This window comes from Harpegnathos saltator, unplaced genomic scaffold (genome assembly GCF_003227715.2).
Source record: "Harpegnathos saltator strain DR-91 unplaced genomic scaffold, Hsal_v8.6 scaffold475, whole genome shotgun sequence".
Taxonomy (NCBI): domain Eukaryota; kingdom Metazoa; phylum Arthropoda; class Insecta; order Hymenoptera; family Formicidae; genus Harpegnathos; species Harpegnathos saltator.
Window position 1 is genome coordinate 1 of NW_020230289.1, and position 58,165 is coordinate 58,165.

A 58,165-nucleotide genomic window follows, 5' to 3' on the forward strand; every position below is an offset into this window, starting at 1 on the left:
GACCTCTATTTCAGCGCGCTCAAGCAGATATTTAATTCACGCTCAATAATTCGATACACGATACCCGAGAGCCGCGCGCGAGAGATCTCTTTTTCTGCTGCGTGAGCGTTACTTTTAAACGGAATGATGAGTATTTAATTAACAGCGTCGCGCGCGTTCCAGCATCAGGCGCACCGCGACGCGGGAATCCGGGCTGCGGTCTCGTGCGCTGGTCGCTCGCGAATTCGCGATTGTCTTCGAGGTAACCGAACAAACGATCCACCGGCGAGATCCGGCGGTCTCAGGGCCGCGTTTTCGCCGAGGAGAGACACGACCGCACCACAGGTGTACCGCTCCGTGACGTACGAGAATCGCATAATTCCGTCGGGGCTAAGGGGCGTTTGCGAGGGCGGAGCCGATGGTGGCCGCAAAGGAAGTGCACAGAACTGGCGCACACAGACACAGACGTGTACATAACGCGAGTCGCCATCAAAGTCGAGGCGATATTACGCGATGCGGCGGGTATCGTCGCCTGCCTCCTCGCCCCGGCGCATTCCTCCCCTCTACCGTCCGAGGTCTCCGACCGATAACTTCGTGTCAAACGATATCGTTGACACGCACAAACCACCTACATCGGTCTGTTTAACGCGGCGCACGGTGGCGGCCGATAGGTGCCGAATGCGGGCCCGCTTCCATCGACAAGTGGAAAAACGCGTCGCGCGCGCAGTAGTTTTCACGCACAGGCTCGTCGCGACAGCAAAACGCGACTTTCGCGCTCCCGTAAACGCGGACAATGCTGCGGAAAAGGATAAAAGATGTTTGGTATTCGCGACATGGCGGGGAAGTCGTAGCTCGGGAGAAGCACTTTTGTAGTCGCGGTGTTGCTGCGGCGCTAGTAACAATATGCAATGTGCAGAAGTGAAAAGGCGCGGCCGAAAGTGACTACAATTTCCGCGTGATTAATCGTTTCCCGTTTTATCAACGTGTAAGAAGCGGGGACAGAAAAAGTGGTATTCGTGTATCTGCGCGATTAACGCAGAATTATTTTACGCGCGAATCGCGCTGTCTCGCGAGGAGACAATGTCCATTTGGCAAAAGCAGGTAGGAAGAACGGCACGGAAACCCGAACCACGACGAGAAATGATTCGATACCCCGCTGCGTTCGCCGGGTTCGCACGTGTGTTAACGTTTCACGCGTATACATGATTATACTCATCTCACACCTGTCTACCATCTTTGGACCGAGGATGCCGCGAGGATACGCTAATTGGCTTGTCCGCTCGAGCTTTCTTACATCTATATCTTCGCTACTACTGTCAACACGAAATATTTTTATGTTCACGCGCACGCGCATGCGCGCGCGCCTGCGACGAGGGGAGACAAATAGCCGTGATTTCCGTCGCGATTTAATGTACGAATCATTGTCGAGAGCGCGATTGAAATTTTCGTTTTTACCTTTTTTTTTTACGCACCAATTCGCGAACGACACGCAAAGCCATTGTGCAAAAGCACGGCGTATCGAACCTTTATCGAGCGATACGTCCGCCGGCAAAAACCGGGCAACTTGTGCCGCTCCCGAGGCCTCAAAAGCCAGGAAGGAGAGACGGCGTTTTTTTTCCTCGCCGTTGCAAACTCCAGGTTACTAATTAACGCGGTCGAACCATAAATCTGAAATTGATCGGCCCTTTTTGCTGGAAGGTGATTTGGGGAGTCAGGCGATTTTGCCTGGCGGACACATCGAGCGATTCGGGCCGTTCTACGATATACCGAGCGCGCACACCTCCTCCTCCTCCTCCTCCTCCTCGGCCATTATAAATAACGAGCAAATTTATTTCTCGCACTGTCCATCGTGGAAATTGATTGATACCGCGATTCGGTGTTAATCAGGCCAGCGAGTTTTAATTATTTCGGTTAACGCTACGATTCCGCGTTATTAATTATCGATATAGGTATTTGTATATATACCAAAATAGCAAATATGTAATTATAGCAGATATGTAAATATAGTAAATATGTGATATATTGTATATATAGAGCAAAAAAAATTCAGTTTGCTTTTTTAATCAAAGTTGACTTTGTCGTAAATCGATGAAGACAAATATTTTATTTACTAAATAATCGCTGCGCTGAGGTCTACGATTTTTTTGCTTATAACTCTGACGTTCCCCCGAGTCGAAATCTCGATTCTACATTAGCCCTGCAAATTCCGTTGAACTTGAAAGACCAGTGAAGATGTCTTGAGATATAACATTGCACAAACTATTGTCTTATTAACTTACTGCGGTTTTTTTCATGTTAAATCGTCCTTAAAAGACTTGGATTTTAGCATTATCCATATATATTTACTATTCTTATTATCTCGATATTCTATTTGTACATAAACATCATTTTTAATTCCAATCGCCAATGTATTTAATTGCAGGTCGAATATGTAACAAATATTAAACAAGTATTAAATAAACCAATGCAAAGAGAAATAGAAGGGAGTAAATGAATAAAAGATTTTCATAAAATAAAAATAAAGCTCAGTAAAAGAGCTGATCACGAACAAAGTGTAAAGGCAAAGACGACGGTTAGATAGACAGATTGTTCAATAATACTACGCATCAATGAATTTAATTTAATTTAATTTAAATTTGGATGCGATGCAATAATAAAGTTAAACAAAAGTGACAAATACTGACTGATAGATATGAACAAGATGAGACTCACTGCTTGAGAAGTGTTATTAGACGCAGATATAAATAATACTTGCGAAATTCACAGTAGATTCTAAAACCGATATTCACAGTTGCAAATTATCTACAATCTTTAATCAGGAGCTTAATTAGTTATTAAAATACGTATATCCAATTGTTTGATTTGTATTTTTGTGTGAAATAAGTACAGATACAAATCGAGACATGTAATCAGAGATTCATGAAGCTACAATTGCCAGTCTATAATTTATCGAATATTGACGGACTGTAAATGCCGATTTAGATTTCGACTTGGGTATCTTCTTATCCTCGTCAAACATTCATTAAAATTTGAAACCTCTCGCATAATAAATGAATTGACATACCTCGAAATAGATGATGCGCTCACATCTCGGTGTGCTGCTTCCTTTGTCCTGGCTTCTAGCTGCTTCGTCCTGGCTTCGTCGTGACAATGGCATTGGCACTGACACTGACACTGACACTCGCGTTGACACGATTTGATCGGAGAAACGCATACGTGTTAATGAACGCGATAGCGATCAGAGCCCGGTTCAATATTTCAAGCGCCGATCGAAATATTTCAACTGTCCGATGTGAGTGAGAAATAACTCGCCAATACACAAGCGCGGCATGTGTACGTGTTGCTCTCTCGCCGTCTCGAAACACAATCAGAATACGAAAAAGAGTGAGCAACGCACGACGATCAGTTTAATCGTCTCAAGGACACGGTACGTCTTGTTGATGTTGTGATCCCGTGGCCGCCGTTCTCAACGCCGCACAGTGGATCGAAAGATAGGAAAAAGCGGACATTGTGCCGTTGTGGAAACGAAATGCGACAGCAAAAGCGAAATAATTAGTAATATATAATCGTAAAGTATATACATTATTATTATTATTATTATTATTATTAGTAATATTATTATTATATACATTATTATATTATACATTATTATTTTGCGATCTTATTTCATGAAAACAAAAATTTTCCGTAAACTTACACTACACGGAAAAAAAATTTAGTTGAATTAACCAATTGACTGGTCGAATATGAACGACCCAGGAATTATGCTTGAGGTAACCAGAACTTTGTTTAAGTTAACAACATTTCTGATTAACTTGAACAGTTTAAAGTAGTGGTTAACCAGAAATCTTGTTAATTTAAACAGAGTTCTGGTTGCTTCAACCGAAATTTCTGGATCGTTCGTATTCGACCAGTCATTCGGTTGATCCAACACAATATTTTTTTCCGTGTACAAAATACTAAATATAAGCAAAATTAATAGAACATTTCCGAGAAAAATATCTTACACAAGTGATTTTTTACGTAACGAAGTAAAATGTAATGAGGGAAAGATCTGTAAATTCAACAAATATTCACACATGCTTTATAACTAAAAAATTAATGTTTAAACTGAAACTTATTGCTAAATTTTTATTATATTTCAGATGGAATATGTAAAAAGAAAATGTTTTATGCTTCTCTATAAATTATACACAAATTGTGATATAAAAAGAACGTAATTCTGAAGCTAATTACAATTTTTGAGTAACACTCTACAGAAAAACCTTCATCTATCTTGCAAAGTTGCACCTAGTTGCAGCTACAATGTTTATATTTATCACGTGAATTACTTTTGGAATAAGTTAAAAACAGTTAGAACTTAGACAATGTTAGACATTTTTGTTTACACTAACTAGAAGTTGCGGAAACGATTTTTTATTCATTATTTCTTAGGAAGCTTGTAGATAATACAAAAATACGAAACAAGTCTGTATAATCAGAATTTTTTTAAACTTAAAAGATGTGCGAATTATCGGAAAAAGATCATATTTTAATCTGTTGACTTTTGTAAAAGATATCAATATAGAAAATTGTACGGTAAAGGATGTTGGGAAATGATATTGTACGAAGCTCAACTTCTAATATAAATTTTATTTGAAATTTGAAAAGGTTTCCACAAAACTCAATTAGTTTCGCATTTTATGATTCATTTACTGATAATAAGTGCAAAGAAAAGTCAAAATTGCATTAAATTATTTTTAAGCCAATGTCCGCTTTTTTATATAGTTCGACCCACTGTGCGCCGTGGCTCAACGTTCGACGCTTGAATGAATGGCGTAGATTCTTTTTGCCCATTGTTTTGGTATCGTCGCGTAGTTTTTCATGATCAAATCTAACGTCACGAGCCGGTAAACTCGCGAAGTATGTGCGTCAAAATATTCAGTTACTTTATCAGGCGATTAAAATATTTCATAGGCGCTTGAAATATGCAATTAGACTGCTGTCAGTATCGTATTAGTTAATGAGCGTTCTTCCGTTCAAATCATATCTATGCGATTGTCGATGTCGTAAATTAGTGTCTGGAGTACGACGGAACAGGATATTGCATTTGGGAGCCATGACGAGAGATGCAGGATGCAGGACACCGGGAAATGGCAATGTAATAATCACAAATACACCTCTCGATAGGAGAAATCATTTATTATACATGACATTTCCAATTTTAGAGCGGACGTTTGAAGAACTCACTACGTACGTAAGGAAAATTCAAGCCGAAATTTAGACCGACGCTCGATGTATGCCATCGTTGAACAAATAATTATAGCCCTATGATTATTTGACTATTGATATATTCGTAATTAAATATGATTTCAATTATGGACACGCAATCATTATCTTCGCCAACTTCTCCCTTTCCACTACACCCACAAATTATATAAAAATTTCCAACGCCTGTAAAAATCAAATAAATCACAAAGAGATCATGAAGAGAATTTGCATTGTTCAATTTCCCACATAATATATCGACCACATTTATATATTATATAATAAAATATATTACTCTTTTCGAGCATGTGTGCATCACATTTGCTGAAAATTGTACGAAACTTTTCGATTAACCTAACGTGTTTGAAAAAAACTACCTTGTCCTCTCACAGTCCAACGCGCAGTGTGCGTGATCGTAGACCTACGGGCGATAACTCGCGGCAATAATCGCGCGATAATTTTTATCGCGCTTGCACCTTGCGCGGGGCCGCGACAAAATGATGCCGGCCGCGGAACATAATTTTTCTGTCCGTTAAGCATCCCGGTTGAGAAATGATTCGCGTCGGATCCGCGTCTCGCGCGGGCCCCGCGCCGCTCACCAGGTGTGAGCGTGCGTGCATGCGTACGTGCGTGAACGCGCGCGCCCGCGCACGATGGTCGGCGACCGGCCATAATTTATAATTCGCCAGGCCGGTATGAGTTATGGCGAGTAGCTTGTGTACTTACCAATCTACTCCTCGTCATAATGCACCCGCGCTCACACCTCTATCCCTCTCTATGCACACCTCCTATCTACGCACACGCACACACACCGGTAATACGGCACGAGCGCTCATGCGTGGCATTATATCATGCGAACGCGGTGTGTGCCACGTGTGTGAACGGTACGGAGCGCGACACAGAGATGCAACTTGCACCGACGCACACGTGGCTGCCACCGAAGCCTCCAAATCGCCATTCTGAACAGGACACGCGCGGAAATGAAAGCGCACGCTTGGATCTCGCGTCTAGCAACAAGTTGAGCAACGTAGTCGGTAGCGCGTTAACTTCTACTTCAATTATGCTTACTCACGGGGGAAACGAAATTTCCCCGATTTCTGAGGGTGCGGATGGAAGGGGCCCTTCGCATTTAACACAATTAATAAATAATTTTGTTATGCCGATTTCTATGGATTGCGCGATGGAGAACTCGAGAAGCGAATTATTAATGATATGCTGAATACTAGTAAATGGGATTCCAGATGTCTTTCATGCCACTTTCTTGACTCTTTCTATCGGTCGAGCAACTTATCTCTTTGGATGCAATTAATTATACAAAGCTTAATGAGAAACGAATTAATTATACGAAGCTATACGAATGAGGAACGACGGTATCGTAGCTGCTGGTCATCGGTGACAGTCAGAGTGTCCAACGTGTTATTAATTTTAACGAGCAACATTCGAGCGTGTCTCGATCGCGACGGCTCGTTGCCTAATCGAATTTTGATTCCAGCTGTTAGGCCAGGGATTATCCCGCGTTCGCCAGCTTACCGTACGAGAGACACTCGGCAGGGACACTTCGATCGCTATCTACGGACCCGGCATTCCCGAAACCGTGCGACGACGTGGTGGAATAAAGGAATCTCTCGGCGCGGAGAGGATCGCGCGAAACTGACCGCGGGATATTTACTACGCGACGATCCAGAAATCGCCGCGGGAGTATAATGGCACTGTCGACGGCGATCTGGGAGAGAATATCGGTGCGGCTCTTATCCGCGGCGGATCGCGGGTTAAATTTTTACGCTAAACACGTGTTAAAACATTCGACCGTGCTGCACGTGTACGTGACTCGAGACGGCGCGGCAGGGGGAATGAAAAGGAAAGAGATCGAAAGGAGCTCTGAGCATAGACGAAGAACGATCGGGGGGAACCTAGGGGAGGTGTAGACGGGAAAGGAGGGAGGCAGGAAGAGAAAGAGTAACAGCGGCAGGTTGCTGGACGAGGAAAGAGACGATGGAAAAAATGAAAGAGGCAAACGATACCGGCGAATACTGGCCGGTAATATACCACTCTCACGCTAGAGCTATCCGCACAGGCAAGTCGCCGGGGGGAACAAGGTGGGACAGAGTGCAAGGCAGAGACAGAAGCACGAGGAAAGAGGGCAGGAAGGAAAACTGCATAGCGGCACGGTACCAGATAGAAACATGAAAGCTCGACTACCATCGCGTAAGTACGTGGTTCCTGAGAAAAGACCCGGTACCGCCGCGCTATCGGTGGGTCCCGGTCGCGCGATATAAATATCTCGACTGACGGAAAGAGGAAAGGGGAAAAAGAAGGAGAGAGAGAGAGGAAGAATCGGAGAGAAGGAGCCGGTCTCTCGCAGTTTACCGGCACCGAGCAGACCGAGTCGCCGACCGACCGACCGACCGACCGTTCGTCCCAGTCGCGCGCTTACTCGCGCGCTCGACCGAGACTCACAATGCTATCTCAGCGGCGGGATCAAATTGTCGAAGAAGGAACGAGCATATTTTGCGTGACCCCGCGGCAAAAGCCGCCTCAGCTGAGAAAAAGAGAGAGAGAGAGAGAGAGAGAGAGAGAGAGAGAGAGAGAGCGAGCGGCGCGCGAGCTGCCGCTGCGGGTCAATTCTTCGGGAATACCTCGATATATTTGTCGTTGTTCCCGCTGCGCGCTCGCGGTCGGCATATATCCACACGAACGACTCTTCGCGCTCCTTTCGGCCCCCCTCTTCGTCCTCGCCCCGCGAACTCTGATTCCTCGTCCTTAGGCCCGCGAGGACGATCTCTCGCCATGGGATCGCACGTGGTATAAATCTCGCCCGCTCGCCGAGATCTCTCTTTACCTGTCCGATGTCTCCGACCGTTTCGCGGTCGCGTTGCTCGTACTACCGATTTTTCCGTTTTTTTTTCTTTTTTTATCGTGCGGAAACCATAATGGGTACATATATTATATATATATGTATGAAGATGGATATGAATTTTTATAAAGTATAGGAGCGAGAAAGAGAGTCGCACACGTCGGCACTTCGGCAACGCCACCTCTGTGTCTGAAATTTTTCCTTCTCCCTCTCTCTCTCTCTCTCTCTCTCTCTCTCTCTCTCTTCTCTCTTTGACCTACGTTCAATTGTTCTGCTCTAGTCGAACCGATTAGGGCGTCGATCGCCGACGTGTCGAAATATGTAATCAGAGATCGTCTCGCGGAAACGTTAGCAGCGATGGCTGCTATTTGGCTATCCCACCGGCGACCTTACTACTTCGGAACGCACTCCACCTCGGGTAAAACATAATATATACATTGCGATATGTATCAGCCGTAAACCCATACTTAACAACGTGTCGGCCAGCTCGTCGTTCCTGCAGGACGACGTTCGTTCTCGTTCCCTCGCTCTTTTTTCCCTCCCTCTTCTCGCCACTTCTCGCTCCGCGATTTCCTTTATTTCGTTATTTTCTTCTCTCTCCGCGTCTCCTATCGTTGTCATCTCCTCTCCTTTCTACAATCTTCTTCCACCGACTATCTTAAATACTCGGCGCAGCGTGTAAGAGCATTAAAATACAGGCACAACCGCTCGTCTCGCGCGCGCGTTCCGCCATTCGCGTCTTCCTTTCCCCCGTCCTCTAGACGCGCTCGGAATTTCAATTCCGCGCGACTCGAGACCGCTAAACAGCCGTCTATTTGCATGATAATTGTTGCGTAGCCCGTGAGATTCGCTACCAGTGTTGCTCCAGATACCTCGCGTATATAATGAACCACTTTTGCAAGGTCGGCGGACTCGTCGACATTTTTGCGAAATTGTATCGCGCGATTCTACGATTCTATCCGATCGTTTGCACACGCATGCAGAGTAAATAAATTTGCTGCGTTGAGGGTATAAAGTGAAACTTTGCAAATTGGCATTGGCATTGGTATAAATCGTCATGATGTGTGTGTGTGTGTGTGCCTGTGACTCTTAGATAAAGCGACAGACCGTCGAGAGCACGATGTCTCTCGACGCTTGCTCGTGCGTGTCACACGCACAAACTTAATAAGAAGTGTATAATAACGCCTCATCTGTCGGCCGACTCGCGCGAGCATAAATCAGTAATCTCGCATAATAAATTGTAACCGAATACGGAACAATCCACGCCGCACGAGACGAGGAAACGAACGAATGAACGGAAGATAGTGCCAGCCAGCACCTGCGGCGTCACGTCGTCCTCGAGGTGGCCGTGTCGGCAAAGAACGCATTATGCCACGATGCTCGTTAAGTGCATCGCTTATCCTCGGCCCTCGAAAGTTCGCGAAATGCCAATAATTGGCCGAAAAATTCGAGCCTTATCTGCGGAACGCACCTGTCGTCGAGGACGAGGAAGCGTCGTCCTGTGCATGCAAATGATGAGGACTACTGCCTCGCATACCAGAGATTGATATCTGCTATAAATTACCGCGGTAAAACGAGGGTGTAACCTGTTCTCTACGACGGTAACGAGGTTCTTCTATTCGTGGCGCGAAACCTTCGTGCGAGTTTGTAAGTAAAATTCGTTGTATCCGCTCCCCCAACGTGTAATAATGAAGTATATTCCACATGTGTGTTTTACCAACTCGTCATCGTGCTCGTTACACAGCCCGGACCGCGTGTGGACGATACAACTTAAATAGATTTCAAAACTACCTGCGCTCGCGTGCTCTCTCTGATTTCTCGCCGTTCTACAATCGCTCGGACGCGCGCCCGAGGAGTTCCCGACGAGTAACGTCTTATTTTTGCCGCCTCGCGTCGAGACCGTCGTCGTCGTCGTCGTCGATGGATGAAACGGCGACACGGAGCGGACATCAATTTTGATAACGATTTACCGAGAGAGCGAGAGAGCGAGACGGAGAGATACGCATGGCCGGGGAAAGCGAGGCAATTTTCGAAAGACGTCTCGAGCCGAGACGTCGGGTAAGCAATTTTCTTATCGGGGCGTCATTTCCGGTCGTTTATCTCATGGCTTGTAGTTAAGAAGGGACATTGATTAAAGGCCCATTTTAACTCCCGGTAAAATACCTCCGCACTCCGGAGGAATCTCACGCGACTATACCCTCCCCCTCATCTAAACTCTCGTCTCCGGCGCAGGTTTCTCATCTCGCTCCTTTTGATTCAATTTACGAGTAGGTTGGCGTCGATAAAGGTACCCCGATCTCATACTTAGCCCTCCCCATCCACCCCCGGCAGCTTGCCATCTTGCATCGCGGTATCTGTCTCTCCCTTGCCAACCTCTTGAGTACCTGGATTCACCTTCATTTCCTACTGCGAGAACCGGCCGTGTTTCGTCTTCCTCTTCCTTCCACTCTCTCTCTCTCTCTCTCTCTCTCTCTCTCTCTCTCTCTCTCTCTCTCTCTCTCTCTCTCTCTCTCTCTCTCTCTCTCTCTCTCTTCACAGTTTCTACCCTCTATCCTCTCCCTTCCTCCCAACTGCCCTCCCTCGCTCTCGTCCTCTTATCACGCCGAGATCAAATCATTCGATTCCCTTCCGCGAGTCGAATGGCCATAATCGTCTTGCTGTTACCTCGAGAGAAAAAGAGGGTCGTTCCTACTGCTATTTTCCCTTTCCGGACGGCGGATCGGATGGTCATTTTACTTCACACTGATACCATGGGTCAGTAATAGTCTACTTTTGACAATGTACGAGGTAAGGAAAGGCCCGCACGATCTTATCGCCGCGCTAGTGGAGAGAGATAGCGCATAAGACGGGCGGAGCGATAAACGCATGGATTATACCGCTAACATTTCGTTAAATCCCATTTACCACGCGGCTTACGAACGCTCTCGGAGAGGAACGGTTCCCCGGCACGGTTCTGATCCGATGATATTCCGCGACACTTTGGCGAACATGCGTCAATCATATCGCACGGCCCGGCCGACCGGCGTGCTCGGTATCGTTTCGATAAATGCGGAATATCAAATACATGCGCCGTCGATTGATCATTTTCGTTCAACTTTCCGCGAACGGTTTATATAACACGCGCGGCGTATAATTCTACAGCGCAAAGAACAAATTTCAGATACCGTCGCCGGGGAGACAAATCTCCGGAGAAATTTACATTTTAATAATAATGGCCGACTGTGTCATCGGCGAGCGGAGTTGTGCCAGGGCGGAATGAGGAGGCAGTCAGAGAGAGAGAGAGAGAGAGAGAGAGAGAGAGAGAGAGAGAGAGAGAGAGAGAGAGAGAGAGAGAGAGAGAGAGAGAGAGAGAGAGAGAGAGAGAGAGAGAGAGAGAGAGAGAGAGAGAGAGAGAGAGAGAGAGAGCGAGAGCGAGAAAGAGGGTGGAGGGAGGCAGAGGCTGGCGTCGACAAGACGCGACCGAAGTTTGATATTTCGCCGAAAAGTCCTCGCATTGTCTAAAAGTTGATGGCGTCACCCCAAGGAGGAAGATAACATCTGGTGCTGCCTCCATCAACAGCCTACTCTCCCCAACGCCCGCGCAACCACCCCTACTACTCGCTCTCGCGGAGTGAAGGAAACTCGTCTTCAATTATTCTTGTACCCACCCTCCCATTGTCTCCCGCCTCTCCCTCTCCTTCTCTCCTTCTCTCTTCGTATCTTGTTCTTTCTTACACAGCTTACCACGCTACCACCATCCGGTTCATCCGGATCTCCCCTCACACTCCTCCCGCCTCCTCGACCCCTTTTCGAAACCTCCGGAACTCAACCTCTTTCTTCGCCCGTCTGTCACGCAATTCTGACGAACAACGAATTTATGGAATTACGAAAGACGGAGCGGAATTCATTTGCATCCCTGAGGAAGGTATAAACGGAGTCTGTACGCGTATCGCGTACCACACACACACACACACACACACATACACATGTCGTATCGCGCGACTCGACACAACGAGATACCATTTTACACGTACACGTTGTTGCCTTAATCGTCCCTCTCTCTCTCTCTCTCTCTCTCTCTCTCTCTCTCTCTCTCTCTCTCTCTCTCTCTCTCTCTCTCTCTGTCTCTCTTTCTCTCCCTGTCTCGCGAAGTGAAATCTCATTATTTCGCGCGGACAGTGCGCCTTTCGCGCGAGTAATTCACGCCCGCGTCCCCGACAGTTCCTTCGCTCCTCGAGCCAACAGGACCGCCCATGAATCGAGAAAGTACTAATCCTATCAATCAAAATATATTAAAGCACGGCCCGCGTCTTCATGGCCCCGGCGCCGCTTACCCTTCTTTTCTTCGACTTCACCCTTTTAATAAACTCTTGCCGGGAGCGAAAGGAGAGCGATTTAAAGAGTTTTCGCGGGAAAGGAGCAGGTTGCGCGACGAGGGTTGGCGGAGCCGAGAGATCCCGAGTCCGAACAGCTGGCCCTTTGAGGGAGTCGTAACTATTTAATTCTAAAAGACATCGCGCTGTCTCTCTCCTGCTCGGCAGCAGCACCACCACTGTCGGTGTCGTCGGCATTCTCGGCCTTCTCTTTGCATCACAAAAGAACCGCAGGAAATTCCAATTCCCGTCGAACGTCACCTCGGGATCGTCGCCGAGCTCTCCGCCGGTCTGGCTCTTTGTTCGACGTTATTATTTTCGTATTAGCGAGAATCTGGCACAATAAACGTCGCGACGATAAACGATACCGGGGCTACTTACGTTTATCGCGAAGGGGAAGGGAGAGAAGGACGTAACATCGGATATAAAAATCCTATCTTCAATTTAAAATAATAAACTGCGGATAAATAAGTAATCGCGAGCTTCATATTTTACAATTACGCGCATCGGTAGTATCTTCTGGTTACGCGGATACGCGCGCGCGCGCGCGCACACACACAGGTGCACACGCTCATGCGAACGGTAAGGTCGATAAATCTATAATAGCATCTGTAATCTGCTGGCAAAAGCGCCAATGGTGGCGTTCACACGTGTAACGATCAGTAGGAATCATAAAATACAAACACATTTTTCATAATTACACATTGAACGAATCCGAAACGGATGCTGTACGTTTTCGTGCCACGGTGCGGACATGCGAGAGCGTTATTACGCCGTTAAATATCATTTGCTAATTAGCTTCATCGCTCGACGTGTAACCATAAATTATTCTGTCTATTTCGATGTATGGAAGAGCACTGGCTGCGTGTTCGGCGAGAATTAACCATAACATCGCGTCGACCGTTCGGAATTGTGATTATCCCCCGCGCATTTTAAAATAATTAATATTTATTTCGGTTCAACGTGTGGGCGCGCGCGCGGCGGAGTATAGGAAATTTTAATTCCCCGAAGCATATAAATTATTATGTTCCAAATGGAAGCGTTCTACCCCGCGCAATATTTCTCTTTGTCTCGCGATATTCTCCGCGATGCGCGCGACCGACTTTTTACCTCGCGTATGGCAACATTTTGTACACAGGAGCGTAAAATATTTAGCTTGTCCTATTTTATTGCATTACAACCGACTTCGCGAAAGAGAATGTTTGTTGTGCGAGGCGGCAGATAACTCGAAAGAAGAGGAAAAAGAAAGGCAGAAATTTTTCAAATGTAACGTTCCAGGGCTGAAGAGACGTCTCCTCCCGGTCTCTTTGTCGGGACAAAATAGCTTCGCGTGTTCCCACTTGACACTCACATATTCAAGTACTATCCCATTTCGACTTTGCATCCTAATATTCCGAAAAACTCCGGGAATATTTATCGTTTGCAATATATACGGAAACGTTACCGATAACTCAGTGTACGTGCATGTACGTGTGTATGTGTGTATATGCGTACACGTGCACACACGTGTGTTCGTCGCGAAGAACTATACGAGCGCTATACCGCTGTCGCGACGTTGATCGATACGACGGTAGGTAATAACGTATGTATTGTTGTCGCTTTTGCGTATCCATCGTAACGATTTAAGCGGAGAAGAAAAAAACGGAAAAGAAAAAACAAGCCTATTCTTCGTCGAAAGTGCAAGAGGCGCCGAAATTTCACAAAAGACGAAGCGTGAGATCATACGGTGCGGGTGAAACGACATTTCGAAGTACTTCTAGTGAAACATCTTCCGTCCACCTCGCCAACCTCCGTCTCCCTATTTCTCCCTCTTTGTCTCTTTCTCTCTCTCTCTCTCTCTCTCTCTCTCTCTCTCTCTCTCTCTCTCTCTCTCTCTCTCTCTCTCTGTCTCTCTTCCTGTCTCTATCCGGCTTTGAGGATTCCTCCGAAAACTGGTAAGGTGCAAGGTACAATGCTTAGTGGGTACAGTGTGTCCGACGTTCCTCCGGGGAGCGATCAATGATAGGCCGGGGGTACGAGTCACGTGACCTCGCCGCGGGGAGTTCGCGCAATGCATCACCAACCAACCACCCAGACCACCCTCTTCCACCTCCTTCTGCCGGCTCTCCACCCGACCCTGTATCCTCCGACTGCCTCCGTCATCCTCCTGCCGCCCCTCGACACCCCGCAACACCACCCTAGCCAGCCGTCTCGTATCCTGGTACCCCACTCTTCACTTTTCATCCACCCTTCGTGCACTCCTCTTCCCCTGCCCTCCCCGCCAACCGACCAACCACCCACTCACCCCCAATGCTCCCGCCGCCACCCTCGCGGCATCGCCACAGAGCTCGTTCGCCTGCTGCCTGCCGCCGCTGCCGCCACCACCACCGCCGCTGCCACCACCACCACCGTCGCCACCACCACGTTCTCTCTCTCTCTCTCTCTCTCTCTCTCTCTCTCTCTCTCTCTCTCTCTCTCTCTCTCTCTCTCTCACACTCCCTCTCTCCCTCTCTTTCTCTCTCTCTCTGTACTCTCCACCGCGCAGACACGCCGGGAGTACTAAACGGGATTGTTGCTACGTTGCTCTTGGCGACCAGCAAGTGTCGCCGTCGTCGTCTTCGTCTTCGTCTTCATCTTCGTCGAAGACGAAAGCAGCGCAACGCCACTGCACGTTCGTTCGTTCGTTCGTTCGTTCGCTCGCTCGCTCGCTCTCGCATTGCCTCCTCGTCTCTCATTGCTCGCCCACCCCCATCCACCCCTTACCCTCCATCCTTCGTTTTCGGGTCAAACGACATCGCGGCAAATGGAAACGCGATGCTATTGACAGAACGATCTCTTTGGCTGGTACTTTTCTTTTTTACGCTCGATGATGCTCGATGATGAGACTCGAATCGGTGTAATGGGGAGTGAATTGATAGCTGGGATCGCGACGCTCTCTCGTTTTCTCACAATTGACGAACCTTAACGTCGATGTGTTTTTCACTCGCGCGAGGTTTCTTTCCGTCTGAGGAAGATAACGTCGATGTTATTTCGAACAACGGCAGATTGTGACTGTGTTTATTTAACGTGATCGCGCGGAGTTTTCGCTCGTGATTTCGGCGATTTCGGAACTGCGGAGAGTGATGAAGCGGTAGTAGAGCGCGCGCGCACGTTCGCTGCGTTACGAGTTTTCTTGGTCGGTTGCCGCATAGCTTTTTGCTTTCAAGGAAATTAAATTTCTACCTTGATAAATTATCTGGCTCTCCACGGCGCTTTTCTATCGCTTCTCCCGTTGCTCGATGTTTCGCATCGCGTCGCGTCTCGCTTTCATGCATTTTCAGATACCAATTACGTTATGGCTTCGTGTTATTTCATCACTCCACATTTCCACCGCCCCGGGGTTTACGCTCCCTCCCCTATTTTCATTACTTCATTATATTTCACAGTGATAGTAACATTTATTGAAATAAAACCAATTTGTGCGTCGGACCGTTGTTATTTTTACGCGTAATCACACGGGCGCGGGTGAGTGTGTATTTTCGCAATAATTCGCCTCGCCGGTAATTCATTACGAATACCAGCAGTCTGACGTGACGTCGTCGTTTTTACAGAATTGGCTCGCCCAAATTCAATTGGCGTCATCTCGCTTCGCTCTTCGCCTCCCGATACCAATATCAAAGGTTTCGAAATGGCTTCGCCATTGACCTACTTACAACAGCAAAACCGATACAAGCCGAGTCGAGCGGTAAACGCGTAATCCGATGATCTGACTGCGAGAATATAACCATCTCCGAACACAGAGAGCATCCGCGCCGATATCGCGTATACCGCCGTAACATAGCGTCTAAATACCGATATCACGATGCTGGCTCGCGATTATTCTCCGTTAACATACCGATTAAACGCCGTGTCGCGCGCGCGCGCGCGCGCGCGACGACGCCATTACAATTTCAAATTTGATACAACGCGCGGTTATACGACGGAGAAGACAGCTGGCCCACACGGTCGTGCAAAAAATATATACAGCAACTCCGCGGCTCTTGGGAAATCATGGCATCCATTACTCACGACACAGAATGTCTCGCAAGACAAAAAGAAACATTTCGGGCATCTGTCAACGGCCATACAGTGTGTCTCATGCTCTCGCCGCGTGCGTGATCTTTAATTTCGAGATTCCTCTCTTCGAGCAGTGAAAACTAGTGAAGTTTCCGCTCGCTTCCGTCGAAGCGAGCTTCCCTCCTCCTCCTCCTCCTTCTCCTCCGCCGCCTATCCTCCCACGTTATTCTCCTTCGTCAGATTCGAGGAATCGTCGGATAAAGGAGGAAGACGGAATTTTAATAATCCCACCGCGAGCGACAACCGCGTGTTCCAGCGTCGAGCGCAGCGGAATTGACTTCACTTCACACAATGACGCAACGTGCGGTCGTCTTATGCGAGATCGCGTGCGCGGTTGACAACGTCAGTGTAAACAACTCTTAGTGGCCATAACAGCGCGGCAGAATGCCGGCCCTTCGACCGGTAACCTGCATTCTACGGGGTGTTCTCGTTACGACCCTGTTGGCCGCACGATAACTTTGAGGTTACTGCCACCGCTTACATTTCAGCGCGTGAACGACACCGCTCTCTCGCTCTCGGCTCTCCAAGTGGCTACACACCGCCGTCAACTGATTGCGAATGAAACACGCCCGTATCAGCGCGCGCGAGCGCGCGGAATAAAAAAGAAAATGTAGCGCAAATTTACCTGCGCGTCCAGCGCGCGGTGGCCCCACGCGCGCGATAAGGCTGAAATTATTTCTACAAAGTGCTTTCTGTTAATTACCCGCGTATATAGCCCCGGCTAATCTAGATTCTGGCACCTGCGCGAAAATTGTGATAACGCCCGGTGTGAAATAACGTTAATGCGAAGCGCTATCACTACGGCGTATGGCGTAGTGTCGTTGCATTGCTGTGACGCGATTAGTATCGAGGAATAAATAAATCGTGATTAGGGAGAGGAAAAGAAAGGAAAACGGAACTCTCTGAGTACAAAATCGCGCGCCCTGATGAATACCCTTTCGTCACGAACGCACCTATTACAAGAACGACTTTCGCGTGAACACCAGATCGATCGGGAAAGATTCCCGATAAACGATGTCGCATGCGTGTGATGACGCTCATAATGTTTTTCCGTCGGAATGTTCGCGAATAATACTCGATTATGAATAATTCGCTGCCGGCGAATGCACCAAGTTAACTCCGAATAGATCGAGCCAAACTTATCGACCGGCCTAATAATACAGATTCCCGTCGGTTCCATTGAAATGGAATACTGCGATTTCTCCGGTGTGACCAAGCAAAACCTAACAACGCGACTGACGCGCGATTTCTGTATTTACCCGAACTCCCCGTTGTTTGCTCGGCCCCGGGGGCGCTTTCTCACGACGCTTCTCGGACGAAAACGATACGGATATGACGGATGAAGTCTCTAATATCCAGTAAAGTCAGCGTGCAAACTAACGCGCGCGCAGAGTTAACGGTACGAACACGCGGACGGATTATGGGACGGTCGGTCGCGCGAATCTGCGCGCGGTGGCAGCACCCCCGCGAGCAAGCGTGAGAGAGAGAGAGAGAGAGAGAGAGAGAGAACGAAATCAAGGGGGGAAAGAGAGAGAGAGAGAGAGAGAGAGAGAGAGAGAGAGAGAGAGAGAGAGACAGCGAGCTTTGGGCGCGTGCGAGCCGGATTTATGACCCCCATTATGACGTTGACGTATCGCCTTCGTGAGGGCCCTAAACCGAACCCAAGGCGAATCTAAGCCCCGTGTACCTAAGCCAACAGCTAGCCACAGGTCACCGCGACCGGCACACGAGAATACTTCAGACTAATCCTGCGGCTCGCCGTATCCGATGGCTCCGACGAGAGCTTTCCCCGTTCTCGTAACGCGCGACTCCTAAAATGTTTCACGCGTATCTTTCGTTTCGTCCCTTGTTTTTCTCTTTTCTTTTTACCCCTTTTTTATTCTTTGGATATTTTTTTATAATTTTCCGGAAGAGGAAAGTATCGATCGCGCTACGTACGAAGTATGAACAAAATTTATTTATCGTTGTTCACCGTCCTTCATCACACCGGAGGCTGTATATTTCGAGCGCGTTCGAGACGCAGTGTCACATGATGAGATAAATAATATCTCCCCCCTCTTATTATCGCTCGATGATATCGTATTAGGCGCGGAAGAGGAGTCGTTTTAAACGAAAGAGCAGACGCATTCGAAAGTCAAGAACACCGAAATTAACGGGCTCCGTCGCTGTCGCCGCCGCCGACGGCGTTTTCACCCTCCGAGCTGTCGTCGCGTAATACGAGCGACGTGATCTGGCGCGCCACGAAAATTATTGGCATCTTCCGTTTCATAATGGTTGTCTAGCGCCGCAATAAAGCAATGAGGGTGGAGACGGGGAGAGGAAGGGACGCGGGCACGCAGTGGAGATTTAAAGGGCGTGCGAAGTCGCTTTTACGCGTCGGATGCGAAACCCTGATTCAATTTATATCCTCTGGTCGCGCGTTTCCTGTCTGCGGCGCACACATCTCTCAGGATTGCACCACTTCGTCCACTTCCGGCTAGATTCGCCCTCACCCTCGCCCTCCTCCCTCCCGGCCCTTCCTAACCCTGGCTTTTCTTCTGCCGTGAATGAAATACGACGATGATTCCATCGGCAGTGAGAGCTGCGTCGCCGGCGATTTTCGACGAGAGAGAACGGGAGCGAGAGAGATGGGGGCAACGACACAAATAAATCGCGTTGCAAAATGGACCAGGCGATATGTATTACGGCGGTGCCCGACGTCACGCATCGGCGAGTGTCAAAACACCGTGGAGGAACCGCTCCACGGTGCATTAAAGGGAAGCGAATTAATGGGCAAACGAAATCACGGATCGATGGTAGCTCGAACAGCTATTCCCGAAGGAATCACCGTAACACGCCGCTGAAATAAATTCGTATGTGTCACCGAGGTGTATCATCGAGGTAAGAAAATAAAATAAGCGATTGACAGACCCACACAAAAAATATTCATATATATATAACTTCAATTCAACATTACGTCTCTTCGTTCTCATGGTCAACCGTGACTTATCGAACCTCGCGAATCGCGAATAAATTACGGTGCACCGCAGGCAGGTGGGTGGGTGCAACTGACGACCGATAGAGGAGAAACGCGGTGAGGGCGCGACGTCTTCCAAATAAGCCCCTAACCGTGACTTCATCGACATCGCGAGTCGATTCTTTTCCGTGCAAGATTGAGTTCTCGAATACGCGGTCAAAGGAACGCACGGAGTTTTAACTCGCTGTATGTGTATATGTGTGTATATTTTTATGGAGAGAGCGAGAGGGAAAGAGTCGAGAGACAAACGGCAGCGGTTATCTGGCGAGGTCGAAAAAGGAGAAGTGGATAAAAAGAAATAGGTAAATTCTGATACGGCGGACATGAAGGAGCGGCGCGGCGGAGAGAGACGAAGACGGTAAAGGTGGAGAAGGAGAAGGCCGTAAGAGCTCAGAGCCGGAGTAAGAAAGATGGGACGAAAACATCGATTGCAGGGGCTTGTAACACCGCGGTACGAACAGAGGGATCAAGCCGAGCGATAAACCAAGCGGCCTGGAAAATGCCGGATCAACGGTACGATGTTTCAGCAAAAACTGTCTGGAATCGGAACAGCCCCGGCTCAAAGAGAGAAGACGGACGAACGTATATATGAATGAACGAACGAACGAACAACGAACGAACGGACGGACGAACGAACGAAGCAACAAACCAACCAACCAACCAACCAACCAACCAACCAACGAACAAACGAGGGAGGGACGCTAGCTAGCTGGGTAGAGCTGGGTAGAGCTAGTATCTAACTCGCTCGCTCTTCAGGGTGGAATCGAGAGCGAGCGGTGAGAACCGTGCGGAGCTCTCTCGTGGTTTCTGCCTACCGTTCTCCCTCTGCTGTTCCTTCGGAGCGAACGCTTACCGTATTATTACGTATATAACGTGTACATATATACCGTGTATGAATTTTGCGTTATGCGCCGCGTTATAACCGTCGCCCTACAATCGCCCACCTCGAGTCCCGACGGATTTACGAGGAAAGTAATACGAATTAAACTAACGTCCTCCGCCGCCCGCCTGTACACACGTTGCGCCATAAAAAAGAACCCCTGATGGGATCGCGAACGAGGGTGATTTCCCGTAATAAAATATAATGAAGTTTCACGGACGCAGGATTGACGCCGGTGAGCGCGTCGTTACCGAGATAAACTTAACATTAATTATATTCCGCGACGCGACACGCTGTATTTAATATTGATTAAGCTGCGCATTGTTGTTCATTTTAAAGACCATGCCACTGTGCCCAAAGTTACCGTTTGCATGAGAAGTAATTGTTCGAGTGGCATCGTATCGCAAAATTCCGAAAGATAAATCCACACACATCCAAAGATACACTTGTAATAAATAATTATTTCGTGAGATATATATACACAGCAGCGAAAGCGGCCATCTAGACGAGGAAGCATGAAATTTACCTACACACGAAGTCGACGTAGTAGCTCTGTAGGTAACTCGACGACTGACTTCATCGTGGCGGAAAACCTGAATACAACTGTGCTCGGTAAAGCGTGCTCAGGGAACGTAATATCGGACGAGGATAAGGTTTAACTCGCGACTTACCATGGTGCAATAATATGAAAATCAAACTAGAAGATAGGTCTCTCTTATGCCCATTTCTACAAACTTTGGTTAACTTAACCGGTTGGTTATTCCAACGGAATTGACCAGTCACATTTGTCATTAACTAGAATTATTAAATGCGATTGGTCCATTCCGATGGAATAATCAGTCGGTTAAATTAACCACGGTTGGTAGAAACGGACATGAGACTAGGAGACCAGGGCTAAGGCCTGGTCTACAATACGTGTCGTAAGTTGTAAGTCATAAGAATTGGCGAATCACAGTCGATTATTACAAAAATAATCAGCTGTAATTGGTCAGTTCTTATGGCTTACAGCTTACAACACATATTGTAGACCAGGCCTAACTCTCACCTGGCTGACCAGCGAGTACAAGATCACGCACGTAAAACAAATTCGCACCGAGTTACCCTCTTATGATATTCTTCCGTGACATAGACGACTGCGTCAGTCGGATCGACCTAGCCTAACCTGATTCATGTTATTAGGAGAGAACAATGCTTGGGATTTCTAAGTAACAGTATGACAAGCCAAGGTTGTTCACACACAGATCGGCGTGACGATGCGAGCCGGCATCAGCACTCGTCGTGGAAAAGACCGAACGAGTCCTACGAGCTTTGTTCGATTACCGCAGGCGTCACGCGCTAACCAATCAACCATCCGTTATATATCCGTTACTTCCGGAAAGACGAAAGGTTGATTGGCTGCTCGGCCATCTCGTGCCGTGCGACACGTGTGTCGCGTCCTCTATACAAGAGCCATTACTCGCGCGAGACCTGCGACTTCCGGTTCGACGGGCTCGTCGATGTTTGTTATGCAGTGCGTCGCATGAGACCGAACATGAAAACGGTGGAGGGAAAAGTGGTGGTGCTGGGGTCGCAAGGTAAGTGCTGATCGTGGAACGCAACGATGACAGGGTCACAGTTCTCGCGCCGATTATCGTTATGTAACGCGATAAAAGGATTTCGTCGAGGTTTCGAAGACGCAAAACACGAACGGGAGATATCTCGTGCATCTAATTACGTGATTCAGAGACCAGTCATCGCACTTCCATTCCCGATGTGTCTTTCACAATGCGGTTAGAGAGGTTAGTTGTAATTCAGAATTCTCGCGGAGGGAGTCGTCGTTCCCGTAGGGACGTTTTAATAAAGCCCGGGAATTTGAAGAACGTTAGAGTGGGTAACCTGTCAAAATTTGACAACAAGCGACAGGCTCCTCAATTTGGTCATATCGAACCTCGACCGAATCAATGGAAGAGTAGAACGCAACAGTAACGAGACCTATATATCGTTGGAATGCTCATTCGCTCTTTGTTTACTACACGACTATTACTATTCCGCCGCCACCACCACTACTACGATTACCACCACTACCACTACTTAGAGATCGGCTAGGCATTACCCGCGAGAGGGTTCATGTGTGAAACTGCATTCCAATGCTGATTTACGACTACTCAGAGTCAGATGTTGCAACATCTAGAATAGTTATGCTATACTGCGTTGTGTTGACAACGTTCACTTGGACTCGAACGAAGAATAGAATGTTGCCATTTTTTCGCGGTCGCGAATTCGTGAAATTAATTGATCCACGGAAAGCGACATTTCGTTTATATGAAACAAGAGCACTCGTCGGTAGAAGTGTATCTACGATTACAATAGCATGCATCGCGCTCGAGGTCAAAATCCGCGCAACACATTTTTTATAAATCTCTTTCCCTCTTGACTCAACGCACTGATAACAGAGCACGCCTTCCAGGGGAATCCAATCGCGAATAGTATGACACACATTTTCATTGACATTACTTTATCATTGATTTACTGAGTAATGGTCGTATTATATCTAATTATAATTGATATTGACAAAAAATTGTATTTTTTAAAACGGTTAGCCTAAATGTCGACCTAAAAAAAAAAAAAAAAGAGAAAAAGAAAAAAAACGATGAAATGAATACTTATCATCTTACGAGGTCAAGTGTATACGACCGTATAACTGATAAAATGGCTATCGAGATAAATCGGCTGTCAAACGAAGAAATCTCCCTGCAGATAATGTCGCTATCGATCGCACGGTACATGAGTCATCAAATCATGAATCACAATATTATTTTCAGGTGTAGGCAAGACGAGCCTGATTGGACGTTATATGGGAAAAGTGTTCAATCGTCATGAGAATCCCACGATAGGAGCGTGCTTCCTCAACTGCAATCTGAATCTCGAGGGCGCCCGGGTGAAGCTACAAGTATAAAAACATACGATAAAAACATTGTTTCCGTATATTTACATGAAGATTGCGGATGTCTGACGCAACGGCTCGGCGCTTGGTATTTTACGGATTAATTATCCGCTTGCGATTCGGGGATCCGTTATTAACCGTTATCTTCTCGCGATTAAACTCGCGACTCCGCGAAATTTGCTACTCTTCTCGCTTCGGCTGTCTTCGTTGCACGCATCGTTATCGCGATTTCACGCTCTCTCGGTGACGCAACAAGATACTTTGTATCCGATTCGTTAACAGCGATTTACTTCAGATTACGTTCCCGTGTTTAATGGCTCATTTGTGTACTAGACTAGACCGCATAAGAGAATGCGATATTAAAAGTATCGCTCTTTCATGCAGGTATGGGACACCGCCGGCCAGGAAAGATTCCGCTCCATGGCGCCGATGTATTACAGAAACGCGAACGCGGCGATGCTGGTGTTCGACCTCACAGAGTACAGCACGTTCTCGGCGATCAAAAGCTGGGTGACGGAGTTACAGAGGAACGTGGAGGAAACGATGGTGCTAGTGGTGATCGGCAATAAATCCGACCTGGTGCAACAACGACAGGTGAACGACGAGGAGGGTCGCGAGTACGCGACGAAGATCGGCGCGACCTATCACGAGACCTCGGTGCTGCACAATGAGGGTATCGAGACGGTGTTTCTGGCGATCGGTGTCGGTCTCCTGAGATTACAGTCGGGCAATCAAGACATGGAGACCTCTTTGAAGATCGGCGACTCGAGCAGCTCTTGCATGCGCAGCAACGGCATGCCGGCCACGCCCTCAATCGAGGAGAGCCCGCCGAACATGAGTATCGCACATGCCATACACGAGAGGCCGTTTACCTGCTGTTAGTTTCCGATTAACGAAAAAGATTCGCGAGATTCACAGGGGTAAGGGGAGAGCGAGTGAGATGTCGCATCTCTCACCTGAAAAGTTCGCGCCGATGCGTATGCGAACGTGGTGCGCTGACCGCCAAAGAAAAAGTTCGAGCACGATCTCGCAGATTTTCTTCTCCCTCTTTCTAGAACGCGTATCGTCGGTGAACAAACGTCGTTACGACGCAGAGTGTGTGTAGGGCGTACAAAATGCGAGGCGAACGAATGACGAAAAACACGAGGTCTTCCAAGGTCAACTGCAGTTCCAGCCGGACTGTGGTTGGACACTTCATAAGATAAATCTCTACGATACTCTCGCGTCGATTTACCGCTGGCGTTGAGTCGACGATATCAAAATTTTATAGCGTACGACACGACAATGTTTGTACGGTGAAACAGTTAGAGAGCTGGTTTTTCTTTTTTCGTCTTTCGTAACGCGTAGCGTATGAGAATCTATTGGCGGCGCAGAGTAATTCTTAACTTTCACTGAATGTTACGTTTCCGTTTCTGTGCGCGTGCGATTTAACATACGGGATCACTTAATGCGTTATGTTGAGTGTTGTTGAGTGTCAAAGTGCAATTGTAGATTCATGACGAGCTTCAAGTCACACAAAAATGACGGCCTTGTGCAACATTATAAGCTCAACTATCAATATCATACGTATAGTTTTCGAAAGTTGTATCAAATTTACTAGTTGAGGTAAATTTCCAAGTGCGCTAATTAGATTTGATAAGACTCGATCGCCGAAATACGTGATTCGAATGTGCACGCAAATCGTCGGCAAGACGAGGAAACTAGAAAAAGACATTGTATTTATAAATTACAGCTAATTGTTATAATTGATATTGTGATTATTATGTTGCTACGTATATTTATTGCGAAACAGTATTCTTCACAACGATACGCAAATTATTTATGAATAGAACACAGAATAGACGTTAATGTTCTGTTTCTTTTTTCACAAAGACTGCTCGCAATTAAGTTCAAACACTTTCTTTTTCTACGCGAGGTGTTTCCTTTTTCCTTTTTTTACTTTTAGGAATATATATTCGCCTCCTTGTCGTTTTTATTCTCTTAACGCGTTGTTATTGTGATACGCACGCTTCACGCGCTTCGTCGATCACGAATATACTAGACAGAATTTTATATATACGTAATCAACGAAAAAATAAATATATTTGTAACAAAAGGAACTGTAACGGCGCTTCTGATTTCGTATCGAAAAATTATCGTCTACTCTTTCCTATCCTCATCCGTTGTTCATTATTCATCCGGAAATCGATTCAAATATCCCTACATCGTACTTAGTTGTTAAAAATAGAATTAGGCAATCGACTATTTGTGTTGTTCGAGGTCCAAAAAGGCTGCGCCTCCTCGGGAAATCTATCTGCTCGCCGCGCCACGACAGAGAACGATAATCACACAATGAGTCATTCTCACTCCAGGCCGGGACCTCGCGGAGCGTGACGTCCCAGCTTTGTCTACGTGTAACTCATCTCATTTTCATTATGTAAGCACGCGCTTACTATGTATCTAGGCCTATTAGGGCTCCGTGGCGTCTTCGGAGCCGACGTGTACCGGAGAGCCTAACGCTCGACTCAGGGTCGCTTGTGAGCGCGCGGGAGTCAAAGAACCCGAAACCGGGCTTTTCACCGCTATAATTCGAATCACGCGGCTCAAGGAAGGGGGAATTCGCGGAATAAGTGATCTGATAAGGGGAGAGCGGAGGAGGCAGCCTGAGATCTAAGAAATGTGAAAAATTTGACGAGAGAAGCCAGCTCGAGAGTGAAGAAGAGCAGGCTGAGAAATGATTTCGCCCACGAGAATTCAGACACCTACCGTGTTTCACGCTGCTGCGAATAACTTGTATGTAGCGGCCACCGAACAGTAAATCCGTTCGATCACGGTTACACTGACGCATTGTCCGTTAGCAGCGTTATAAGCTAAATCCGAATCTGACGTCAGAACCGGAGGAGATTCGCGAATACTATTAAAATACGATTATATTATCATGCCGAGCGAGCGGCTTGCAATTAATCAGTCGTATCCCAGCGAGAAATAACTCGTCGATCGATATCGAAAGGACGGCGAATCGATGTCGAAAAGTTCAAATCGACGAGTCATTTCTCACTAGGATTCTGAAATACGCAGCCAAAGTGTGACCTTGGGACACTCGTGATCGCACGAAGATGTAATTACGCGCAGCTCCCGCGTGAGTAAAAGTGCAGCTCGGCGATTAGCCGAAAGCAAAGCGCAGTACCGGCGTTTTCTAATTGCCGCAAGATCGATTAGCATGCCGCGAGAGAGCGCGATGGAGGCGCGTTTAAGGACAATAGGTCATAAAGCGGTATCCGAGATTGGCCAACTGCAAAGCTGACGTCGCCGACGACGGCGGCGGGTTTAACCACTCAATCGCTTTTACGCAAACGAAACGACCACTTTGCACGCCCTTTTCGCCCGCGACACGCCCGCCACGTAAGAAAATTGTCTTCCCAACACGCGTTAGACCATTCGAGAGGACTTCGAGGAAGCAACCTCTCGTCTGGCCGAACCGTTGCGACAGACAGGTGCAGCATTTTCACTTTCTTCTCGACTTGACGATAACGTAGCGTGTATAAGAATTGCGCTTGTGATATAATTGGACTTTTCCGGCAAATACGACAAGGAATGCGCTCACTCTCCCGAAGAAGACAAAATTCATCGTCGCGATGGAGTCGTGAGAGAATAGAAATGACGTGAGAAAGTGATTTTAAAATATATAAAATCTCTGAAGTAAAATAAAAAATTCCGTGTACCATTCTTATCCTTGACGTTTTGAACGTTTGACACTTTTTTGATTTTCAACCTTTGCTTGGTCACCTACCGAAGCGACAAGTATTCGTGTAAAACAATCACCGAGAAAGCGTTCGACGCGACGCGACTATGAATCTTATGATCGATAAATACGCGCATGAATCCCAATCGGAGAAGTGAAGCACCGTAACGAGAATCCGACTGAATTCTTACGAGATCGCAAGCTATTTACGCGGGCGAACGCCAGAGTGCACACGCAGCTTGATTTCGCAACTCGCGAGCGTGCGCCGGTGCGTTAATTAAATACAGGCGCGAAACCGCAAGAGAACGCAGAGATAGGAGAGAGGAGGGAAGAGGAGAGGAGAGGAGAGAAGAGAGAGAGAGAGAGAGAGAGAGATTCGCGTGCGCGAGCGCGAGCGCTTATCCTGCGAGGCGAGCACGAGCTCCTTTGAGCGTGCAAGCGTCACCGCCGACCGAGTAAGAGAAGAAACGGACGAGGCAGAAGAGGAAGAAAAGCAGCGGCGGCCGTCCGCGGGAGGAAGCAGAGAAGAGACCGGCATAACGCCGGCCTCTCTGCTGTATAAGACAATGATACAGTTACACGATACTCTCAGTAGTGAACCAATCGTAAGAGGCACGACGCTTGCCTCTTCTTCTTCTTCTTCTTCTTCTTCCCCGTATCTCGCCGCGAATACGAGAGTATAATGAACCGCGGCAGGAACGACGCCAATTAGGCGCGGCCCGTTAATTAAAGGAGCGAACGCCCGCTGGATATCGCCGGAAGGAGCCGCTCGAAGACAAATCGCCGCCGATCGACGCGAGATGTTCACTCCGCCGCGGCGTATCGATCGAGTCGGTGATCGGGTCCGTGATTTACGACAGTGAAAACTGCAGATCTTGTTCTCTTCTACAGTGATGACCAAGCTACCCTGATAATTGTCCAGCCGAGAACGAGGGGTTGTTTTGACGACGGTGATTCGACAAGCTTTTTCTTGTCTTTCACGGTTCTTAACGCCGGCGGGAAATCATTGACAATTACCCGCGCAATCACGGGGCGGTCGCTAAACGTGCGCGCGAACGTATCTTTTCCACTGAACGGGTACTTTTTCAGGGACGTCTCGTGTGAATGAATCGTGATTCATAGATGATGTATAGAATGGGATGCCAGATAACAGCGTAGAAAGTAATAACTAAAGCGTTCGCATGCGTCAACGTCGGGGTCGGTGGCGGGTGAGTCAAAAGTAATTGGGACATAAATACACGTCGTATCGCGCTTATTATCGCGAGTAAATTGTCAGATTGTCTGACGATTGGCGCGAAGAGTGCGGTGAGAGTGTGACTTTTGTCGAAGCTATGAGAAAATAGAAAACACCGTACGTCATGTGAAGTGACGTGCGAAGTGTTTTCATAACACGAAGAATCTATCAACGGCGATGGAGCGCCAACGAGTGTTTCTCGTATTCGTTATTTATTTTCTGAGATCCTGTCGAGTATCGCACTCGATCGGCCTGACGTTTGACAATCAGCTGGTGATCGTCGCGAATGGTAAGTAACGATCGCCGAAAATGCCGAACGCTTAACTGATAATCGAACGATAACAACGCGTAATGATTGCACGCAGATTGCTACACGAGAGTGGCCATCGGGTCGAAATTGCCCGACACGGACGTCTTCTCCAGCGTCGCGGTAGCTAGCATTTCGGAATGCGAGGACGAATGTTCCAAGAGGAGGAATTCCTGCAACGCGTTCGCTTTCGGGTACGCGACATTGCAAAGAGAAGCAAACAGAATTCTCACTGTATGCGCGCGAAATTAGAAAAATACCAATAAAAAATTAGATTAAAATAAAAGGGACAAAAGATATAAAGATAGGAAGAAATAACAAAAAAAAAAATATGATAAATTATAGCGACTATACAGTCACATACATATTTTCCGAAGTGTATGATATCTTCATTTCATCGGCAGCTAATTTACCGCCAAATATCCTCATTATATATTGGCATATGTAGGATCGGCATCAAAGGTAACGGGACTTGCGCGTTGAGCATGAAAATGCCAAAATTCGAGGAACTGGAGTTCCACGCCGATTACGATGTCTACTTGAGAAGTCAACGCTCGCCGAACTGTGAAACAGATCGACTCTACAAAATGGGAAACGGTGCCTTCGGACAGGAAAGAAGAAACGAGACGAGACCGGCCACGCGATTCGGCAGCGGCTTCTTAGGTCCGACAATGTCAAGTATCCTGTCATCTCCCAGGTACGATTATCCGATTATTAATTTCAGATAGAGATTCCGCAATTACTATCTCCATTGTTTGCCTATCTCGATCGCGAGATGGATATTTCTGATGGAAGTTTGTGCAACGTACGCATCTTCATCAATGCATCGTCCCGTATAGCACGTTGTTAGAGTATAAAAATGTTTTTGTTAAATAAATAATTCGAACGAGCGTAAGTATCGCGACTTATCTTTAAATTTTCTTGACCACTTTACGTTTTATAAAAAATAATCTAATAAATGCAACAATTGCTGCAACATGTGAGCTTCACAGAAGTCAAACCGCTCAACTACGCTTTCGTAAATTTCTGAATCTTAGAGCACATATAATTGATGTGCTAAAGTTCCCAACATTAAGAAATTTGCAAAGTCGGTTGAATTGTCGGTTCGATTTTCAAAAAGCTTGTCTATGATCTCGAATAACACGCAATTTCACGTCCGAAGGGTTATGGGAAGCATGATGCCTAGCGTCGCCGGTAATCCTTCGTATCAGCAAGGATACACCCCGTCTTTCGACGATGAGCGCCGAATCGCCGACATCCTTCGGAACAAAAACCCAACACCACTTGGTGGGAATAATCCTTTCGGAAGCAAGACCGAAAAGATCGACAACTACAACGACCTATCTCTATATTCAAACCGGAAACCCGCCTTCGGTCAAAGGATCTCTTACGATCCGAATGACGGTCGCTCAGACCTCGGTGGGTCGTTCTTGCGAAATCCTTTCGCGGACGTGAGTCGCCTGAATTTCGACAATGATCTTCATTCATACAAAGCCCTGACGGCCCTTCACAACGGGCCCTTCGAGGTTTTCTCGAGACCTATCTTGATCCATAACACATCCGCGAAGGACAAGCCGCCGACGGACTTTGGATTCTGGAGTGATCCGATCAAGCATCGAAATACAGTCGCGAGTCACCAGCTCAATCAACATCGGAATCAAGGATTCCTCGACAACACGTACAAAAGTCACGGGATCGTCACGAGGCCGAAGCAGAACGAATTGGCCGCAGGTAACCGCAATGCCGGGAAGGTGCCACCCCGTCTGACCATCGGCAGCTCTAACGGCTTCGAGAACGTGAAGATCTCCTACGGAGGATTCAAGCCTACTGCCGCTTTTTGGACTCCAGGATCGTCGCTCGACGCATTTCGCAACTTCGGCACGAAGATCACCGAGAAGTCGAGATGTAAGTGCTAACGCGATCTCTCATTTTCTAACCGAAATAACTTCTCGCCATCTCCGTCTCTCTATCGGCAGTCTGCGTCAGCCCGATAACAAAAGTGCGACTCTCGAATTGGATTGCGCGCGTATAACGCGTGGACTCCCGCTGCAACTCCGACACCTCGGGAAGCGGAAACGCGAGTCTCCGTCTTTAACGAGGCGTTACACGAAAGGCACCGGAGGCACCAATCTTCGGCCAATTGTCGCTCCGCTGCCACTTCGCGCATCTGACGCCGCGCACGTGAGCCGGCGCAACCTCAATTTTTCTACACGGCGATGATTCTACGGCTGCATTGAATACACGCTCGCGCGCATTCCCGACAATTTGACCATCTTACGTAAAACGTAACATTGTTCCGTTACAATTCTCTCGTCTCTTGGGATTCTTCGCGCCTCAAAACACGAATGTAATCGCATGACACTTCAAATTACAGCGTCTGATTTCTCTCAACATCCTCACACTGCTGAGTACGCGTGCTTTACGAGTACGAATTAATTACATCGCACCGTAAATTACTCATATCTACACGTTGACGTTCGAAAAAAGCTACCGTATAACAACAACGCATTCGCGATCCCTAATTCAACTTGGTCGTCGCGGTGAACCGCGGATCGACGTTTATCGAGCCACGTTCATCTGCGAACCGACTATTGACAAACGGCAACGGCATTGACACGGATTTTAAACCGTATGCAAATTAGCTCGCTGCATCCGTCCACTTCCGACGTAACACGGGTATCTATCGCATAGTTCTTTCTGTAACTTGGGCGTAATCGAACAACCCGTTGTTCTCGAAGTTCTAGAGGATAAAGTAACAATCATAAAATATGATACGTATTATTTAAATGATTAAATAAGGAAAAAAGCCCACGTTAAAATCCAGCGAAGATCGGCGAGTTTCTTTTCTGTGCAATTTGTCGTCCGAGCAACGACCGGTTAAAGGAAACTCGATGACTTTAGAGATTGCCAACGCAGGACGGGAATGGCCGTTGCATAAGGGAGAAAAATAGATGTCGAGACGTTACAGGACGCACGGCTTCCGGCTCGCGTGATCCACAGACATGAGACGCTTTTACTTTCGACAGTTGGCACAAGTCCCTTATTCTTCTGCCTGCGCTTCGAATTAATTGCGCGCGACCTGTCCGTTCCTTTGATCACGAATTCTTGCAGTCGATTGGACGCAAATACGGCTTGCGACACGATTTACCGAATCCTAGCTTCCGGACTCGATCCTCGGGATTATCTCCGCGAACGACCTCGGAACTAAGATGTAAGAGTCGCGTGAGGATCACGTAATAGAATCGAGCGCTAGTCTCTCGCTGAAATCGCGGAAGTGTGACTTTGCTGAAGTTATAGTGCGACAACGAGAGCTCGGCTGGCTGAAATAATTGAGCTAATTGTGACCCTGACGAATCTTGAAGGACGTGCGACGGCACCTCCCTTCTAAAGCGTGATGTCACTTCCCTATCGCTCCTTGGCACAAAAATTCTTTTAACGACGGAAAAATGCAAATGGTTCCGGCGGTTGGTCATTCAGAGAACAAGCTTTACGGCGAATAAATCCTATAATCTCTCGTGCGTATTTTAGTCGAAAGGACAAAGGATGTACTTTCCAAGGAGACTCGACAAACACTGTGAAAAAAATTAAACAAAAAAAAAAAACGTTATATAATCGTAGAGTTAATGCGACTAAAAAAGTTTTAAAAAATACTAATTAGATGCCAGAAATAACAATCCGAGCAAAACATTTTTGCGAACCCCGCAATTGCCGAAAAGATATCCGCACAGATCGTGATCGGTGATTTGCACAAAGCGACAAACGACCACATTTGTCAGAGGAACGTAGCGCTCGCGTGTCCATGAGCAAGGAAAAATTATAGTAAGTGGAATCATTAATGATCATGTAACGTTGAGACCCCTCCCCCGACGTGTGAGCACAGTTCCTCCCACTATTCCCGCGGAAACGTTCACTTTTCTATAAAACGATGCGAGCCCGTAATTTCTCCGTTACTTTTTGCGCGATTTTCAGTTTGCGCCATTTTTCTCGTGAACGTGCCGGAGCGCGAGACGCGACGACAACGGCGACGGCGACGGCGGCGGTGTGACTCGTTAACGCGAACATTCGTTCCTTCCTGGGAGCCGTGAAAATGGCCATGCCTCGCCGCAGCTCACAGCGCATTATCGCGAGAACAAATCGCGGCTCGAAGGAAAACTCGAAACGCTGAAGAACCGCCGCCGAGCCTCCGAACGCGCGTTCGCGCAGCGGTGGTCGTTCCTATCGCGCGAGAGCTCGCGGGGACCGATGTTACAACGCGCATTCCGGTAAACCAATTAATTGTCGAACGAATGCGGGAATTATGTCGGCGCGACGACGACGGCTGTGGATCTTCGTGTTGGCGGTGTTTGTCCAGCGAGCCGCCTCGGACTCGATTATCATAGTGGAAGACGAGTGCTCGCGTAAGTCTCGCGGGGGAATAGAAAAGTAACATCGCGGGGAAAGTGTAAATTGAAAATTTATTTTGTGCAGCGTGCTACAGGAGGCTGCTGTCCGGCAAGAAGAGCCTGGATCTGCACGTCAGACGCGCCGTCGAATGCGAGAAGATCGAGGATTGCCATCGCGCTTGCGACTATGAGAAGCTCTTCATTTGCGAGGGTTTCAATTACAGGTAGATGTTATTTTCGCGAAACTTTTGCGGGCACAATTTAGAAAACGCGAGAATCGCGATTTTTTTATTCGCGTTGAAGGAGAGGATTTTGGAAAATTCTTTCTCGGGAAGAAAGAGAAATAAAATCTGTCGCGTCGCGAAAGAAATTCCAAAACGACATAGTACAGCTTAGTTTAAGCTCAAGTTAAGTCCTTAAAAGGATAATCTTGACAAATTCGCTCGGTCCGGTTGTCCGTGAGTTTTCGCCAAAGAAAAACACATCGATCAGTGAACTCGCCTTCGGCGAGTTGACTGAAAACGTAATCCGCAACCGCAGCTAACGGCGATTATTCACGCTTGGAGTCGTTCGACGATTTTACGCATTTCCATAGCCACGCGTACGTATCTAGGGTACGTATCATCAAATGCACGCGCGAAATACAATACATACGTATGCATGACCCACCGCCGTGAGGATTGCATCACGGACAATTTGAACACGCCGCAATCTGTGACACGCTTCTCCGTCGAGGGACGATCACGCACACATATCGGGAAAACTGCTGCTATTTTCCGATTAACGTATCCCGAAAACGAGTCGTAACCGACCACTCGATCTCGATGGTTAAGCTCGGAGCTTGAGATTAATTCACGAATTAATTCGCGAATTTTTCTGCACGATGCATTTACATGTTAATCAATGAAATTATGTGTGATTTTGCATGAGAAGACGTATCGGCAATGGAGCGAGAGGGATGTGCGAGATGACGTCAGTACCGTACTCTCGTATGGATCTCCATCGAGATTTCGTGTCGGATTCTCAATGCGATTATTACGAGAAGGATCCGAATTGTGCGATCGACGCGGCTGGAACGCGGCCATCCTGGTGGAATCAACCATCTAGACCTAGCCAGACCTACGGTGTACCTGCTAGCGGAAGACCCGACGTGAGGTGTGGCAATTTAAATTTTAGCAATCGAATCTCTTTTTAAGCTTTATGTTGATGACGACAATTATTACTACTAATTGTTAACAATTGTTATAGTTTTAAAAAGCCATTTACGTTCACGCGGTTATTGAAACGTAAAGCTAAGCTTGTACTTCGCTATCCACGTCGTTCGCCGACGTGGATTTTAACCCGTGCGAAAATTTCAAGACCTTACACGCCCGATCGACGTCCTCTGAACGAGATACCGCGACCTTTGGACTACGACCGACGTCCACTCAAGGAAATACCACGGCCCTTGGATTTTGATCGACGTCCCGCGAACGAAATCCCGCGACCCTTGGATTATCCTCATCATCGGCACGTGGAGCACGACCGGCGACCACCGGTGATCTACGGAGAACCTCATCGCGTACTCTACGAGGATACGTTTGGTCAAAGAGCTTATCCCGACAATCAAGGCTCGATACGAGGCGGCTATCCGGCGGCGAGACCCGAAGATCGATTTGACTACAGCGGCCGATTTCCACCTAGACGACCCAGCGACGACGACTTCTACAACAGAAACTTGCCATGGTCACGGTACCCGAAGTATCCGGATAGAAGAATCGATCAGGGACCTACCCATGACATAGGTAACACTTGTTAAAAATTCTCGCATATGTCCAAAAAATACATAAAAATGTACACAGCAAAAAAATACTATTCGTAAATTATTTGTGTATTATAAGTTATATATGAAAGACGGTAAGTGTAAATTGCGTTATCGCTTACGTATGCGCTCGTCGCATCGCAATGCAGGTACAAACGAGATCGGTCCCTACTTGCCGGAACATCGGGAGGATCCGAGCCGCGATTGGGGTTCTTACGGTACCGTTTATGGCGGCTCCTATGGCTATGACACGAATTACGTGAGCAACAAGTTCGACATACCGAAGTACTACCCGAAACCGCGGCCCAAACCACCGCGACCCTACGAGAACGAGCACTTCTACGGCGAGTTTTACAATTACGGCGGCGCATTCGGATACGGCGACAGTTACATCCCGGCCGATCAGGATCCGATCTACGGCGGCACCGGGAAGACGGACGAGTGCTCGGTCAGAGCAGGCGCAGGATTCAGACTCGGTAGAAGAGTCGTTCGTAAGACATTTTTGACGCCGAATTTGGATCAATGCGAGAGTCTGTGCGTTAACGAGAGAAGCTATATCTGCATGAGCTTCAGTTACAGGTATATCCTAATCATCCTTAATGTGTGTACGTATGTATATGTGAAAAAATAATTTAATTGCACAACGCAATTTGTACTATGTAATAATGACTATGGAATAATGTAATAACTATACTGATATGTCAAATATTATGATCAAGTACTATGGAATAATGTAATAATGACATTGCTTGGGCAGGTACAATGTAGCACCTACGGATCCTACAGATAATTGCCTTCTCAGTGACGTTTCATACAAGGATTTAAATTTCTACACCGACCTCGAGCCGGATCGCGACTATGATATTTACGCTATGGTGGCCAATTCGAGAACTTGCGGCACGAAGAGAGGACCGAGTCAACATCCTCCGGATGGTATAACGATTTAAACGAAACGATTTAGTTTTCCATCTATCTGAATTCGAATGTAATTTAATCAAAAAGAAAAAAAAAGAAAAAAAGAAAAAGAAATGAAAAGACTTTAAAAATATTTTTTATCCGCACCCTAAATTCTGTTTGCAAGATAAAAGACAAAATAATTTGCAGTAAATAATCTAATGCATACTTTGCTGTCCCGAGCATTGAACCGAGCTACTGCCCTGATTACGCGTTGTCGTACGTTATACGTTCCGCTTTGTGTTTCTGGTAACAACTAAAATCACGAGGAACAACTATGAAAAAGAAGAAGAAAAAAAGGAAAAAAGAGTCCTTTTACCCGATATTATTCGCAAAAGTCACGAAGAGTTTTATGAAACTTTTCTAGAATGTTTTTGGAGGGTCAGAAGCGGATTCGGAATGCCGGACGATGTCGTTAAAAAATCGATAATAGTTGACAGTCTAGGAGAATGTCAGATAGAATGCACAGTATCGCAAGATTTCACGTGTAGGAGCTTCGCGTTTAAGTAAGTATCACATTCGATAATACAAGATATAGCAAAAAAGTAATAGTGCAATATAGTAAAAAATAATGCAATATTCTGATATATATAACAGTTGTGAAAAAATATTCTCAATAAAATAGTATAACATTCTGTATATAGTACAGAATACAATATGAAAAATATATGTATGATATAAAATATATAACAGTAAACATATAGAGTTTAATATATAATGGTATATGATTTAAATTCAATGATTCAATTCAAATGATATATAACATAACATGTTATTCAACATAAAATAATATTCAAAATATATAATCATAGAAGTGTAATAAATAAATATTAAATAAAAATATATATATAAACATATCAAAATAAATTTAATTATATATTGAATATATTGATTATATTTTCATGTACATTCAATATCTTCCATGTATGTGGTCAAATGTAACAAAATAAATTGAATGTTATAAGATATATAATATAAATTCAATGATTCAATAATTCAAATTATATATAATATAAATTCAACACACATATAATGATTTTTAATATGTAATTAAATATAATAAATATTAAATATATATATAATGTAGATTTAATTATATACTGAATATATTATATTACATATGTTCAATATATTCAAAACATAATCAAATATAATCAAATAAATAATTGAATATTATCAGTAAAATAGTGTACTTCCTATTCTGTACATCATAATATGTTTCAGATATGGATTAGATCAAGGACGACAAGACATCCTGACGAATTGCTACTTGAGCGACTGGCAGTCGCAAGATATTAATCCTGCCAATATGCCGGATATGGATGGCGCAGAATTATATGAAAGGGGCAGTTTCGGTAGGGGATGTCATCCTTATTCTATCCCATTTTTCAATACAGGGCGATTCAGTGGCAAGCAGTCGTCACACGAAGACGAAGGTAATATGTTGTGCTACACGTTGCACATGTTCTTCAGTAGTATTTAATGTCATTAAGAAATCTTCTTTTAAGATTAGAAAATTAAAATTCAGGGTCACTCCAACACCGATTTCACCGTTTAAAATTAAACGTGACTCCAAAGCTGGACTAATTTTCATTAATAAAATTTTTTGCAGTATGCTATTCTGGGTATAATAAACCCTGCAAATTGACACCTTATGCTGTGCTCTTGGCAACATATGTAAATTCCGAGCAAGATTGTCGACAAAAATGTTCAAGAATGAGAGAAAGTGATTCTATCCCTTGCATGTCCTACAGTTATAAGTGAGTATACTCTCGCGAGAGAGATTTTGATATTTTTATCAAATTTTAGATTAATGTAATAAAAATGTATGCACAATTAACGTTAGATATAATTGAGAATCGCGTCAATTCGATTTATTACAAAATAAGACTCATAAATATAATAGCATGTCACTTTACGATTTGAAAATATAGAATTTATATATCAGTATATAACTTTCATTTTTTCAAATATGTGTGAACAATATAATATTAATTCGTTTTCCTTCGGTCTGCAGGCTTACCGCTCACGGCACAGAAGAAAATTGTTTACTCAGTGATGTACCAATACGAGACTTACGACTTGGTCTGGATTATATCTACGACGACAATCACGTCATGTATGCGTGGAAAGATCTCGACCCTCACTGCATGGTCACCAGTTACTCCATTGATGACGATCATGTGTTTGGTGGTCCAGGTTCATTGAGACCGCTTCTTCCAGGTCCATCACAGCCTAATTATCGCCCAATAGGCGATACCAATTACCCGAGCACGAGACCCGATACTTATCCCGATCCAAGACCTTTCTTTACAATACCGAAACCGAGCGGTCATCACGATATGAGACCATACGATCCCGATAAACCCGATCCAATTAAACCGTATCATCCCGGATACGATAATTACGGTGATAAATTTGGATATGGTGCTCCCGGTGGAATCACTTACGGACACGGATTTTTCTATCGTAAGTCGACCTTACAATTATCAATATTATTTATTCTACGAAATTTCGAAACGATTTATCGGTATTATCGATAGTGAAAGATGAAGATAGTGAAAAAAGATAAATTAAAAGATGTAATTTATTCACTTTTCTGTTTCATTTTAGCTGATGAATATTCAACCTTCCGTTATTACACGGTAAACGGTTATCCGTGCAAAAGAGGCACAAAGTGTGAGAGGAATAAAATTGCTGGATTTTGGGCCTGCGAGACCGAAGGAAGCGAATTCGGTAGTTGGGATTATTGCTGCGCACCGACTCATCATTGCGGCTTTTCGCAAGGATATCATTACCCATGGTATATTGTTATAAATATTATGGCACAATTTTATCATGTCACATTTAAGAATACTATGGCAAAATGACTATGGCAAATGAACTTTACATTTTTATCTCTTAAATCGTCGCAAGTATATTCTAGATGGGAGGAAACATTTTTGTATAAAATGTCAGTAAGAAAAACGAACTTTCCTTGCACTGAGCACGCAAAAATAAGTTGCATCACTGATCGCCCTTTATAAAAATTTAATAACAGCTCACCGAATTCTTACTCCATTTTTAAAGCATCAGATGTCGTCTGCTGTGCCTCTTTTTACAAAGCATCACACTCTTTTTCTGAAAATAAGAAACAATTTTTTAAATAATCTTTATTAGATATTGTTTCAACATTTTAGAAGAAACAATATCTATATAATGAGAAATACTTTCAGTGCTTAAACCTTCAAAGACTAAATAACACTATTTATTATTGTTAACACTTATCGCACTACTGACCTATGCACTAATTGCAGACCATTCCTTTATCCTTGATTTTATGCAGCTTTTTTACAAATTTCTAACAGCTGCAATCTGCCTTTTCTATTGCAATCTTTTCTCCTAGAATGATGACAAAAGGTAACTTTTCAAGCAAAATTCATTATTTAAATTATTTAAGTGTTCATTATTTAAATATTATATTGGCGTTTTGAAACGATAATAGCAACTGTACACCAATAAGTACTTTTTATATATGTTTTTCATAAACTCAGTAACAACTCAATAGAAACACTTACCACTGTCAACATTTCTCGCGTTCCTAATTAATCCTAATTAATTAATTGCCACCTGCTCTATTGTCTTTATCGTCACAATGCGTCCTGCAGGCTCTCGGACTTTTTTCTTTTAGAAACGAAGAAAACATCTTTTTTATTGTAAAATTCGTTATTTCAATATTCATATATACGTCAACGTTTCAAAATGACAATGATGATCATATATCAAAAAGCTTCTCGTACCCGATAAACTCTATAACAACTAAATACGAAGACTTACGACACTCCTGATCCATCAGTTACACTGCCTGCTCCATCCTTGGCTTTCCACGATTTCCCCCCTTTGCTCGCACTCACGCCTTCTAGAAACAAAAGACAACTCATCGCTCAGATGTTATGTCGTTCTTGTGGAGAGTGCGTGGTGGCCGTGCGTGTCGAGAAATTCTTCGTACCCCCTGCAGATTCAAGAACACTGCTACGAACTTACTACTTATCGCATTCCTATGTCGGGGTACGACGATAGATGCATCGATTGTCGTTTGTCGCTTTTATCTCTGATCTATCGCGATTTTTCCGCGAACTTTCGTGCTCTCTCCAATCAATAACAAAGGAAACGATTTTTCATGGGAAGTTCGTTCTTTATGTGTTCCGTTAGCGAATTGAACAGTAATGGCGGTCGCGCAACGAGAAATTTTCGTACCCTCGCTTAGTAATTCAATTATTACGAGTACTCACCGCTGCCAAAGCTTATCGCATTCCTGATCTACAAGTAGCCGCCCGCTTTTTTTCTATCGGCCCCCCGCGATTTCCTCGCGATTTTCCATATTTTTTTCTCCTAAAAACGAAGGAGACAATTTTTCATGCAAAATTCGTTATTTAGGTGCTACGTTGGTGTTTCTGAGGATCAATGGCGGCCGTGCAGCGAGAAGTACTTCCCGTACCTTCCAAGCCCCCGACCCTCCGTACATATCCCAAGCAGCGACGGTGATCGTCCCCACGATCGGCTCGATCCCCACGATCCCGGTAGACACTGGCCGATCACGTACTTGCATCGAGAACCGCCTCCGAATTGTACCGATTCTCTCGCGTCCGCCAACAGCGAAAATCGTCGCACAAACGGGACGACACCGGGCACGATCGAGAAACCGGCAAGCACCACCGGCACGACTCAGCCAAGCGATAATACTACTGCTAGAATCGTAAGAACACGTCAACGACGTCTACGAGCACGAATGACGCCGATAAACAATCAAACGAGGCATGATTATCCGATAAACTCACCAAGAAACGACGCCCAAATGTTAACGACCAAGCAGGGTCAACGGTCAAATGGACGACCTGCGAAAATTGAGCAAGTTTCGAAACCACCGCGGGCTGTTCCATTGGGCGCGCTTGTCCCCCGCGATGCTACCGTCACGCCACACTTGTCAGCTGCTGCCACCAACGGCGCCGATTCGCAACTGAGGCATGCGCGAATCGAAGCGAAAAGTAACGTCGGGATAATTAAAGTGCCTCTGATCGAGCCAAACAATTCACTGCCGCCAACGAGAACTTAAATGTCTGATAACGATCTTGAATATTCACATATGTCGTGATTTCGTCGTCGAAAGAATATTACGTTGCAATTGTTGATGCTCGGACGATAACTATAAGATTTTATTATTGAAATCAATTGACGATAAGTTGACAGGCCGAAGGAGATGTTTGCGTAAACATCACTAAATTGACAATTATATCTCATAATCGAATTAATCTTCTTAGTTTTGTAAATATATAGGACTTAGGTTGGCGAATCTTCGAAATGAACATTCAGTCAGCATTCATATTATTGCGCTTAAAATGGAGACACTTAAACACACATGGAATATTTAGCACGCGATAAAAATTATAGATATTTGAAATACGTTTTAAAGACGTCTAATAGACGTTTAAAAAGAATAGGATATTTTATAGTCGTTTTTAGAACGTCCTTCATATGTTTGTATTATTTGTCTGTGTTATCGCTTTACGACATACATATGTAACTGTTTGCAATTCTCGGAAACCTAGCTGATACTCCGATGATCAATTTGTAACAGTTAATTGAATTATTTCTTTATGTGATAATTTAGTTGTGAACAAAATTCGTACAATAAAGAGTTAACGCATCATCGATTGTTTATTCCATATCTGAGGATAATTTATCTTCCAAATATTTTTTAAATTGACGCCAATAGAATTATTTAATTTAAAGAGTTATTAATATTTTCTCATCATAAAAATTTTTTTCTAGACATTAACATAAAGCTACCACTACGACAAATATCCTGCTTTAACAGGATCGTTCCCTCTGAATAATCAATAAATAATAAATCACAATAAGTGTATAATTGAAAGATTCTAATAATGATTATAAGATTCTAATAGTTGCAAAAAATTTTAATATATATATATATATGTGTGTTAGATGTCGATCTATGATCTATGTACGATCCTGCATCCACGCTCAATCTAATAATTCAGAAACTCTAAGACTGCGTTCGCTTTGAACGTTTACGCTACGAGCATCGTTCTATCTTTTTTCCACATGAAATAAGCAATAAAAATAAAATGACATTGAAGTACGTAAGTGCCAAAAGCGAACGCAGCCCAAAATGCAACCTCAGTGACATGATGCAACATAGACCATAGACTTAAGCCAGCGGCACACGGTGCTTGTTTTCGTGCTGGATTGCTTGCTGGATGAAAATACTACGTTCTGATTGGTGCATTTCCATCCATCTTCGGAAATGTACTAATCACAATGCAATATTTTCATCCAGCAAGCAATCCAGCACGTAAATAAGCACCGTGTGCCGCTGGCTTTAGGTTGTGTTCCGATATTCACTGATAGCACTGAAAATCTATAATATATGTGACATAAACTATATATTTTCAGTACTGGCAGTGAATATCGGAACGCAGCTATAGTATACCTAGACTACGTGTTCGAGGAATGGGGGTATATTTTACATAGAAAAAGATGCAGTCTGTTTTTACTTTACGTTCTCTCTCGCACGCTCTCAATAGAAGAGGAACAGGGGAGGCAGTCGCTAACCTGTACGATAATACAACAGCTGTTTTTTTTTATTTTTTCCGATATAGTGATCAACCTAGATCACCGTGCCGTCAGTTCACCTCGAGATATACAGGTGTAGCCGCTGTACCGTCGTACAGCGTTAGTAACTGCCTCCTCTATTCCTTTTTTATCGAGAGTGTGCGAGAGAGAACGCAAAGTAAACATAGAGTGCATCCTTTTCTATGTGAGATATACCCCTACTCCTCGAACACGTAGTCTATACTATAACTGGTATACTATACTATAGTTGCGTTCCGATCCTTTTATGCGTGAGTTATATTCCCAACCTTGAAATTTAGGAGAAAAACGCGCAGTTTAGTCTAGGTATACTATGTCTATGATATAGATTGTATGACAACAATTTGAGGTCGTAACTGTGAATTTTGATGGCTTCTCAGGTAGTAAAATAATTCGCTCTCTTTCTGATTTTACGCTTTTATAGAATATTAAATCGAAAAGATAGGAGTACTTGATGCTCCTTAAATTTTCTTCGATCTTGATTTCTCGATAACGCTTACACGAAAAATCCGGAACAGAAATCAATTTAGAAACATGCCATTCTTTCAGCATCCAACACAAGATAATATGACGCAATAGTGAAGATTGGTAATTCGTTATCTGCGATAAGTCGAACATACAGATAACGTGGTTGTGACATTTTCCTTCGATTTACATCTCCTCGAGTTTTACATAAAACACTCGGTTCGTATTCGAAGGCAGTCGGTTGTTCCACGGATAAGTAGCCAGACGTGTCATACTCGCATTGCCATGTCAATGGAAAAAAAAATCGATGTTGATATAAGACGTAAGTCCATACAATTGTCACGATTATTTGGTTGAATTATTTAGTTGATATCACTTAATAAGCTTCCATTCATATTATAATAAGAAACAAAAGGACAAGAATAATTTGCAGATTAAGGAAGTAGAAATAAGACATGATGAAAATTGTTATATCACGTTATATATATGGCAGAATGGATTCAATCAGATCGTCAAACATACAGATATGCACACAAAGACGTTTTTCTTTTTTTTTTGACTTTTTATTTTTTTAGAAATTCTAGTTACTGACAGTCACACACATATAAAATCATGAAGTACTGTTACACTCTCATATATATAATTATAACTACACATAATAAATAGCTAATATAAAATTAATTAAAACTGAAAATTAACGAAGAAATGTGTTAGAAATGTGTTCAAAATTCTCAAGTATTCTCATGTTTTACGTCAAAACTCGAACAGGTCGTAATTTTGAATTTATGCTCACTTATTTTTGTGTAGATATGCGAATTAAATACAAGCGAAAAGAGGATGCTTTCACGGAAGATAAACTAGTGAGTAAGGAACCAATTGGACAGTTCAAAGCATGGTTCGAAGACGCCTGTCACCATTGGAAAATTCTGGAGCCTAATGCAATGTTTGTCGGAACAGCGACAAGGTAACATTTTTTCTGCTAGAGATCTTGACTTAAGAGAAAAATAAACACCGCAGCGCATGTTAATGAAGCGCGAACAATGGTGTACGATAATTACTACAGGTATGATATGAATACGATTCTTTTCTCAGAGACGGTATTCCGTCCATTCGCCCGGTCTTGCTAAAGCATTATAGCACCGAGGGTTTCACGTTCTACACGAATTACGAAAGCAGGAAGGGCCAAGAAATAGTAAGTTTCGCACGTTTGTGCGACAAATTCGTACAAAGAAAATAAAATTTAAAAAATGTGATGCATTTGTTTGCAGGCTGAAAATCCACGTGTCGCACTCACGTTCTACTGGGAGGGTATACAACGAAGTGTACGATATTTGTTCCTTTATTAATCGTTAAACTATTCTTTGCGATTGTTCCCTAATTATTTCTTTTCGTGGTTGTCTTTGTGATATTTAATTTTCTCGATTTCCGATTGCTTTCAGATACGTATCGAAGGGATCGCGAAGAAAACATCGCCGGAAAACTCGGACAGTTATTTTCAAAGTCGACCGTACGAAAGTCGAATTGGCGCCATAGCCAGCAAACAGAGTAGAGTGATACCTAGTAGAGACTTTCTTATTGAGAAAGAGACAGCGCTTCTCGCGGAGTATGAGGATGGTCCTAGACCGGTTAAAAGACCGGAATGTTGGTAAGTAACTTGATATTTAATCCCTAATTTTTAATAAAAAGCTAATTATTAAATCAAAATGCAAACACCAATCGTCCCCACTCCGTTTTTATGTCAGGTATAAAACTTGAAGAATAAACTTAGGTTTATATTATTTTTTCGATTCAAATAAGACATCTCATCTTTTCAGGGGCGGTTATCTCGTCGTGCCGCATTCCGTAGAATTTTGGCAAGGCCAAAGCGATCGTCTTCATGACAGAATACGCTTCAGACGTCCGGAAGCGAACGAAAGAATCGACAATATGTTTGTACACGAAGGAGAGGACGGATGGGTTTACGAAAGATTGTCGCCATAGAAAAACGCACGGTATTGTCATTGGAATAGAATAATAAGAAATACAACGTTCTTAGGATAGTAGACAGATGAACAATTAGCTCCTCGCAATTTTCTTCTGCGAAAAAATAGATAGTATTAGTTATTCATGCAACATTCCAAATGAATACCTTATGTTTCAAGTGAATACCTCATATTTGCTCAAAGATAATAATTTATATGGAAAGAACAATATATGATATCTGTATAGTATCGAGACAAAAATCTTGTTTTTCGCTGGTGGAGATGCAAGGATCCTTAATGAATCTTCCTCATAAGTTTTAGTATTTCACGGTTCAGTCCTAAAATGTATACACAATCATTAACTGATCAAGCTGATGAACAAAAGAATATATTTACACTATAATTATTCACCACATGAAGTCTTCCAGATAGTTTTAACGTCGAAGTGCCCTTCATTCTGCACAAAACTCTCGAATTGCCTCATCCCACCACCCACACCAAAATAATAAATTTTTCCAGCGACGAATCTAACAGTAGGATCCAGTTCTGTCTTATAATTTATTTATATAAAAATAAACTAGGTGACGATGTAAGGTACTCACATAACACCGTCGATCTTCAGCCTCTTTTTAAAAATCTCATATAGCTTTTTGTAATTATCCGGATTATAGATTGTCTCGCTCGTAAAAATATAATCGTATCTTTTACTCTCGTCATCGTCGAAAAGTGTTGCAAAGGACTTCCAATCCCCAGCATAAAATTCGCATCTAGATAATATGCTCATATGATTGTCAAAGTTCGATAACACGTTCGGTATGGTCAAGGATCTTAGAACTTCTGCATTCTAAAAATAAAGAATATTCATTACTCGCAACTCACATTGCAAAATATTGTCTGTAACTTGTATACGAACGTAATCTTGAAAATGGACTGTGGAGTTTTGGAGAAGAGCAATAATGCCAATTAATCCTGCACCGCATCCCAAATCCAGGACAAGCTTATCCTTCAGTTCGATTTTCTCTTTCAGCATATATTGACCCAAATCAAAAGAGGATTCCCATATTTTCAAACCACCTTAATTGCATAGTTAATTTTCAACTCTTCAGAAATTTGAATCAACTTTCAAACTTCTCATGTACACACAAATATAAACACAAAACATATTTTATTTGAATAAAATTTTTTTATTTAATATTTCTTAAATATTTAATATGGATAATTAAAACAGTGCAGGAGAAATAAAATCCAACGGAATTTTCACAAAAAAATTGTTAGATAGAAATCAATTTTGGATTTTAAATTCACCTTCGTATTTCGCTGGAATAAGATCGGAATGTCGTAACTCTGCCTCGACGATACTCTGATTTTGCTTCCACGTACTAATAAAGTTTTCCCATATTTTATCAAAGCGAACTAATTTCAAATTATAACCAGAGAATATTTTTATTTCTCCATAACAGTCTGCTTCATATTTTTCTCCGATTTGTTCGGATGTTATTTGAAGCTTTGACGCGGGAATCCATTCTAATTCCTTTTCCTTGTCATCATTTTCTGAAATTATTTAAATTATTGTAACTTTTCAAGTATATATACTCTTTGAAAAAAGTCGTTTGAATTTTCGCGGGATAGAAAATCGATAAAATATCCTAACCTAATATTACAACCTATATGTGGGTAACCTGGAATACTTCTGATAAAATGATTCACTGTACCTTCGTCCGAATCGATTGCATCTTTTGCAAATCCGAATTTAAACATTTCTCCACAGAATTTTAGAACATTTTTCAAAATTAAGATGTTATATTTTCAGTACAATTTTAAAAGTTTACAGGAGCAGAGAGAAGCCTGAGAGCGGGCATGGCTGCATTTACAGCGTTATGGAAAAGTTGGCTGATTCGAAGCGCCAACTGGGTCCATTTTTCATGGACATGAACTACTAAGCCAATGTCCACGATTTGTTGGTACTATTCCGTACTATGTCCATCAATTATTTGGTTCTGTTCTGTGCTATGTTCACGAACAAGCTAGATTCGTTAGATAAAAACGAAGAATCGGTCTTTGTCTCACCACCAGTGAATAGATAATCGCGACGAAGCGAGCCAGCAGCGATGTTATCGTAAGGCAGACGCTAAAATGGTACTTCTGCTATTTTTTAAGATATCTTAAAACGGGCAACGGGGTTCGATAGAGAATCGTTTGTATCCGTTTGTACCACTTTGCATTTCGTTTGTACCTCGACCGGTTCGGAACTGGCTGTGTGCGTGCATGGGGGGGGGGAGGGGAGAGAATCCTCGTGCAAGCCTGTCACCAAATTCGCATCACTGATACCAATAATGTCAAAACCGAACAAGCTGCGGACAAGCGTAACTTGTAAATATCGGAGATCAACTATTTATCAGCTCATAGACAATTAATATGACAAGTTACCCGCGGAGACCCGTGTACTTCTCTTTCGTCTTTGCGTACAATTGCGATCAATAGAAAATTTTCACGAATTGTTCGGTTTTGACATCATTGGCATACGTGTGTATGTGTGTGTATATGTGTACACGTACACGTACAATTGCAATATACACTTATCATGTTAGCATTGATCATTTTTATTCATGCTAAAAGAAATAAGTATGATTATGTAAAGAATTTGTCTGCGTATTATTATACATTCTACATAGTTTTCCCTGTGATAGCAAAAATAACACACTTGACAACCTCTACGCTCATATCACAAAGCCTGATCCACTGCGCTACTGAAGCAAATTAGTAATTCTTCTGCTATAACGACATTAACAGAGAAGACTAAACTTCAAACTGCATTTCTCAAAAACGTTTAAGATTTGCACCGTTTTTGGATAGCATTTGTTACTATTACATCAATATTATACTTTTCTAAAAGCAAAATCGCGCGGTGATTTCAAGGATGAAGATTCCTCTTGATTGAATTTGATTTTTCAGAGTACGCTTTAAAATTGACTCTTCGGAATACGCTATTAAATTGACTTTTCGGAGTACACTTTTAAATTGACTCTTCTGACTACACATTTTTTAATTGACTCTGTGGAGTACATATTTTTTAATTAACTCTTCGGAGAGAAGAGAAGAGAAACATTTTATATTTTATTTAAAAAATCGTAATTTTTGCAGAAAACTGATTGATGAAGAAAAAATTTAATTCACGACCTCAACGAAGATTTTAAAAAAATTACTGCAAGAAATGAAGTTATTATTATATACCATATTGTACAATATTAAAACATACACGCAATAATTATCTATAATTTGCACATATGGGCGTTTATGTAATTATAAGTAATATAAAAGTCATGATAAATTAATGTGGCCGAGCGTTATCTCTGTCGCGTTATTGCTAGAAATCATCCGAACTCTCGAAATTATTTTCTTTCCGAATTATGAATATAAAACAAGGGGATGAAAGGGGGACGGCGACGTCTGCCTTACGATAACATCGCTGCTGGCTCGCTTCGTCGCGATTGTCTATTCGCTGGTGGTGAGACAAAGACCGATTCTTCGTTTTTATCTAACTAATCTAGCTCGCTCGTGAACATAGCACAGAACAGAACCAAATAATTATGGACATAGCACAGAATAGTACCAACAAATCGTGGACATTGGCTTAGTAGTTCATATCCATGAAAAATGGACCCAGTTGGCGCTTCGAATCAACCAACTTTTCCATAACGCTGTAAATGTAGCCATGCCCGCTCTCAGGCTTCTCTCTGCCTGAGAGCGGCCAACACGACATTTTCTGCGACACCGACTTTCCGCACTGGAAAAGGACGCCATCTGCATCCATTTTGAGAGGGAAACTACGATGCTACATCCACTTTTAGGTCTCGATGGTAAAATTTGCATGTGGTGGAAGTCCGTGCTACATCCATTTTCGCGGCTTATGTCCGTGCTGCAACTACCATCTCTTGCCATCTCTATATCAGACTATGCCCGGAGGTCTTAAAAGAGTGGGGGGGGGGAGGAGGAGCAGAAACAATAAAAGTATGTATTAAATGTTAAATCTTTGAATACATGTTGCCGTATCAAAGTCTATAATAAACGATTTGACATGTCTGGAGACGCATGATGTATTGCATGATGCCCGCGTCCCGTTCCCTTCGTCCTGCCTCTCAATTCAGCATCCCGTCCATTCCGGACATTCGCTCGTGGCCGTCGGTAAGCATTCGATCCGCTCGGAGGAGCACGTGTTAATTAACGCGACAAGATTCCGATTATAAATATCTCGCGAATCGACAAAATATTTGAACTTTTAAAAAAAACATCAAAGAAAATAATGTTGATGTTATCATGGGTGAAATCTCACCCTGGTATATATTTTTTTATTTTCGAAATAAAAAAAGCCAAACGAATGCAATTAAACATTATTTAATTGCATTCGACAGAGTAATTTTCTTTATTTTCAGTAATCAATAAATAGAGTGCATCAATGTCGCATACAGTTGGAAGGCCTCCTAGCATTCCCTTCGTTGTTTCGGAACCTTCGAGAAAAGAAGAGACGCCCAAAGGCAAGTCTCTCTTGCTTCAACCGCCGCCGAGGCCCGCAATATTTACATCGCGCCGATTGTGTTGATCGGCTCGCGAGTGACGACACTTTTTGCCCTTCGTATTATAATACTCGCGCACCTCGTGTATTCGACCTCATTCCATCAACAGCAGCCATGCGCGACGCGCTCGTCACTTCCGTATCGTGTAATTGAAAGAAATGTATCTCGTCGGTTCTGGAGATACTCAATTGGCATCGCGTCGGTATCGCATTGATTAACCACACGGTCGAATCGCGAATACCGACATTAGAAGCGTGAGCGAGTAAAATCCGGAGGATTCCAGCAGCCGGGAAGCAGGACGCCATACGTCACGTTTCCAGGTATGTAGAATCATTTATTATGCGGGAGGTCTCCGATAACGAGAACGGACGTTTGACGAATTTTTCGGGAATAAGAAGTCGGAATTTCGCACTCGGCATTCACAATCCGTCATCATCCGACTAGTAATCATGACTTTATGAATCTGCAATTACTCTCGTCAATCTCTGTCTGTCTAATTATTTATTGTATTGTTGTATACAAGAGATATTGATCCAGACAGAGACGGATAACAGTTCATGAACGCGGATCTCTAATTCATGTTCTCATTCAAACATTCTGAATAATTCTCAACAGTGAGTATACCGGTTTTGTGTAGAATATTCAACGTCATATCGCTTCTTAAATTGCGACCTTTTTTGTTTTCGGTCAGCGCTTCTTTCAAGTCTGTTTACTGTCGTTACGAGATCTAAATTTAAATGTCCATTCGTAAAAGAGTATTTTCGAGAGCACACAACTGTTATCTCCGCTTCTTGTTGTCATTTTTTTTCGTCACCTCTTTCAAGAGCTCCTATATAGACATTCAATGTCAATAAAGAAAAAAAATCGTAGCGAATATTCTCCACTCATCTCGACCAAACATTCTTTCTCTACCGCAGCTTACCAACCAAGAACGCTAAATTTTTATTCCAGACATTGCGGGAAGCAAGTCCGGTGAACGCGGATGCCGCACCGGAGGATCCGGTTCGGGCAGAGCAGGATCGGCCGGAAGGTAAAGTTTACAAGTTTCTTACACATCTGTGTTCAACTCTTTACGATCTTTGCATTTATAACTTGTTCCTCATCAGCTCTCTTGAAAGCTTCAAGTCCCATTTAAATTTTCAATGTTGGAACAAAAATAAAAAGATAAAAATTCCGTATCAAAATATATCCGTATTTTCGATTCGTCCCGATCAAAGATATTCTCTCTCTACCGCAGGTTACCAACCGGGAAAATTATTTTTCTGTTTCAGTTGTTGCGGAAAGCAATAGCAATCCGGTGGACACGGATGCCGTACCGGAGGATCCGGTTCAGACCAAGCAGAGTCGGCTTGAAGGTAAGTTTACAAGTTTACTATAGTCCTCTGTTTGACCCTTGGCGATCTAGAGCTGGGATTTCCGGCTCGACTTGAATTACGATCGCAGAGGGTAAACTACTCTTTTACTCGCCCGCACTCGTTGGTCAAATCTGATGAGCAAATGTGAATTTTTTGTTACAGAGTTGAAGCGGAACGTGGCAGGCTCTGACTGCAAGTCGTTTCGGTGAGTCAAAATGAAAAGAGGAACAAAATTCTGCATGACGGATGTGGGACTAAAAAATATCGTTCGAGTCAATGCGAATTTCAAATAGATTCTTGCATGTGTGTATTTGTAACGTTGAATAAAATACATTGCTCGAAACAATCAGGGGATTATTTGATCGATAGCCTGCATTACACACGAGATTTAAAATACTGAATGATTCTCTTTTGACGTTCAGTCATCTGAATAAGAGATATTCATATGTACAAACGATACCGTCATCACTGCTTTATTTTTATTTTTCAAGCGGGCCGCAGAATTATTTAACGATTTAATTATTTGATAATATTCAATTGTCCGTGTAAAATACATACGCATAAATGCCGATACCGTTGGCTACTCTTCTTTTATTTGCAAAACAGGCTGTAGAATTATTTGGCAATATTGTCCATTCATCACGATCCCTATTGTCTCGAGTAGCGTATAATGCGCGCAGAAATTGCGCCAGCGCACGCCGAGCTTGAGGTATCCTCGCTCGCGTGCCTTTGAAAATCGCGACCGCGGTTATCAATATATGCGTTTTTACCGCGCTAACAAAGAAAGTTTAAATTTTCATTTCGCCAAAGTATCGCGAACGTAAGCTTCATCGTGACGAAGCTATAATGGGTGAAAACTTTGCCCCGCTCCTCTCTCTTTGCGCTCCCTAGGGGCGACCGGTTTCTGATTGTCTAATCTTTCCTGTCATGCATTCGCGAATATTTTCGTAGATATCGATACTCCCACATTTTTGCGACTTTTCAGACTCAATCGCGAAAAGCGCCGTAAAAATCCGTTGGACGAGTCAATAAATTTTCACACGGTTCTTGCTCCTCGCCGATCGAGTTTATAGAGTCCATATTGCAGCGCGCAAAAAGTTTCCATCGATGGCGAGTAAAACGTTCGTTAATTGACGCAAATATCGTCGTTCTAATACCGCGTATCGACCGTGTCGCGGAAGTGTAATGAAAGTGTAACAATCAATGTGGGACGCGCTGCAAGATGGATGTTGCGCGACATGGAGAGCGGCAGCGGACATGGGCAGACATTGGTGAATCTGGTTGGATGTAACAGGATATCATCAATATCATCATCGGTGAGTGTCTGACTCAATGCTCACAAAAAGACCTTTTATTATTACTTTATTATTACTTTTATTATTACATTGTGCATGCCGCAAATTTGCATTGACTCTTGTAACGAAAAATATATTCCATGAATTATTGTCATACATTATTGCTATATATTGTTGCCACATATTATTGCCATATATTGTTGCAGTGTATTTTATTACCATATATTATTGCCATATATTGCCATATACTATTGCCATATATTCTCGCCATATATTATGGCCACTTGAAATTGCGCGAGCAATCAAGAAAACTGAATTTACCGCTAATCGCAAAAGCGCCGCAGCCGTCACAGATGGATGGTAGCAGCCCGTCTCAGGGTTGCCCGATATCAATACTGTTGCTGCAATTTAACTGTAAACAACAGCGGTCTCCGGTCGCAAGAAACTTTCTATCGCGGACAAATCCTTGGAACGGAATGTTCCCGAGAAACGCGCTTGAGATAAATGCTAGCTATAATCGAACTTGATCGATAGCAAATTTAACATTCGATATCTCCTAAACGGCTCACGATAAGCTCTTTTGCAATATAGTACCATATAAACCCTATTTGGACCATAAATCCCGATCCACAATCCCCAGTAGAAGCCGAGATATCAACGGTACAAGTTGGAAAAATTCAATTTTCGATATCTCCTAAACGGCTCGAGAAACAGGCTCATTTCCTTGCCATGATAAAGTCCTGTATCACAACGGCTAGAGATACAGGCATGTTTTTTGCACCAAAATATAGTCCTCTAAAAATCCTACTTTTCTCCATAAATTACGACTATCAACTCCCAGTAGAAGCGGAGATATCAACATTACAAGTTGGAAAATTTTAACCTTCAATATCTCCTAAACGACTAGAGTTACATGCCTGTTCCTTGCACCAAAATATAGTCCTTTAAAAACCGTACATTTTCCCATAAATTACGACATTCAGCTCCCAGTAGAAGCGGAGATATCAACAGTACAAGTTGGAAAACTTTAACCTTCGATATCTCCTAAACGGCTAGAGTTACAGGCCTGTTTTTTGTACCAAAATATAGTCCTTTAAAAACCCTACATTTTGCCGTAAATGACGACTCTCTGCTCCCAGTAGAAGCGGAGATATCAACGGAGAAAGCTTGGAAAACTTTAACCTTCGATATCTCCTAAACGGTTAGAGATACAGGCCTGGTTCTGGCACCAGATTAAAGTCCTCTCAAAACCCTACATTTTGCCGTAAGTGACGACTCTCTACTCCCAGTAGAAGCGGAGATATCAACGGAGAAAGCTTGGAAAACTTTAACCTTCGATAACTCCTAAACGGTTAGAGATACAGGCCTGGTTCTGGCACCAAATTAAAGTCCTCTCAAAACCCTACATTTTGCCGTAAGTGACGACTCTCTACTCCCAGTAGAAGCGGAGATATCAACGGAGAAAGCTTGGAAAACTTTAACCTTCGATATCTCCTAAACGGTTAGAGATACAGGCCTGGTTCTGGCACCAAATTAAAGTCCTCCAAAACCCTACATTTTGCCGTAAGTGACGACTCTCTACTCCCAGTAGAAGCGGAGATATCAACGGAGAAAGCTTGGAAAACTTTAACCTTCGATATCTCCTAAACGGTTAGAGATACAGGCCTGGTTCTGGCACCAAATTAAAGTCCTCTCAAAACCCTACATTTTGCCGTAAGTGACAACTCTCTACTCCAGTAGAAGCGGAGATATCAACGGAGAAAGCTCGGAAAACTTTAACCTTCGATATCTCCTAAACGGTTAGAGATACAGGTCTGGTTCTGGCACCAAATTAAAGTCCTCTCAAAACCCTACATTTTGCCGTAAGTGACGACTCCCTACTCCCAGTAGAAGCGGAGATATCAACGGAGAAAGCTTGGAAAATTTTAACCTTCGATATCTCCTAAACGGTTAGAGATACAGGCCTGGTTCTGGCACCAAATTAAAGTCCTCTCAAAACCCTACATGTTGCCGTAAGTGACAACTCTCTACTCCCAGTAGAAGCGGAGATATCAACGGAGAAAGGTTGGAAAACTTTAACCTTCGATATCTCCTAAACGGTTAGAGATACAGGCCTGGTTCTGGCACCAAATAAAAGTCCTCCCAAAACCCTACATTTTGCCTTAAGTGACGACTCTCTACTCCCAGTAGAAGCGGAGATATCAACGGAGAAAGCTTGGAAAACTTTAACCTTCGATATCTCCTAAACGGTTAGAGATACAGGCCTGGTTCTGGCACCAAATTAAAGTCCTCTCAAAACCCTACATTTTGCCGTAAGTGACGACTCTCTACTCCCAGTAGAAGCGGAGATATCGACGGAGAAAGGTTGGAAAACTTTAACCTTCGATATCTCCTAAACGGTTAGAGATACAGGCTTCGGACAGGTACCAAATTAAAGCCCTTTCAAAACCCTACATTTTGGACAACATGGACGACCCTCTACTCCCAGTAGAAGCGGCGATATCGACGGATGAAGGATGGATATCGACGGAGAAAGGTTGGAAAACTTTAACCTTCGATATCTCCTAAACGGTTAGAGATACAGGCTTCGGACAGGTACCAAATTAAAGCCCTTTCAAAACCCTACATTTTGCACTACATGGACGACTCTCTACTCCCAGTAGAAGCGGAGATATCGACGGAGAAAGGTTGGACAACTTTAACCTTCGATATCTCCTAAACGGTTAGAGATACAGGCTTCGGACAGGTACCAAATTAAGGCCCTTTCAAAACCCTACATTTTGGACTACATGGACGACTCTCTACTCCCAGTAGAAGCGGAGATATCGACGGATGAAGACTGGATATCGACGGAGAAAGGTTGGAAAACTTTAACCTTCGATATCTCCTAAACGGTTAGAGATACAGGCTTCGGACAGGTACCAAATTAAAGCCCTTTCAAAACCCTACATTTTGCACTACATGGACGACTCTCTACTCCCAGTAGAAGCGGAGATATCGACGGAGAAAGGTTGGAAAACTTTAACCTTCGATATCTCCTAAACGGTTAGAGATACAGGCTTCGGACAGGTACCAAATTAAAGCCCTTTCAAAACCCTACATTTTGGACTACATGGACGACCCTCTACTCCCAGTAGAAGCGGAGATATCGACGGATGAAGGATGGATATCGACGGAGAAAGGTTGGAAAACTTTAACCTTCGATATCTCCTAAACGGTTAGAGATACAGGATTCGGACAGGTACCAAATTAAAGCCCTTTCAAAACCCTACATTTTGGACTACATGGACGACCCTCTACTCCCAGTAGAAGCGGAGATATCGACGGATGAAGGATGGATATCGACGGAGAAAGGTTGGAAAACTTTAACCTTCGATATCTCCTAAACGGTTAGAGATACAGGCTTCGGACAGGTACCAAATTAAAGCCCTTTCAAAACCCTACATTTTGCACTACATGGACGACTCTCTACTCCCAGTAGAAGCGGAGATATCGACGGAGAAAGGTTGGAAAACTTTAACCTTCGATATCTCCTAAACGGTTAGAGATACAGGCTTCGGACAGGTACCAAATTAAAGCCCTTTCAAAACCCTACATTTTGGACTACATGGACGACCCTCTACTCCCAGTAGAAGCGGAGATATCGACGGATGAAGGATGGATATCGACGGAGAAAGGTTGGAAAACTTTAACCTTCGATATCTCCTAAACGGTTAGAGATACAGGCTTCGGACAGGTACCAAATTAAAGCCCTTTCAAAACCCTACATTTTGCACTACATGGACGACTCTCTACTCCCAGTAGAAGCGGAGATATCGACGGAGGAAGGTTGGAAAACTTTAACCTTCGATATCTCCTAAACGGTTAGAGATACAGGCTTCGGACAGGTACCAAATTAAAGCCCTTTCAAAACCCTACATTTTGCACTACATGGACGACTCTCTACTCCCAGTAGAAGCGGAGATATCGACGGAGAAAGGTTGGAAAACTTTAACCTTCGATATCTCCTAAACGGTTAGAGATACAGGCTTCGGACAGGTACCAAATTAAAGCCCTTTCAAAACCCTACATTTTGCACTACATGGACGACTCTCTACTCCCAGTAGAAGCGGAGATATCGACGGAGAAAGGTTGGAAAACTTTAACCTTCGATATCTCCTAAACGGTTAGAGATACAGGCTTCGGACAGGTACCAAATTAAAGCCCTTTCAAAACCTACATTTTGCACTACATGGACGACTCTCTACTCCTAGTAGAAGCGGAGATATCGACGGAGAAAGGTTGGAAATCTTTAACCTTCGATATCTCCTAAACGGTTAGAGATACAGGCTTCGGACAGGTACCAAATTAAAGCCCTTTCAAAACCCTACATTTTGGACTACATGGACGACCCTCTACTCCCAGTAGAAGCGGAGATATCGACGGATGAAGGATGGATATCGACGGAGAAAGGTTGGAAAACTTTAACCTTCGATATCTCCTAAACTGTTATAGATACAGGCTTCGGACAGGTACCAAATTAAAGCCCTTTCAAAACCCTACATTTTGCGCTACATGGACGACTCTCTACTCCCAGTAGAAGCGGAGATATCGACGGAGAAAGGTTGGAAAACTTTAACCTTCGATATCTCCTAAACGGTTAGAGATACAGGCTTCGGACAGGTACCAAATTAAAGCCCTTTCAAAACCCTACATTTTGGACTACATGGACGACCCTCTACTCCCAGTAGAAGCGGAGATATCGACGGATGAAGACTGGATATCGACGGAGAAAGGTTGGAAAACTTTAACCTTCGATATCTCCTAAACGGTTAGAGATACAGGCTTCGGACAGGTACCAAATTAAAGCCCTTTCAAAACCCTACAGTTTGCACTACATGGACGACTCTCTACTCCCAGTAGAAGCGGAGATATCGACGGAGAAAGGTTGGAAATTTTAACCTTCGATATCTCCTAAACGGTTAGAGATACAGGCTTCGGACAGGTACCAAATTAAAGCCCTTTCAAAACCCTACATTTTGCACTACATGGACGACTCTCTACTCCCAGTAGAAGCGGAGATATCGACGGAGAAATGTTGGAAATCTTTAACCTTCGATATCTCCTAAACAGTTAGAGATACAGGCTTCGGACAGGTACCAAATTAAAGCCCTTTCAAAACCCTACATTTTGGACTACATGGACGACTCTCTACTCCCAGTAGAAGCGGAGATATCGACGGATGAAGGCTGGATATCGACGGAGAAAGGTTGGAAAACTTTAACCTTCGATATCTCCTAAACGGTTAGAGATACAGGCTTCGGACAGGTACCAAATTAAAGCCCTTTCAAAACCCTACATTTTGGACTACATGGACGACTCCTACTCCCAGTAGAAGCGGAGATATCGACGGAGAAAGGTTGAAACTTTAACCTTCGATATCTCCTAAACGGTTAGAGATACAGGCTTCGGACAGGTACCAAATTAAAGCCCTTTCAAAACCCTACATTTTGGACTACATGGACGACCTCTACTCCCAGTAGAAGCGGAGATATCGACGGATGAAGCTGGATATCGACGGAGAAAGGTTGGAAAACTTTAACCTTCGATATCTCCTAAACGGTTAGAGATACAGGCTTCGGACAGGTACCAAATTAAAGCCCTTTCAAAACCCTACATTTTGGACTACATGGACGACCTCTACTCCCAGTAGAAGCGGAGATATCGACGGATGAAGGGGATATCGACGGAGAAAGGTTGGAAAACTTTAACCTTCGATATCTCCTAAACGGTTAGAGATACAGGCTTCGGACAGGTACCAAATTAAAGCCCTTTCAAAACCCTACATTTTGGACTACATGGACGACCTCTACTCCCATAGAAGCGGAGATATCGACGACGGAGAAAAGGTTGGAAAACTTTAACCTTCGATATCTCCTAAACGGTTAGAGATACAGGCTTCGGACAGGTACCAAATTAAAGCCCTTTCAAAACCCTACATTTTGGACTACATGGACGACCCTCTACTCCCATAGAAGCGGAGATATCGACGATGAAGCTGGATATCGACGGAGAAAGGTTGGAAAACTTTAACCTTCGATATCTCCTAAACGGTTAGAGATACAGGCTTCGGACAGGTACCAAATTAAAGCCCTTTCAAAACC

General features: G+C 44.0%; 4 protein-coding genes and 1 long non-coding RNA gene across 9 annotated transcripts; 3 read left to right on the forward strand and 2 right to left on the reverse strand.

Annotated features, from left to right (window-relative positions):
* Nucleotides 1-21,653: 21,653 nt before the first annotated feature.
* Nucleotides 21,654-24,246, forward strand: LOC105188630 (ras-related protein RabJ). 2 transcript variants are annotated; one of them, XM_011150188.3, is made up of 3 exons: nt 21,654-21,976; nt 23,204-23,331; nt 23,710-24,246. In XM_011150188.3, exons 1-3 carry the CDS (start codon nt 21,922-21,924, stop codon nt 24,205-24,207), a joined length of 681 nt encoding a protein of 226 aa, XP_011148490.1. In that variant the 5' UTR covers nt 21,654-21,921; the 3' UTR covers nt 24,208-24,246. The 2 variants fall into 2 exon arrangements, with proteins under 2 accessions (XP_011148490.1, XP_011148492.1); XM_011150190.2 differs by lacking the exon at nt 21,654-21,976 and adding an exon at nt 21,983-22,180.
* A 3,454-nt stretch (nt 24,247-27,700) lies between these two features.
* LOC105188632 (uncharacterized) lies at nt 27,701-41,400 on the forward strand. The gene is made up of 15 exons (XM_019843909.2): nt 27,701-28,569; nt 28,646-28,781; nt 29,036-29,284; nt 29,750-30,492; nt 33,055-33,193; nt 33,903-34,124; nt 34,329-34,753; nt 34,920-35,349; nt 35,528-35,703; nt 36,092-36,230; nt 36,949-37,160; nt 37,337-37,484; nt 37,742-38,193; nt 38,338-38,527; nt 40,141-41,400. Exons 1-15 carry the CDS (start codon nt 28,458-28,460, stop codon nt 40,814-40,816), a joined length of 4,449 nt encoding a protein of 1,482 aa, XP_019699468.1. The 5' UTR covers nt 27,701-28,457; the 3' UTR covers nt 40,817-41,400.
* LOC105188631 (uncharacterized) lies at nt 38,620-40,370 on the reverse strand. The gene is made up of 6 exons (XR_850205.3): nt 40,202-40,370; nt 39,996-40,095; nt 39,541-39,622; nt 39,282-39,387; nt 39,004-39,105; nt 38,620-38,844 (listed from the first exon to the last, which is right to left on the reverse strand). It is a non-coding gene; the product is annotated as an uncharacterized LOC105188631 (long non-coding RNA).
* A 914-nt stretch (nt 41,401-42,314) lies between the features above and the next one.
* On the forward strand, nt 42,315-45,485 carry LOC105188634 (pyridoxine-5'-phosphate oxidase). 3 transcript variants are annotated; one of them, XM_025302246.1, is made up of 8 exons: nt 42,315-42,626; nt 42,704-42,755; nt 42,925-43,162; nt 43,648-43,804; nt 43,933-44,032; nt 44,109-44,162; nt 44,280-44,485; nt 44,655-45,485. In XM_025302246.1, the coding sequence occupies exons 3-8, from the start codon at nt 43,126-43,128 to the stop codon at nt 44,818-44,820; spliced, it is 720 nt and encodes a 239-aa protein (XP_025158031.1). In that variant the 5' UTR covers nt 42,315-42,626; nt 42,704-42,755; nt 42,925-43,125; the 3' UTR covers nt 44,821-45,485. The 3 variants fall into 3 exon arrangements, with proteins under 3 accessions (XP_025158031.1, XP_011148496.1, XP_025158030.1); XM_011150194.3 differs by having other exon boundaries at nt 42,315-42,541; nt 42,657-42,755; XM_025302245.1 differs by having other exon boundaries at nt 42,315-42,755.
* Nucleotides 44,820-46,668, reverse strand: LOC105188633 (histidine protein methyltransferase 1 homolog). 2 transcript variants are annotated; one of them, XR_002163000.2, is made up of 7 exons: nt 46,514-46,668; nt 46,107-46,352; nt 45,715-45,875; nt 45,404-45,645; nt 45,213-45,328; nt 44,989-45,139; nt 44,820-44,916 (listed from the first exon to the last, which is right to left on the reverse strand). XR_002163000.2 is itself a non-coding variant. In XM_011150192.3 (6 exons), the coding sequence occupies exons 1-6, from the start codon at nt 46,557-46,559 to the stop codon at nt 45,096-45,098; spliced, it is 855 nt and encodes a 284-aa protein (XP_011148494.1). In that variant the 5' UTR covers nt 46,560-46,668; the 3' UTR covers nt 44,820-45,095. The 2 variants fall into 2 exon arrangements, 1 of the variants encoding a protein (XP_011148494.1); XM_011150192.3 differs by having other exon boundaries at nt 44,820-45,139.
* Nucleotides 46,669-58,165: the final 11,497 nt, after the last annotated feature.

What these genes read in the sequence shown, in the direction of transcription:
- LOC105188634 (XM_025302245.1), top strand. Translation starts at nt 43,126, where the DNA reads ATGTCAATGGAAAAAAAAATCGATGTTGATATAAGAC. An exon ending in TTTGTCGGAACAGCGACAAG is followed by an intron (nt 43,805 to 43,932) that starts GTAACATTTTTT and finishes TTCTTTTCTCAG; the next exon opens with AGACGGTATTCCGTCCATTC. An exon ending in GGGAGGGTATACAACGAAGT is followed by an intron (nt 44,163 to 44,279) that starts GTACGATATTTG and finishes GATTGCTTTCAG; the next exon opens with ATACGTATCGAAGGGATCGC.
- LOC105188632 (XM_019843909.2), top strand. Translation starts at nt 28,458, where the DNA reads ATGGAGCGCCAACGAGTGTTTCTCGTATTCGTTATTTATTTTCTGAGA. An exon ending in TGCGAGGGTTTCAATTACAG is followed by an intron (nt 33,194 to 33,902) that starts GTAGATGTTATT and finishes TTGCATGAGAAG; the next exon opens with ACGTATCGGCAATGGAGCGA. An exon ending in TGTAGGAGCTTCGCGTTTAA is followed by an intron (nt 36,231 to 36,948) that starts GTAAGTATCACA and finishes AATATGTTTCAG; the next exon opens with ATATGGATTAGATCAAGGAC.
- LOC105188633 (XM_011150192.3), bottom strand. Translation starts at nt 46,559, where the DNA reads ATGTTTAAATTCGGATTTGCAAAAGATGCAATCGATTCGGACGAAG. An exon ending in TGCAATCGATTCGGACGAAG is followed by an intron (nt 46,353 to 46,513) that starts GTACAGTGAATC and finishes AAATAATTTCAG; the next exon opens with AAAATGATGACAAGGAAAAG. An exon ending in CTGAAGATCGACGGTGTTAT is followed by an intron (nt 45,329 to 45,403) that starts GTGAGTACCTTA and finishes TCCTACTGTTAG; the next exon opens with ATTCGTCGCTGGAAAAATTT.
- LOC105188630 (XM_011150188.3), top strand. Translation starts at nt 21,922, where the DNA reads ATGAGACCGAACATGAAAACGGTGGAGGGAAAAGTGGTGGTGCTGGGG. An exon ending in GGTGGTGCTGGGGTCGCAAG is followed by an intron (nt 21,977 to 23,203) that starts GTAAGTGCTGAT and finishes TATTATTTTCAG; the next exon opens with GTGTAGGCAAGACGAGCCTG. An exon ending in GCGCCCGGGTGAAGCTACAA is followed by an intron (nt 23,332 to 23,709) that starts GTATAAAAACAT and finishes TCTTTCATGCAG; the next exon opens with GTATGGGACACCGCCGGCCA.